Raw genomic sequence first — 72,089 nt, 5'->3', positions numbered from 1 at the left:
AAGAAGGTGAAATCGACCACGCAAAGCCCACGAGCCAAACCCTAGGTTTGAGAAACTGAAGAGGGGGGAAAAAATGACCTGAGGAGTCGAGGGAGGGAGTTTTATATAAAATCGGTCCGCTCGAGCGTAATATTTAACGCTCGAGCGTGAGACAAAACACGCAGAGACCAGCTCGAGCGTGAACACATCCGCTCGAGCCCCAATTCACCCCTCTCAGAACTGTAAGGCAGAGAGCAAACTACTGCAAGGCTCAAAAATATGCTCGAGCATAAAAAGTGCTGCTCGAGCGGGAAAAACTTTTTTTTTTTTTTTTAAAATAAAAACACAATACTCAATAACAAGAGGTGAGACTCGAAACACAAGTAGATGAGCACATTCAGCCAGAAATGAAATACTAAGATGAGATAATCCACATTTCATGAAGTCTGGAAACTTGCAGTTGTTAAAAAAACGACACTGAACATCATGAGCAAAACAAATAAAATATAATCAGTGATCATAAACTACAAGAGAATGAACAACTCAAAATCCAACATGAGAGCTCACAAAATAATGTGTGTATGTGTAATCCATGAGAGGTCACTGAGCTAGAGTTAATCCTAGTAGTGATCGGATGGCTGGACCTCCATCAAGAGTAACTCAACAATACAGAGAAAAGTCAAACCACTAGGAATCACGGGGTATTTGTTGAGTAAATGCGGAGGCTCCCCCTCAATCAATGAGTCCTTTTTTTTATTTATTTATTTTTCTTGTGGGCACTCACTGGTGGCTTTCACTCCCAAGAGTATGGAAACCAAACCAGAGAAGAATGGAATCATAAAGGATGGCCTGGTTGGTGCCTCTGAGGTAGCCTTTTCCTAATGCCCGGACTTCAAGGAACTGAGGGAGAAACCGTGGAAGTGAAAACAGATGGTAGATGGTTAAGAGACTCAACATCACCCATGATATGCTAGTATCGGTCAATTCCACTGTACCAGTACAAGAAACACTGTTGGTGGTCCATAGAGAACTTTGATCACATGTGTGGAAACCCCTGCAACAATTAATCTCAAGGATGTGTACAGAATGAGATCATGAGGTTAATGAGCATGGGCATTCAAAATGAGCTATGACCAATGAACAATGAGATCTTGTAAGCAGCATGAGTTGTGTACATAAACAAAATTGGATGCAAGTTCAACAGATATCAATGACAATGAGATTATGACATCCAAGCATACATAAGGCAAAAACACTTACACCTACTCAAGTAACAAGTAACACTCTAGTGATCGAGCATGACACCCAAGGTCTTTCTAAGGAACTCAAACCGAAGAAGATCAAGGGGTTTTGTAAAAATATCAGCTTTTTGATGCTCAGTGGGAATATGCTCAAGAACAATAAGGCCCTCTTCCACTAACTCTCGAATAAAATGATGACGAATGTCAATGTGTTTGGTGCGAGAGTGTTGGACAAGATTTTTTGAAATGTTTATGGCACTTGTGTTATCACAGAAAAGAGTAAGAGTGTTCTGTTCTATCCCATAATCATGAAGCATTTGCTTCATCCACAGCATTTGAGCACAACAACTCCCTGCAGCAATGTACTCAGCCTCAGCAGTCGAAAGAGAGATGGCATTTTGCTTTTTACTATGCCAGGAAACCAGATTATTCCCAAGGTAAAAACACCCCCCGGATGTACTCTTCCTATTATCAGCACACCCAGCCCAGTCGGCATCAGAAAAACCAGTAATTTCAGCTGTAGTATCAGTGGAGAACCAAACCCCATACCCCAAAGTCCCATTAACATATTTAATGATGCGTTTGACAGCAAGAAGATGAGACTCTTTAGGACTAGCTTGGTAATGGGCACAAATACCTACACTGAAAGCAATATCAGGACGACTGGCTGTGAGGTACAAAAGACTCCCTATCATACTCCTATAAAGGGTAGGATCAACATCAATACCAGAGGAATATTTGGAGAGGTGAAGACTGGTGCTCATGGGAGTGCGTGCATGTTTGGCAGACTCAAGACCAAACTTAGACACAAGATTTTTCGCATACTTAGGCTGAGACACAAATATACCTGAAGGAGACTGTTTAATTTGAAGACCTAAAAAATAAGACAACTCTCCCATCATGCTCATCTCAAACTCATGTGTCATGCAATCCGAAAAATATTTCACAAGATGTTCAGCAGTGGATCCAAACACAATATCATCAACATAAATCTGAGCAACAAGAATATGAGACTTAGTATGTTTCACAAATAAAGTCTTATCCACACTACCCCTTTGAAAATCATTGTCAAGAAGAAAGGTAGTAAGCCTATCATACCAAGCTCGAGGGGCTTGTTTCAATCCATACAAAGCCTTGTCTAATTTGTAGACATGATTAGGACATTTAGGGTCCTCAAACCCTTTTGGTTGCTCAACATACGCCTCTTCTCTCAAGTACCCATTCAGAAAGGCACTTTTCACATCCATTTGAAACAATTTAAAGCCAAGAAAACATGCAACACCAAGCAAAATACGAATAGATTTGAGACGTGCAACTGGGGCAAACGTCTCATTATAGTCAACACCCTCTACTTGTGTGTAGCCTTGAGCAACCAACCTTGCTTTATTCCTAACAACTGTACCATTCTCATCAGATTTATTTTTAAAGATCCACTTGGTACCTATCACATTCATGTCTCTAGGTCTGGGAACTAGAGTCCAAACTTTGTTACGTTCAAATTGACCTAATTCTTCATGCATAGCATTGACCCAACTATCATCTAGCAAGGCCTCTTTAAAATTCTTAGGTTCAATTAATGAAACATAACACATATGTGATACCTCATCCCGAATCTGTCTTCGGGTTTTCATTCGATCCGAGACACTGCCAATCACCTGTTGAGCTGGATGATTCAGTTTTACCCTTGCTGATGGCTTAAGCTCAGGACTTGCGGTGACAGAAGCAACAGGAGTGATGTCCCTAGGAGCACTCTTTGGACTTGACCTTACCTGTGAGGATGGTTCTGTAACCATTTCTTGTGATTGGTCCGCACCTTCTCCTTGATTTTGTGATTCCATATCCAAGGTTGGAGACTCATCATTATCATCCTTATTTGTTGCTGGAGTAGGTGCACCTGTGTCATCTATAACCGCATTGATAGATTCCATTAAAGATGAAGTTCGCAGGTTATAGACTCTAAAAGCCCTACTAGTGGTTGAATACCCTAGAAAAATACCTTCATCACTTCGGAAGTCAAATTTGCTCAAAGGCTCTCTATCTTTGAAGATGTAACACTTACTCCCAAAAGTTTTGAAGTATTTTACATTAGGTTTCAAACCCTTCCATAATTCATATGGAGTTTGTAAAGTGCCGGGCCTTAAATACACGCGATTTATGACATAAACAGCAGTATTTAAGGCTTCAGCCCAAAACTTAGGAGGAAGTTTCTTACTAAGGAGCATGACCCTAGCCATTTCTTGAACAACCCTGTTCTTCCTCTCAACAACTCCATTTTGTTGTGGAGTAATAGGAGCAGAAAATTCATGCTTGATTCCATGCATATCACAAAAATCCGAAAACGAACTGTTTTCAAACTCACGACCATGATCAGTTCGGATTCTTATGATACGCCCAATGGAAACACCCTGTTCATTTTGGATTTTAAAGACTAAGGTCTGGAAAGCATCAAACGTATCAGATTTTTCCTTCAAAAAATTTACCCAAGAAAATCGAGTAAAATCATCAACAGTTAAAAAAATGTATCTTTTACCTCCGATGCTTTCAGTGTGAGTAGGACCCATTAAATCCATGTGAACTAATTCAAGAGGACGTTTGGTTGTAAAGCTGTTCACCTTTTTATGAGGGGCACGGGTTTGCTTTCCAAGTTGACATGGTCCACACACATGGCTCAAATTCTTACCCAGCTTAGGTATTCCCTTCACAAGCTCTTTGTTGGCTATCTTAGTTAGGTCTTTGAAATTCATGTGACCTAATCTTTGATGCCACAGGTCAATGTTACTAATGATGGCAGAGTGACAAGTGAGATCATTAGTAGTAACAATCCCATAGCAGTTATCAGATGTGCGAACCCCATGTAAGACAGTATGTCCCTTTTTATCCAAAATTTCACATTTATTTTTTGAAAACAATACTTCATGATGGGAATCACACATTTGACTAATGCTCAAAAGATTTGCTTTAAGACCATAAACTAGTAGAACATTATCTAGCTTGGGAAGACCAGCAACACTTATAGAGCCCTTACCAATGACTCTCGAAGTGCCGCCATCTCCAAAGGTAACAATTCCTCCTTCATATTTTTCAAGGGAGGTGAAGTAGGATTTGTTACCAGACATATGACGAGAACACCCACTATCAAGATATCACATGTGTGAATCACGTGCTTTTAGAGCAGTGTGAACAACTAAACAAGTCAAAACATCTTTTCTCACCTAAATCTTTTTAGTCTTGGTATTCCGCCTAGACATGTAAGGTTGTCTCCTAGCCCAAAAAGTATTTGAATTTCTATTCTTTTGAGACACCTTACCAAACAATTCATAGCAATAAGGACGAATGTGGCCATACCTACCACAGTGATGACAAATAAAAACCGGTTTTACCTCCTTTTTGTTGATCTTACCAGCTTTAGGTAGATGAAGAGAGAGATCAGCCTGGTCTACCTTCAATTTTCCCTTTGCTTGAGTCTTCTTGTCATGTGAAGTAGAGGCCTGTCCCTTGTGAGCTGTTGCACCATAGCCTAACCCGCTTTTGTCGCAACCCATTTGTTGAGACCCGAGGATGTCTTCTAAAGATTTGGAACCTTTGTTCCACATGGCAATAGTGGCTCTAGCAACACGGAGCTCTTCATCCTTTTGACAGACTATCTCTTCCAATCTGGCTTGTGACAGCTCAAGACTTTCAAGCTTTTCTTCATATGTGGAATACACCTTCAGAAGTTCATTCCTTTCAGTTTCACAGGATAGTAGTTTTCCACATAAGTCTTACCTGTCACTCGAGATCTTGACGATATTCTGCTTTGCTGCTACAAGTTCTCCTTTCAGCCTGACATTCTCACTCTCACATGTTTTGATCTTGAGAGAGAGTTTGTCGTTGGTTTTGGATAAATTCAGAGATTCCTCGTATAGCTTTTCGTAAGCTTGTTGTAGTTCATCGCCATTGATCTCATCATTGTCATCAGATGTTTCATCATCCTCTTTTTGCTCTTCATTCTCCTTTGCCTCTTCCAATCTAGCAACTAAGACTGAAAAGTTGCTGGATGGTGGTGAAGGTGAATTTCCTCCTTCATGGTATTGGCTCAAAATTTCCCATGCCTCTTTAGCCTTTGTGCAACGAACAACCCGTTGCTGTTCTTCATCAGAAATTGCCCCACGAATAGTGATCAGGGCTCTCTGATTGCTTGGATTGTCAGCCCTGTCTGTATCTTCTTCAATGGCCTGCCAGCCTTCTGGATCAAAAGCTCTCAGAAAAGCTCTCATTCTGATTTTCCAAAACAGGTAGTTACTCCCGTCAAAGGTGGGGGGAAGATGCAAGTTCTGACCACGAGCTAACTCTGCTGGCTTTGGAGGAGGTGGTGTGAAAGTAGACCAAAATGCCATGAAAGCACTATCCCCGTCTTCTCCAGATTCAGGTTCTTCGGGTTCTTGCTCCGACCCGCTTTCATCATCCCAAGTTACAGTGTAGACTTTCTTTCGATTCTTTTTCGAAGGGCATTCAAGGGCAATGTGACCAAAACCTTGACATTCATAGCACTTGACCCCTTGCCCCTTTACAATCTTCTTTTCAGTTTTTGAAGCAAGTTTTGGTGGAAAAGTTTTGGGTTTGTCATTACTCTTGTCTTTTGAAATAGGGTCTCTGAAATTAGGCTTCTTTTTCTTCAATTTTTTTTTAAAATTGTTTAGTAAACATAGCCGTCATCTCAGACTCTAAATCAAATTCAGCGTCCGGAGTTTTGTAGACTCATGAGCACTAGTGAAAGCCACACTTTCTTTTTGTTTTTTCTTTGAAATCTGGTGGGCTTCATAAGTCTGCAAGTTTCCAACCAATTGATCAAGCTTGAGGGTATCAACATTCTGAGCCTCCTCAATGGCTGTCACTTTTGGTTGGAACCTCTCGGGTAAAGACCTCAAAATTTTTCCAACAATTTTAGCTTCCGAAATTTTTTCCCCGAGTGTGAAACAGGAATTCACGATATCACTAAGTTTTGCATAGATATCATCAAACGTCTCCTCATCGCGCATAAAAAGGGTTTTAAAAGCGGAGGTGAGACGTTGAAGTTTTGACCTTTTGACAGAAATAGTACCTTCGTGAATCATTTCCAAAATGTCCCAAGCCTCTTTTGCTACCTCACACGTGCAGATACGTCGAAACTCTTCAGGTGTGACGGAGCAAAACAGGGAATTGAGAGCCTTACTGTTCCAACTCGAGTTTTGGTAATCAATTGTGTCCCATTTATCAAGGGGTTTAGGAATATTAACACCATCAATGGTGATAGTAGGTTCACTCCACCCATAGATCACGGAGTGCCAGACTTTCTCATCGATGGATTTTAAAAACGCTCTTATACGAGCTTTCCAGTAAGAATAGTTTGTACCATCGAGTAAAGGAGGTCTATGGGTCGAGTTACCTTCACGAATAGAATCCATAATACTAGTCACACAAAATCACACTCCTATATTTTTTAAAAAAAAAGAGTGACCCGCTCTGATACCAATTGAAAATCCTAAGTGATTCGTGATTAGATCAAGATTAAAATATTCCAAATCCCAAAAATCCAAAACACACAATCTAAATCAACAAGCACTTACGAAAGTGATTTAGATTGTTTGTTTTTCAGATTAAATAATAAATCGACACAAACGATTTTTACGTGGAAAAAACCACAATTGGACACCTCCAACTGTGATTAAAAAACCACGGGCGAAACGCCACTAATCAATCCACTACTGAAGTAAAAAAGATTACAAAGATAACATACAAATTACCCAACTCAGTCAATTTGTCTTTGAATCTTCTGTAACTCTTTCTCCACGACTTCGTCTCGGAACTGATCAATCCTGAAGTTGATTCCACAACCTCACTTGTTGAATTAACAACTACGTATAAGATCAAACGCCTTTTGAAACTATACGCTTGAATCTTCGGAATCCACCGAAGAGAACTTTTTCTTGAAGATAAAGTAACCAATTCCTTGATGTATGTATTTTAGATCATGAGTAAAGAACTCTTCTCAAAACATCAAGGAAAAACTCACAAAACAACCCAGAATAAACTTATGAACAAAACCCTAAGACTCTTGAATAAGATCTAGGAAAAGTGATCCTCAAAACAACCTAACAGATATAAATAGGAATCCTGAATCCGCGATCTCCGCTCGAGCGCCCAACATCCCGCTCGAGCGGCTTCAACAAAAAACGCGCGTGGAAACACAGAGATCCGCTCGAGCGCTTCATAACCCGCTCGAGCGCAAAATCACGCACTCCAGTACTTTTACAGACCTGTCAAAATACTGAGAGACCACAAACTCCGCTCGAGCGTCAATGTCCCCGCTCGAGCGGGAAGAACAAAAACACAGAAAATAAACAACTTTAATAACTCAAGGTTTTGTATCCGGATTTGACAATCAAGGGACCTAACAGACAAGAAAAGTTATGTTTAGAAAAATAGTAGATTTTTTTAATGCTGTCTCTGTCCCTAAATAATAGTCCCTTTTGGGGAATTCAACTTTTTTTGGTAGTATAATTATCGCACTTTAAAAAAAATTGATTTTCTAAAATTACCATTTGATAGTACATTTTTTGGAGAATATCAATGTCATAATTGTACTTTTTATGTTAATAAATTTAAAAGAAGGGCAAAAAAAGAAATTTATATTATTTTTGTATTTGATTTTTGAAAAAGGATTAATATTTTGGGATAATGAAAAATGGAATAAAGGACTAATATTTTGGACGGAAGGAGTAGTTGATTTGATGGTTAGGAGAGAAAAAATGAAATGATTATGAGTTAGATATGATATTTTGCTTTCGTTTGGGAAGAACTAATTTAACTTGACTTTTTAATTTTTCGGCTAATTTAGCGTGGCTAAATTAGTTCTGTTTGGGAAGAACTCTTGACTTTTTTTTGAGTTATATGTGATAGTTATGAGAAAAAAAGTAAAATAATTATAATTTGAATGTGATACTTTATCTTATTGACTTATTTAATTTATTTTATTTTTTTATAATTATTTAGTCAATTTAACTCTTATCAAATAAAATTAACTATTGTAACCTATTTTATTTTTATTAAATATTTTAACTCAAATAATCTTTCCCGAACAGGGGCATTGTACTGCTTGTTCACTTGTCTTTCAAATTTCATTGTTTCAATTCAATTAATAAAAACTGCACCATCTAAAAAAAATTAATAAAAACTCATTTGAAGCAAAAAGTTATCATTTACCGGACTGACTTTGCTCTTCCCAAACCTACTCTCTGGATCACCTTAAGCAGAAAATGAAGGATTTGAAGTTGCAAGGAGAGAATTTGTATCGGCCTCAAAATAAATGTATAAATCAATCATTCATAATATCTATAGACATGGGAAAATAGAATATATTCATTTATTAGAGTATTCTTTACAAAAAGTATTACATATTAACAACAAAAGTAAGCGCCCTACGGACTTACAAGTTTCCAAGTCAACACTTAGTTACAACAAAAGAGAGTTCTAACCATTTACATATTAAACCCTACGCTTGAAATTACATATAACATCAAAATAAAGTAACCAAAAAGAGTCTTCAACTCCCAAAACCTTCCAAGCTAAAATCTTGGAGGCGACATTTCACTTGAAACTGAAAATGGTGTCTTATATAGGGTGAGTTAAAGTCCAGTAGAGATATGCTAAATATAATATGAGAATTAACTAAAACATTAGCATTTGATAAATATTTAACAATTCTAAACCATCACATATCCTTTCCATGATCAACCAACATTGACATTTACATTCTATTCCACTTCCATTATTTATCCAACCAATTCATTAACATAGTTCAATAGTATCCAGACAGTGTGAAATGAGATCACAACTCAAACATCAACGCTTGAATAACAAACATCATTCAACACTTCAATGTTCTTGCCATTTTACGGGACTACGTCCAAGGGAACTGTCACCCATAAATAGATAAGATTTTGAGACTTTTACCTAGGACACTCCGGCCAACTTAGTTATCAATGGAGTCCATCCCCTATCTCCTCCTACATAATATACATATACAATGTATTTGAACATATTATCATATAAAATGACCTAACATTACACATATTCAATGCGTTAATACCACCGTCACATTCAATGACATAATCCAATTGATTAGTTTCAATTTCCGTAATCATCATGCATTGTCTATAACAATCAAGACTATCCTCCACCGATAGCCCAAAATAGTTATTTCTAAACAAATAAATAAATCTATCTAATAGATAATTTATTACATTTTCCATCGGTGAGTGATTCATCAACCCAACTACACCAATTAGTTTCAATTCCATCCAATTTCATGATTTTCAAACCAATTTCATATTCCCACAATTACCAAATTAATTATACAAATTAATTATTTAAACTCAATTGGGGCATTAACCCCCTTGCCTCAAATATTGCACCGAAGGCCCAATTTCACTCATATTCCACAATCAATCCCAATTATAAGTCTCACATAGATATAATGTTCAAAATGGAAAACCCCTCTTTCACAATTACCCTTCTCAAACCCTAACTTTACCCAAAACTTCACAAATTCCACTATTTATATAAAATGACTAAGATTTATGTTAAAACTCATAAAAAGGAGTAGATTATCCCTACCTCAAATTGAGGAGCTCAAAAGAAAAGAAGGAAGAAACTCAAAGTGCTCCAAAGTTCAACTCTTTCGGGTCAAAACGTAGCCTACGCAAAGCTCTACCCTTTTTACAAAGGGACTAGGGTAGAGACACCTAAAAACAAAGTGTATTTGTAGAGAGAGAGAGTGTGTTTAGAGAGGGAAAGTGTTGAATTTAGGGTTTGGAGGAAGAAGGAGATGATAAAGTGTATAAAAATCCCGCTGCAGCAATCTGATATACTTAAGGCTCGCTCGAGCGACCAGACACAAAGAACCTCGCTCGAGTGAACAATGCGAAGCTTCAAGTCTGCAACCCAGAAGCACGCTCGAGCGCAAGAGTTCTCGCTCAAGCGAAGAAACACAAAACATAGGGCTCGCTCGCTCAAGCGAAAGAAAGCTTTCTCGAGCAAAGAATAGCAACCTTCAGGTATAAAAGAGACGCAGACGCACGCTCGAGCGCAAAACCTATCGCTTGAGCGAAGAGGCACAAAACACAAGGCTTGCTCGAGTGCAAAAAAGCTCGCTCGAGCGAAGAAGCAAATACCCAGGCCTCGCTTGAGCGCAAAAAGCCTCGCTCGAGCGAAGAAGCCAAATTCTGGACAGCAACCACTTGTTCTAATTCACAACCAACTTGTTCCAGACTTACCCAACACATCCCACAACTCAAATACAAAGAATTAAAGGACGGAAATGAGATATAGACAACAACAACCACCCACAGAACCGAGTCCGGAATACAATAAATAAAAGGGGAAAAACCAGGTTTGCTATAGTATTTGAGGTTCAGCCTTTTCGGTACCTTGCCGGAGAAGACGAAGTTCAGATCTTGTTTTTTTCTCTCTCGGAGAAGAGGAATTGTCTCTAGTTTTCATAAACAAAATTCAATTGATTACAATTTATCTTACGGTAACTATAATTAAGCTATTAGGAAGTAGTACTATTAGGGGTGGGCAACGGTTTATCTGATCCGTAAAATCTGTCCCTACCCACACAAATCCGACCCTACCCGTACACATAAATAGGGCGGGTGCGGGTCTATTTTTCTGTCTAAATTCAGGTTCGGGTCAGACCCAACCCTACCACATAGATCTGTATCCGCCCGCAAATCATGCTTAAAATTAAAAATAAAATAAAAATCCCCACTCCCAATCCCAGATATTTTTTTTAGCAGAACTCCATATCCTTTCTTTGGTCCTCATCTCTCTCTACCCAGCCTTCTCTCACTCTCTCTCTCTCTTGCCATTGTCTTGCTTTCTCTCTCTTATCTCACCTACCTCTCTCTTCCCTCCTCTCCGTCGCTATGACCACCATCATTTCTTGCCTCCTTACTCGCGGTCTCTTTCCTCTCCTCCCCATCGCCATCTCTCTTCTCTCTTCTTGCCGTGATGCCGTCGTCTCTCGCAGATCATCCCTTGCTCCATCGCCGCTCCATCATCAACCCAGCCATGTCGTTGTTTGCTCACCGCCGTGCTCTCCTTTTCTCCTTGTCGCCGTCGCCAATCACAAACCAGATTTGGAGATTTCCAGATCTAAAAAAAAAGTGTTTCATTGAACAATGGGTCCCAGATCTGAAATCACAAAAAAAGTATTTCATTGCACAAAGTGTTTCATTTATTTATGGTTTGCTGATCTGATTGTGGGTTTGCTTTGTGTTTCATTATCATGCCGTTGTTTTTTTTTTTTTTTTTTTTTGCCCAAAAGCATATGCATATCTCAAAAAGGGAGGAAGGCCACCAAAGCAAAGCCCGGAATAAAATTTTCAATTTTTTTTTTAAAAAGAAAATCTAATTTACAAACCGTCCACACAACCCACCCGCGCAACATGCAACCCGTCTTGCGGGTGGACGCGGTTCCATTTTTTCCCAAACTGCACCCAATCGGGCGAGTCTAACCTGTAACCCGAATTGCGCATAGCCGATTCGTGAACACCCCTAACTCTCTATCAGACATTAAATAAGTTGTCCCATTTCCTATTCAATAGATATGATGTGTCAAATTCTAATAGGTTGTCCGTAAATATTGTAATTCTTTTTAAAAAATTTGTATATAGTTTTAGCAGTCGTGGTAGAGACCCAGGATCCCCCCCTACATTTTGTGAGATAGAGAAAGGGAGGAGAGAGATGAAAAATAAAAATAATAAGTGGTCACAAATTAATTGAGGGCTGTGGGGGTCATAAATTTTGGAGGTCCCAAGTATTATTGATAGTTTCAATTTGATTGAAGTTATTGTTAATCTTACTCTTTAATTCTATATATATATATATATATCTTTTTCATAATATTATTTTGATAACTTTTTTCGCATGTGCCCTGACTCTAATATATATTAAAATGGATGCAACATAAGAAGGACAAAAAAAAAAAAAAAAAAGTAGCCCTAAGCTGCGTCACAACCACACTTTCACCTGCAATTTTTACAACTGTTCTTCATTGTCAAACCTGTTCTGAAGTTTAGTTCTCACTCAACAAACGATTACTTCACTTTCTCGCTCTCATATTCATTAGTTAAAAAACAAGTTGAATTCAATTTCAAAGAACTCTGATACCATGAAGAAATATATGGAAGTTTGTATATTATTGAATGAATGAATTTCAATCTATTTACATCAGTATATATACCATATATAATACTAACAATATCCTAACCATCTAACCAATCTAACCAACTCACTCGCTTACTAACTAATTCTGTTATGGTTTATAATCTCATGTTCCATAGCACACCATAGCTTTAGCTAGTACTCCAATCTTGTGCACTTGATCATTTTCAACTGGATGACCTTCTCTATCAGCTATTCTCTAGATACAAGCGGCTTGAGAAACGTATCTGGAAGTGTTTATTTGCATCTACGTGTTGGAACATTTGGCTTTCTAGAAACAAATTGATTTTTAACAATGTCTATGAAGGATTTACAAAAATATAACATTGATTTTTAACATTTGGCTTTCTAGAAACAAATTGATTTTCCACTCCTTATCCATTGCTTATAACATTGTTCCATTACATGTCACTGTTATTATTGATCTGTATGGTGGAGGATTTACAAAATAATGAATATTTAGATGTAGAAAAAAAATAATTGTTAATAAATAAAAATTAGGCAATGAATAGGTGAGTTTTTTTTTTGGTTCGGAAGTATTTTTTTTTCATTGTCACAATTATCATTCTAAAAATCAGATATGAAAATGTTGCATCTATACAGAAATTAACTTTGAAAACATTTCATATATTCGAAAACTAAGTTAAAAAATAGTTATGTATTGAAAATTAATATTTGGTTCAGAAGTACATAATCAAAAACTATTGTTTCATTCTGACATGGACAAGCCCACAAAGGCCATGAACCACTATAAACAACCCAAGCCTATCAATCGGAGCCCAATACATAACCCAGCCGATGGAGTCTAGAATAGCTGGAATCCAATATGGCATCAAGAACCAATGACATTCAGGCATGTGGCGGGTGAGGGACGAGTCACATCAGCAGACAAAGATCTGCAAAGTTATTGCCACTGCACATCACCATTAATGCAGTGCCTCACAGCATTTATTACGACAACACCTCACCGTTGGAACAGGACCCCCTCACTCTGAACAAGGTAAGTTACAGCATTGACTTTCGGCGAGGAGGATAGGTCGGAAAGGACAGCGAAATGATTACCAAAGGATATAAGCAAACGGTGAAGACAAGAAAAAAGTTAAGCATTCTATCCCTAACCTCTCTCTCTACACACTACTTCTCTTCCTAACTTGCTCGTCGGAGGGTTCACTGGGAGACTACCCCATTCCTCGTTGAACTTATTTGCAGGTTATCCGGTGGGCTTGATCATTTGGACGTGGGCCTGAGGAGCCTGGACCTGCTTGATCCATTCACTGGTGGGAACTGCATCATCAGTTGGCGCCGTCTGTGGGAACGCTTTACTCCTCGTGGCAGTTGTGTTCACTGCCGCCGGAGACCCCGTTCCAACAACCTTTTCCTTCTACCCGTCAAAGTGTATGGTCACGACTAGATCCATGGCTTCTCACAACAATGTTGTCGACCACCAGACCGACCCTCCCAAATCTGAACAACCCACCGCAGTATTTTATCGAGCTCACCAACAGCATTAACCGCATGGCCGAGCAAAACCAGTCCCTGATAAATGCTTTACTCCAAAGAAACCTTCCGATACCTCCTCCACCACCTCCAGATATTCCACCCAACCAAGAAAGAGCCCCGAGCCATACTGCTCTGCAATCCCATCCACCAAACTTGGAAGGTTTGCAACCTCCGCACCCACATATAAATCCACCACCACCCCCACACCCGTCGGTCGTAGCACCAGCCCCTGAAGGGGAAGCTAGCAGCGTCCAGCCTTCATTGACTGACCATGGTGACCACATTCCCCTCTGGGACACTGAACTCCGAGCAATGAAGCTCCAACTCCAAGGGGTCATGCAGAACATCCAGCACAAACCCTCTACCACGGCAAATTCACCATTTGTTGCCTCCATCCGGGACAAACCTCTGCCCGCCAAGTTCAAGATGCCCACAATTGACTCTTTTGATGGCACAACGAACCCAGTCGACCATTTGGAGACCTACCGCATCCTCATGATCCTCCATGCCTTCCTTGACGAGATCATGTGTCGAGTTTTTCCCGTGACACTGAAGGGATCAGCTCGACTGTGGTTCAGCCAGTTGCCAGCAGACTCTGTCTCCACTTTCCAGCACCTTAGGGACTCCTTCCTCATCCATTTCATCGGAGCCCAGCGCCAACGCCGCCCGGCAACCCAACTCCTCAACATCCGTCAGGCTGAGGGGGAGTTGATGCGCAGTTTTGTCACCCGCTTCAACACTGAAGCCCTGCAAGTAGCAGAAAACGATGACAAGGTCATCCTTACGGCCTTCATGGCCGGGCTACGGTCGTCTGACTTCCTCTTCTCCCTCTCCAAAAATTCCCCGACCTCCATAGCGGCCCTACTCTCCAAAGCCCAAAAATACATGAATGCTGAAGATTCACTAGCCGTCCGGCAAGACCCCATGGCTAAGAACCCGACCCCCAAAGAAAAGAGAAAAGACTTAGAACCTAGAAACACCCAGCATAATAGCCAAACAACCCACTATACAGACCGACCCCCCTGCGCTGACCGGCCGGCACCAGCCTGACCCCCTGGTCGGTTCGAGCGGTACACCCCCCTTAATTCTCCTATGGAACAAGTCCTTAACCAGATCCAACGGGACTACTCCCTCAAATGGGGGACTACCCCGTTTCCCGTTGAACTTATTTGCAGGTTATCCGGTGGGCTTGATCATTTGGACGTGGGCTTGAGGAGCCTAGACCTGCCCGATCCATTCACTGGTGGGAACTGCATCATTAGATTCAATTGTTGTTTCTTGAATTTGTTTAATGTATTTGGATAACAAGTACCAAATTATTTCCATCTCATTGCCAGTCAATATGGAACAAGTAATGAAAATAGTATAACAATAATGTACACTCAGTTTGGTTTTGAATTGTGAAAAATAATTTTTGAAAATTTCAATATGTATTCTTTTGTTCAAGTGAACATTTTTAATATTATAATTATTTTTTTTGGATTCACTTAATTTAGATACACTTAAAAAACATACAAAAATATAAAAATTCAGTACACATTTTTTTTATATTTATTATTTTTTAAAAAGATTTTTGGCAAATAATTTACTTTTTAAATGTATCTAAATTAGGTGATTCTAAACAGTAAAAAGTTGATTAAATATGTAAAAAGTTTACTAAAAATAAATAAATATTTTAAAATTAAAAAAAATATTTTTGAAAACTTAAAACTAAACAGAATATTAGTTTTTGAAGAATAATAGTGAAATAATACAAAAAATTGTTGATTTAATTTATTTTGGGTAAATTACATTGACACCCCCGAGATTTATATTTATTACAATTCTCCCCTTCACTTTTTGAAAATTACATCCCCCTCCCTAAGGTTTAAAGTTTTATTACAGATTGTCCCCTGAGGTTTAAAGTTTCATAATAGTTCTCCCCCTCACCGTAATGATCATCATACATAAAATAAAATTAACAGGGGATCAGTGTAATTTTTCAAATGTGATGGGGGGAACCGTAATGAACATAAATCTCAGGGGGTGTCAGTGTAATTTACCCTTTTTTTTTTTGCATACCTTAGTAAATATGGTCGGAAAATTGTTGGAGTGTGCCGAAAAAATGTCATGCGTATAGGGCATGGTTTAGGTTTTGACTTAGGCTTAGGGGTGTGGTGGGAGTTTATGTGTTGTTGGAAAATGGTTTTTTGGTAACTTTAATGCAATATTAAAGTGGGTGCCAATCTTCAATTGAGGCGGATTAAAGTGAGTTTAGATTATTTGTAGTGAAATTTTTATACCACAAAAAAAATGACCAAAAATCATTAATATTTGAATGAGAAATTGACTCATTAAGTTGGCCTCATAAAAGAGGTGTTGGGTAAGGTGTGCAACCTTTTATTCCACATTGATTGTAGATGAGAACATTGATGGGTATTTAAATCTTATTTTTTGCCTAAGCAGCTCTTTGGGGCATTCAAATTTTCCGAAGGAAAGGGAGTTATGGATGCTTCAAGGATGGGATTGGTTCAAAACTATGGTCCAAGTTGGTTATGCAAAACTTAACACACGTGCGCGCGACGCCCACCTACTCGGATTGGATCGGGCCAGGTTCGAGTCCATGGATCTTGGGACTAGGGCTTGAGGCATTGGATTAGGTATAGGGGTTTGGCCAAGTTCTTGGCCCACCCATCATGATGGATTAAGCCATCAGTTTTGCACCATTATGTAGAAATTAATCCTGCATTTGTTTGCAGGAGCCTTTTCCTCGCTCCCTTCATTCTTCGATACTAGAAAGTTTGCTCTCTTTGTGTTCCAGAATTTTTCCTCTAGTTTTATATTCTTCCGAGTAAGAGAGTGTTGTTTGAGTTCTGTTCGTTGAAGCTACACAGTAGGTGCTTAGCTGTAGCTGGTCTAACCATCGTATCCTCAGAGACAAAAGTCGAAGAAGCTCTAGCACCCAACCTGTCACAACCCAAACCCGCCTCTATGGGTTTAGCATCATAACCAGCTAGTAATCCTAGGATTACCGAAGGCCTTTGAACACATTAAGCAAAATACAAGAGTTAGCAGAAGCAAATACAAACGTATAATACGTCCATAGAGCTCTGTAGACATAAATGGAATAGAAAATTTAAAACTTAATTTAGATGTAAGTGACATCATATTGAAATTAGTCTTAAGTTACCAAAACCGACATAAACAGAACTTACAAAAACTTGTTCAAACAAAACATAACAAATACAAAGTCTCAAAAACTTGATTACGTCTTAAAACGGGAACCTACTCGGGAGGCACAATGGCTGGCAAACACACAAAACTCCAGGCAATCGTCATTGAGCCTGGTCACGTGCCTGGTGTAGCTTGCGTTTCATGCTCCTTGCGGATACAATTAGCCCTACAGTTCGAATTTCCGTGGTTCTGAATTTGATTTCACAAGTACAATGTGAAATAGTATAAATAGAAAAGCGTCCAAATCTGACAAATCTTTTGGAAAATTGATTTTTTTTTAAAAAAAGCCAAAAATGGACCGCATTTTCAGATTTCAGAGTCGCTATCTAAATATTTTTAAAAAATTTAGGAAACCCGTGACTCATGCCAAAGGCCACTTGTCTGTCATAACCAAAGTGTCTCGGTTCAAGAACTTAGGTATGAGAGGGGAAGGTCATGAATTGAGCACTCCACTCGCCCGATCAAAGATTAACCTCTACTAATCATAATGTGATTCTTATAAACAGTATATGCTCTTGTTCTGATTATTAGGCTACCTTTACTAGGTGATGCACACAAGTATAGATTATGTTTGCTCAAGTTGGATTGCTTTGATTTTATGTTTGTTTAAAAGCATTTTGAATATGTGTCACTTGAAAAAGCGAACTCATATACACATTTAATTGAAAACGTCCCAATTTAGGCAAAATAACCTTTATCCACGGGCATTCAAGAGATATATCAAATAAGCATTTAGCCTTATGGAAACATGCTTTGATATGACAACACAAACATACATATAACATGCTAAAGCGTAAATGCTCACCTAGTACTCAACCAAGGCAAACCAAAATAGCAAAAAATAGTTAGAAAAAATGCATGCTCCTAACGATGCAAGTGACTAATGCAATACATACAAAATGCAATTACAAGGTTCGATTTATGATATGAATCAATTTGATAGCATGCAGTAACGCACGCATTCAAGGAAGTAATAAATGACAATGTTGTTAAAATGATGAACTGAATCCGATGCATGCAAAAATGGATATTCACACATGATAATGATATGAAATCAAAATATGAATGCCACATGCAACTATCATAAGTGAGTAAATAAAAAGGAGAAAGAAATAAGGGTTGGAAGATAGACACAATATTACAATTTTGCCTTCGCACGGGAGGGTCCGAATCTCCAAATTTAAACTAATTATTACAAATTCGAATAAATGAACTAATGCTAATTTAACTAGCTATTACAAGTCTTGAAGCTCGCTACTAATTAAGTACAACATATTCCTATTAAAGCATTAATTTAACGGGCCACGGGAAGTGAAGTGTCGCACGTATATGAACGAGAATATCCGCCCGAAAACCTCTCTACTTCGCTGCCAGAAACTGTTTTGTTTGTAGTCAGAAAATTAATCTGTTTTTGCCCCAGCTTCTGCTCTGTTCTGTCATGACAATGACAGTGTCTGTACAAAAAGAGGTGGCCGCTGGCCTTGAAAAGTGGTCGGCCAGATGGTTAGGTGGTCGGCCGGCCATTGTTTTTTAACACTGCCCTGCTGCAATAGAAATGGAACAGAGCAAAAATAGAGTGTTCCTAGGAGGTGTTTGTCATCTGCCTCTCCCTATCATGAAGTTGATCAGGACGGGGGTAGACTTGATTCGCAAACCATCAATTGTCGCAAACTCTGCGTGATGATCTATGAATCGATGGGGCAAAAGCTCAATAAATGAAAGTAAAAGACCAACGACACCCTTTTCTTATCATGGAGTTACCTCAAAGAAAGTGGTGAACGTCGCTTCTCGAATCATTAACATCACTAGAGAGTATGTAATGACTCGAGACGCAATATGTTCAATTAACGTTCGATTGAACCAAAATCAATTTTATTACTCTTGCCTCTTGTTACCATTTTAGTCCAATTTTATTAGCCTCTTTTAATTACCTTTCCATTCTTTAATCATTTTTTGTCCAAAAATGAGAGTTATGTCCACTAATGGAAAGAAGTGTCAAACAAGAGGTTGTCTTTGGCATGAGAGAGATATAATGTCTTGGTAATGAACCTCCGAAGAGATTAAACCATTAAGCATGGAAGGGTCTCTTTCGCATGTCTTAAACAACTCTCGTTTGAAACGACTCTCAAACAAATAAAGAGAAAACCAAGAAAGGAGGAAGGTTGCAGAGGTGACTATTGCTAGTGCGATCACATGTATGAAAAACATAGAATAAAAAACTATAAACTCAAATAGGTTGGTGTCTAAGGCCTAAACCACCAAACCTATGAAGACTACAACACTACAAGCATACTATACAAAGCATGAATGAAGTAAACACACTAAAACAGTCATAAAACTCACAAAATTAGTGCTGGAATTGGTATGAAAAAGTTAGAAAAAGTGAGCCAAAATAAGAGAGAAATAAAGTTAACTTGCATGCCTAGCCACCCCTCCATTTTTAAGACCTCAAAACCACATGTTTAGCCTCTGAAAAACTCTAAAAATTAGTAGTGAAAAGTTGGAAAAAATGTGGGAAACATAAGAACAAAAGCTTGGCGAATAAGGTTCAAAGAAGGATGGGTAACCTCTCCACCTTTGGTAGCTTTAAGTCACAAGTTTCAGCCCATAAAAACAATCCAAAAACAGTATGAAAATAGCAAGAAAAGAGAGGGAAGAAGTAGTGTAAAGAAGGCAAAAGTTATACCTCTTGAAGACAGGTAACTCTTTGATTCACAAGCCAACAAGTGCTCGCTCTCAAGAGTTGAAATTTTAGGTTAAGAACCTCAGCAAGGAGCCTCAAATATTTGTTTAGAGAGTATATGTAGAGTGTATGTATATTGCAAGAAAGAGAGGGAGAAAGCGTTTTGCAAGATTTTGGCTCTTAACAAATTTTTCTAACCTTAAATCATGAGAGATGGTCAATTATATATAGAAAAATATGTGCCTCTGTTAGAAATATCTGTATTGAGCCAGCTGGTGCAGTGCATGCTCCTGGAGGGACAGCTGGCAACAAATGTTTGTTCTACCAGGAAACCTGGCCGGCCGGCCATATAGCGGGACGACTAGCCACTAAGATTGGCCTACCCAGACACATGGCCAGACTACCACTTGAATTGGCTGGATTTCTCATCAACTGGCTGGCCGGCCACTTAATTGCCCGGTCAGCTACTTGCAATAATAAAAAAAAAAAACTATTTTCAAGCCTGACTTCAAACGAGCATATCTCCATCATCTGGACTCGATTTTAGGTGATTCTTGAGTCTAAATTGAAGCCACAGAAGTCTAATTTCTAATGGTGGTGGCCTCATATTTAAATTCTAAGCATACAAAGAGATATGCTTAATTTAGTCAAGGCTGTTCATTTCTTTCTCAACAGTTTGATGCTCAACCTTTTCCCTAACTAGTTTTCTTCCAACCCCTTCTATTTCCTTCAAATCCAAACCTGTACATAAGATGTTTTTAAAGATTTGTTAAAGGGTTCACCTCAGTTCCATTTATTTCCACTTTGTCCTTACACGGTTTACCGAAAAGTGTAATTTTTAAACGAAATGCGAGCCTCGAAATATCATAAAAACATTTGAAAAAATATTTTAAAAAGGGTTTTAAGGTCTAAAATAGTTTTGGTCAAAATGAGGTGTAAGGTTGGAATTAGAAGCTCAAAAACTGAAGCCTTTTGTTGAAGAATTTGAACGATTGCACAGTGTAACTTTTCATCATTGAGTGTTCAACCTGAGGTGCCCAAGTCTTAAGACCGGTCAAAAATGGGGTGTCTACAGTTACCCCTCTTTGACAGAGCTCGGAGTCATGAAATGACGTGAGTGAATGTCAAAAAGCTCGAAGGCGACCCATTTTGACGAGGCCGTAAGATTTGGACAAACAAACAAAATGCAAATGTAGTTGGTTGAACTTGAAAGTTGCCTACGTATCTCTTTGCAAGGAATCAAACCAACATAGTTTAGGGGTAGGATGCAAATGATACACAATGTAACGAAATAATCAAACCACAAGCAGTGCAAAACACAAAAATACTATAAAGGAATGGAGACACAAATCAAACTATGTTTTATATAAAAAAGAAGTGGGCACAAGCCAAACGATGCCTAACATAGGCTAAGTGCCTACACTCTCAATAATGGTCTCAGCGTAGCATGGGTGCTTACACATAACAAAATCATGTTTCAACGTGAAAGGAGTGCGAGCACATGCAAAATAATACAAGCAATTGAGTGGTATGATATAAGTGAGGAATGATGTGTTGGGGAAAAATAATGATTCTAAATGCGCTGAATGTAACAAGACAAAGTATGATGCAATGGATGCAATGGGTAAAATGGATAAGGTGCACAGGCCGAACTACGTCTTACCTAGAAAGGGCATGGATACAAAACAGACCACATCTAACATAGAAAAGGTGTTGACACCCTCAATATTGGCCTTAGTGCAGCATGAGTACTTACATATGACAGAACCCTGTTTCAATGAGGGAAAGGTATGAGCACATGCCAAACTAAGCTTAACATGGAAAGAATGCAGGCGATAATACGGCATAATGTAATGGATGCAATGGATAAGGGAGCAGATGCATGTGATAGATGTTGTATGGAATGCGATAGAGGTAATAGATAATAATGATGTAGCAGTTAGGAAGCGGTGCCTTTAGAAAGTACCTTACAGGGGTTCATGCCCTTCGTTCGATGGATGGCCCGATCAGATATACTGAAAATTGCCCCTAGTGTCCAGTCACTGGCCATCATTTTTAACATTATACAGGCACGTGTGATGGGGATCATTAGATCTTGGAACAACTGCCAACCAATCAAATTCATGCTTCTCTTCCGTCCCAGCATGTTGAGAACTTACTCCAGTCCCCTCTAAAGTAGTGACGGATTCCTCACATATCATTTGCAATGATCATGGATTCAATGCCCCTTGTATGGGCACTCTCAGTTCGTTTATGAATTCTACACATGGACTTGTTTTTGAGTTTGGAGCGAACATTCATGTATGGAATTTTGACCGTGCCACTTTGTTGAACTTTTGAGCGACAGACACGCTATGCTAACTTGATGACAAGCGCAGACCGAGACAAGCACTAGGCACGGCACAATAGAACTCACAACTGACCCAAAAGCAGAAAAAGACTCAAAGTAACTGATCATTCATAGTGCCCCTAGTATTACTTATGTTCCCTTTAGAACTCAATTTCGATTCCCCTTTTTTTGATCAAGTTAGAGATTCTATTGATAAATTCAAGTATTGAAAATTTCTCCACTTGTTGATTCAAGCTAGTTCTTCCTTACCCAACGCAGGTATTTGATATGCATAGTAGTTGGTGTAGCTCATGGATTGATGCGAAGCTGACAACGTGAATTGGGCAAGGTTATTGAGTCGAGATAGATGAGATGGGTATGGTTGTGACCGAACTTCAGGATGAAGTTGCCTACGTATCCCAAGAATGGAAATCAGGTCAATGTAGTTCATGGCCGAGGTTCATTCGGCTGTTGACACTCTCCTTTTGCGCTCTAACTTTTGCCAAAGTCTTCCCTTTGGTGTTGACACTCTCTTTCATGGCTAAGGTTCACTCAGGTGTTGACACTCTTCTTTTGCGCTATATCAAGATTTGCTTCAAGAGGTTGTTGCCGATGACCATTTCTATATTGATACGCCGATACTACCATTAGCTTGTCTTTCATAGCAAAAATTATTTGTTGTTGTGTGCGGCATGGAATAACTTCTCTTTTTGTAGATTGTCAACATAAAAAATCATGTAAATATGTGATGCACAACCCATAATGCATAATTCTATCATGCTAATTTGGGAGAATTACGAGACAACGTGATTATAATTTGACCATATTAAATCATAATTTCAACCACATTATGGTTAGACTATATCCAAAAGCTTATGTAGAACTACATACAGACCTACCTAAAGGACATGGCACTCCAAGGACATCATCTCACTCGAAGACACCAGAGTTATAATGAACAAACTCAATAACAAGTAAGATTAATTTAGTTGGTTGAAACACTTACTTCACTAAGAGATCAAATGTTGACTCTTCTCCTCCAGGTTATGACCTCTAATGTACCAAAATAAGAAAATAATGTTAAAATACATTTAAGTTCTCAAATGGAAAAATGATGTCATTGGCATGGGAAGAAATGGGAAACTCATTCAACTATATATATCTATATATGTCTCTGTGTAGTATATGCATATATAATAGTACAATATATGTTGATGCATTTATACACATGCCAGGAAATCAATTTCATTGACAAGCAACAACAAAACCTGTGCAAGTGAAACACCTTTTCTTCCTCTCTTTGAAAAAAAAAAGACTCTCTTAATGTGCAAGTATTAGCTGCTAGCCTTTGCTTGCAACAAAGAAAAGTAAATAATACATCAATAAGATACAATAAACATGCAAATGAGTCCATTAGTAGCAGCAAGTATGTGAGGACCATTCATGCCATAGATTTACTATGGCTATGTTCAAATCTTGAATTTGTGAAGAAAATTTTAGACAGAGGAAAAATAAATGGATTTCTTAATAAAACTGAAGTTAATTTTTTTGTTCAAAAATTTCTTGCTTTTTCTTTTACCTCCACAAATTTCTTCACAAATCCCAAATTCAAACAAGCATTAGCCAACCAGCTAATCAATGTGGCCCTTTAATGTGACATATCATGCACTTCTCAACCAACACATAATGTGTAGCCCCACCAATCAGATAGCTAACCACACAACATAAAAAATCATGTTACAAATATATTTTACTATAGCCAAAGAGGCTCCTTTGGCACAGGAGGCGCCACTCACTATTTCCAGCAGCCCCACATACCTAGAATAAAAAGGCCTCACAAATCTATTTTGGTGAAGTACAAGCCTACCGAAGAGAAAAATAAAATAAAACTGACTAAAAGAAGGTTAAACAAATACAGGTTTCATCAATTGTAGATAATCAAACCACCAAAAGAAGGTTCTCCCTGAGTCTTGATTTCAAGTTCACTGCAATGCCTCTATTACAATTCTGATATATTGGCATTCCAAAGAAAAATGTGTTTCTAACATTGAAAACTTGTTGGTTTAGTGCTTCATTTTTTTTTAAATTTTCAGTTCCAGACTCCACTTTATCAAAATCTGTGTTACCAGAAAACGCTAATACTCAAAACGAATTATATATTGGTACGCACGTTTCAAAACATAGTACACTTCGGTTCCAAAATGGTAAATTTAGTAATTTGAAGCGATTTCAAAAGTTTTTTCAAATATATTTCCTTAAATGTTACCTTAGGAGGAAAAAAAAATCAAATATAATGAACTAAAATCTAAGGTGAGTTAAGTTTTGACAAAATAAAAAATAAAAAATGGGTCATAGTGCTCATAGAAATGTTTTGTTACATGAAATAAATAAATAAATAAATAAAAATTACATTTTATTGGATGCTTAACAGTTAAAAGAAAATTACTGTTGAAGTAACTTAAATCTTAAATGTAATGTACACAAGTCTATCCCTATTGTATCATATTTTAGAGCATGTGTGGTGTACCACGTTCTCGTTCACGTTCCATGTATCAGAACAATCCACGTTCCAGGTAACATAGATCAAAATTCATAGTTGAGACTTCCGTAATGTAATCTAATTCTACAAATAATATCAGGAAGATAATGCATATAAAAAAATAAAAAAGAAATAAAAAGAGTTAATCTTTACAATACCTACAGCCACTTTAGGCTGCATGTGATGGGGCTACTGAATCAGTGTACATGCTCCCGCTTGCAGCAGTGTTTGAGAGAGCTAATAGGAGGCAGTCTTACATCAACTTCTTTGTAGAGAGGTTGATTCGTGTGAGGCCAAGGTTACAACTCAAACCCACGACACAAGGCGTGGGATGGATAGCAGTTGCCACAATGTAATAACACCAAGTCACAACCACACTCTAATTAAGAAAGTGTTTGGATGAGGCCAGAAATTAATCCAATAAGTGAGATCAATTCCTATTGCATCCAATTTCAAACATGGGTTGCTCTAAGGTAGTTTCTCATTGCTTCATATTTGACCATAAACCAATTTCTTTAACTTTTCTCTGTCTCTGTCTCTCTCTCTCTCTCTTTTTTTTTTTTTGGCAAGTACCAATTTCTTGAACTGATAACAGACATAAATCTATTCCTAGCATACATGATTGCTAATCAATGCAACTCTTCTCTTTCAATATGACTTGATAACCAAATTTTGCCATAAAGGGAAATTCAATCACCTAAAATGAGATCTTCATTGATAGACACCAGTTTTGCCAAAATAAAGGAAATTTACGTTGATGAACATGAATTAATCAGTATTTCTACTACATATTGATTGAGTCCCACAACTTGTGGAAGCAAAAGGAATACTTAACTAGGAAAGATTCATTTGAAGGAGAATGAAATTAAAATAATGTTTACAAGTAGTTCAAAAATTATCTAAGAGCAACTTGAGATCAGAAAAGTTGCCGCTAATAAAAATTGTTTTAAGTGCTGCCCTGTTTATCTTAGAATCAACACATGCACCCAAGTGAAACTCATCAACACCATTGCCACTTGCACGAACACCACCACTACCACCAAGGCAACTATTGCCACCACCACAACACCCACGTTAAGCTACATTTCCTCTACCTCCACTTCCACTCAAACTTCGAGTTTACCTTCATTGCATGAGCACAAGGACTACCATTAACAACAACACCTCAACCACCTAATGCTAACAGTATCTCCAACACCACCATCAGATTTCCATGCCTTCTCTAACTTTAATGATTGATGCACTCTCTACTGGTGACAAAATGAACAGCTTAGTATATATTAAAATGAGGAAAATAGGGCTAGGGTTTGTAAAATAATGGAGTCCAAGAGATAAGATTGAATTATGATGATTGAAGTCTGTTCAACAGATTTGAATTAACAGAAATTCAGCAAATAGGAAAATAAATGAAGAGAAAAGAACCATACACCAAAATCAAATTGATTCATCAGACTAAGAGCCATTTAATTTTTATGGGAAACTAGGAAACTTCAACTCCATGTCAATTTAAAGCCGTTGGTTCGTCACTACCAAAAATCTTGGTTCGGGAGTATAGGTACAAAAGGAGAAAGTCATTAATTGAGCACCTCTTTCGCCCAATCAAAAGATTAACCTCTACTAATTCCTTTTTATGAGATTTATTGATTCCCTTAAACTAACCTACCGTCTATGCGATTCACAATAAAAGAGGTATATCATCTATTTTGGAATGTTCTCATCTTTTCTTTTCAAAAATCATTTTAAGAAGGCTTTCCAAAGGAATGAGAAGTTTTTGGAAATAAGTATTTTTCAAAGGGGGTATGCAAACATTCCAACATAGACTCTAAATCATGCAAACAAAGTAGGCATCACGAACAAAGCACATAAAGCATGCTTCTAAAGGAAAGAGAATGCAAGCACATACAATGGATGCAAAAGAAGAGAGAATAACTTACAAAACTCCTCTACACCAAATCCATGAAAACATGATTAGTATTATGTACATGTGATCCTAAATACAAAACTAATTCAAAAATTCATAATACGAACAAAAAACCCCGTTAAGCATCTAAAAATGGCATTTATGCTTCAAAAGCTTCTTTCATTCATATAAAACAACTAAGATAATATAAATACAGTGATGAATATTTAAGGATGATCAACTATCTGGGCCTTTATGTACAATATACATGTTTTGAATCCTAAATAATCATGCAAGGTACAAGATAATGCAAAAACAACCTAAAAACTACTCTAAAGGCATGGAAAATGCATATGCTTTACTTAACCATTATCAAAAACATATGACAAATTAGAAATAAATGAAAACAGTGCACGAAGAACATGCAAGAAAAAAATAAGCCCACGGATGCTCCCCTCAGGTTATGGCTCTCTGTGCTCTTTTTCCTTTGCTTTTGGTAGCCTAAGAACACTGTTTTGGCTGCTGGAATAGGGTTGGATTTTGGAGCTGGGGTATGTGTGTTAGAATATGACTTGGGCTTCTTTCAAAATTCTTGCTCTCCTTTTAAAAAGTGCGAGGGAGGGGATATATATAGCCTTAGGGCTCTGTTTGTTTACCGTGTATAAAGGCCGGATATGGGTGTGAGACCGGATATAATATAAGGTGGGTCTCACATGTTTTTTTGTCTCCCTATATCCCGTGTTTGGTTGCTCCGGATAGAAGGAAGCCGGACAGTATATGATGCAACAGGGGGATACGCAATACCACCCCCCATGGCATTGTATATTCCCCACCGTCGGATATAACTCATTTTTTCATCCAAAGGTAAAAAATAATCACTCTCTTCTTATCCCATCATATATCCTATCTTAACCAAATATAGTGTAAGTGACCCCACAGTATATATAATTCATCTTATATCCTACAACAAATTATATCCCATCTTTATCCTTAGATATTACATATCTTTCTAAAATCCTTATATCCAATCCAAACAATCAAACGGAAGCAAGAATAGAGATGTTAGGCTGAAACCCAAATATGTATATACATAGCTGCACGGCTAGCTGCCCTTCCATTGTTGGAAAGGGAAACAAAATCTCACAAGACTCAAATTTGTGTGCACTGTTAAGCATGTACAGCCACACATGGGAGATGTGCCCCATTTGTCCCTTTGTGAGCCACAATCCAGTTAATGCGGATGCAATTGACGACCTGCGATTTGACTAAGCATGTGTGGCCGCACATGGTCAACCAGTGGGACCCGCTATGCTTCAATCTCCTGTTCTGAATTTTGAACGATTTTGTTACCTTTATGCATTCAATTAACTCCAAGTTGATAATTTTTTATCACAGAACGTAATTTCCTTTGAAAAACTGACAATTTGGCATTGATTAAATGCATGGTCCATCTCCTTTTGAAAAGATTTTAAAAATATGATTTTGGCCAAATTTGAAATTATTTTGAAAATGGGCTCGGAGAAAGTGAATGGTAATCCAGTAAGGTCCATTAGTAATCTAAGAGCACCAATGCATTAGAAATGTAACATTTTCATCATTGGGGAGCATCCGGAATGGCTAAGTCTTAGAGCTGGACAAAATGAGATATCTACAACCACCATAAACAATAACAACACCACCTAAGCCATTTAACACTGGCACACCTTCCAACAACACTACCACCATTAAAGTCGCATGCCTTCTCTTCCTTTAATGAGTGATCATAGTTCTAAATCGCGGTATCGGGTAACGTAACGGTATCGATCGCGGAGTATCGGTATCGGTAGTATCGACCGGTACGTAGCGGGTATCGGGCGTCGCGGCTGTGAAATTTCAAAAATCATTAGCAATCCATCTAAAACTCAATTTTATGCATTTTTTTTTGACTCTTTTAGCCTTAATTTATCACATTTTAATCAAAATTTTGATATGTAGAGGCACTTTCTTGACTCATTTTCAACTAAATGATGTGTATTTATTTTAGTCTCAACCTTTTTATTTGGCATATATGTTAAACTTTTAATATAAAATTGATGTGGAAATATTTTTTTACTTATTTTCAACAAGGAAATACTTCCATATGCACAACAAATTAATAAGAGAAAGAGGGACATGAAAATAAATCATTCGTTTTAGTCATAATCGCATACAAACAATCTACTACAAATCAACAACTCTAAAACTTAGTAATAAAAAGAATTATGTGGTGGTACAGAAGAATCTCCATATCTCACATCACTTTGATCATCACTATGACTTGGTTGGCCTATTTCTCCATATTGATATTCATGGTAGTAGTTATTGAAAGTGCATTGATCATAAGTAGTGTTGTTGCTGCCACTGCTACTTGATTGTTGTTGTGTCATTGCAAGCCCCCCTGTACCATAATTGAAACCCTCTATATATGGATATTGATGAGGTTGTTGAGAGTAGTTCCAATTTTCCATATAAGGTGGTTGATAGATGTGTGGTGGTGGTTGACTTGGAGGAGGGTTATAAGGATATGGTACTTGGTATATTGGTTGCCAATGTTGAGTTCCCCTTCCATCTTCTTGTCTAACTCCGAGATGTCCAAATTGATTTCTAAGGTCACGATGACCATAAATATCATTAATATGTCGTGAACGCCCAATTGATGCTTCTACATCAGGAGTAGAAATAGAATGTCGTCGTTGCTGTGTAGAATCCCTGTTCCAATCATGATCAATATGATGAGTACTGCGTCTACAACCATGTGCAGAACCTGCAGACTCCCATTGTCCACCGCTACCACCACCTGTTGAAGGACGACTGCCATCACTATCATCTCCACTACCACTAGGTGGACTCAAACCACGACCCTCACTAGAGCCACTTCCAGTAGACCTTGCTCTTTGATGGTGTTGAGGTACTTGGCTACTAGTTGCATGATCTCCCTCATCATCATCATCATCATCATCATCATCATCATCATCAACAATCAACCAACCTGAGTTATCTTCATCATCCAAGACTGCATGTTCTCTCTCTTGAAGCCATGGAGTTAATAGATCATCTTCTTCAAATATGTAGTCAAGATTGATGGGGTTAAAAGATTCCTCTCTATCATCTTGGCTTTTTCGTGTTGCATGTCTGATCTTTAGCCTCATATTGTAATACACATAAACAAGTTTATTTAATTTTTTATACTTCAACTGATTCCTTGTCTTTGTATGTATCAGGCTAAATGTACTCCAATTGCGCTCACAATTAGAAGAAGACGTGGTTTGGCTCAATACTCTCACAGCCACTTTTTGGAGTGCCGGAGCCGATGTACCATAATGGATCCACCATTCAGCTATATACAAATCAATCAAATATTAGTGATTATGTTATAATTTGATATAAAAGTGTTGACAATGTAACAGTAATATATAATTAAAATAGTTAATAGTTCATTGAGTATATAATAATTACCAGGATTTGTTGCTTTCACTGCTCTTTGTGCTAACATAGCACCAAAAGAATCTTCTTTATTAGAAAATAAAGAGATCTGCAATGAACAAAAGGCAATAAGCAGTTTTACAAATACAATTCACAAGTCAAATAATAAGTTATCAACTTAACTAATATTAAATAATGACTAACTTGGTTTATCGCCTGTATTTGCTCGTTTAAATCTGGTAGAATTCTCAAAATCACATTTCTAACTCCACTCATCACTTCTCGATGATTAGAAAGGTGCTCCCCATACTGGAATATGGGATTTAAAAAATAACCTACGTTCGAATATAAAATAATAATAAAAGTGAGACAAGGAACACATAATTTATAATTTAAATAAATTAAAAATTACTTACCAGCAGCATGCAAGTCTGTGTGTAGTTGGAAAGCCCATCGATTATCAATAATCTTCCAATAATCTACATAATAGCGACAATTTTGTTTGATGGCCAACTTTGCTCTATCCATGGCTTCATATATAAAACCCATTGTGGGCTTTTCATCCCCATCTACAAGTCTAAGCACCTTTAGAAGTGGTTCTTGAACTTCTAATTCATCTGCTGCCTTGGTCCAAAAATCTTTACTTTGTATAATTTTTTTCGCTTCTTTTGCATCATCCTTTTTGGACCATTTGCTGTGCTTCCACTCTTGAGAATGAAACATATCCTGTAAAGCAGTCTTATGTTTAACAATGCTTTCCAAAGTAATGAAATTGGTGGCAAAGCGTGTGATGACAGGACGTAACAACTCTCTCTCCTGTGAATCTCTTCATGAAATCAACGACCCAATTGGAGTTGTAAATAAATCGTGTGATTACTTTTGCACAATCCAACACTTTTGCTACACTTTTTTTCTTCCCAATATCCTCTAACATAAGATCAATACAATGAGCTACACATCCTGTCCAATACAGATTCTTCCTTTTTTGCATAAGTTTGTAACCAGCAGCCTTTATCGCAGCTTCGTTATCAGTTACGATTTGCACAACATATTCTTCTCCAATTTCATCCACTACCTTGTCCATGAGGCCCAAGTAATAATCAGCTGTCCTACTAGGTACATCAGTTACATCCACAGACTTTTGAAAAATTGTTCCACGGTTGCTATACACAAGAAAATTAACAATGTGCTTTCTTGTGGGCCCAGACCATCCATCACACATAATTGTAACACCTCTCTCAGCCCAACTAGATTTATGAGATTTTATCCAATTTTGTAAAGCTTCGTACTCCATTGGTAAATACACTTCAGTTACCTGTTTAATAATAAATAACAAACAAAAACTATTAACAAGCATCTTAATAATTTATTTATTTTTAAACATAGATAGAGTTTTTTCAAACTTTAAGTTAGAGGCTTACTTCATAAGAAGTAGGTAGCTTTGTTCCTCTTCCAACCTCTCTTGCAGTATCCAACATTGGTTCTAGCCATTTAGAATTAACAACATTAGTAGGCACTGGAGTGAACAATACAAACTGGCTAACTGCTCTTCCTAATTTTTTCTTTGCTTCTTTCAAAAATCTAGAGGAGAGTTTGGATTGTTTGTTGCCTTTGGTCCTATGAAGATCCACATCTATGTCTAATAATTGAACTTCTGGAGAGGATGTATCAATCCATTTCCTACCTGTACTAGTCTCACGAACACTATGACTTCGCCGAGCAAAACCAGGAGGTGGTGCAACCTCAATATCACTAGCCCTATTTTGTTGGGCCATAACCATTTCTAAGTCCTCCTCATCATTTTCATCATCATCACACTGACTGGCTCTAATTTGTTCTGTCAATTCCTCATTCATCTTCCTTTTGTCAAGCTTTTTGCCCTTATAATTATTCAAATTGTAACGCCCTCAAAATAATAACAATAAACCCATCAGATAAGACATGCATTTACATTTAAACTAACCGCATTCCTTTTATTCATTAGAATTCCAAGACATAAGTATTACATGTTAACCTCATAACAAAATGCCCTACGGGCTTACAGCTTTCCAAGTTAACACTTGGTTACAACAAAGAGTTCTAACTCATTTACACATTAAGCCCTTGGCTTGAAATTACATGTAATACATCAAAAGTAAAACGACAAAACTATGCCCGCCACTAGCCTCCCAGCTATGTCCTTGGAGGTGGCATGCTTCCTGCACCTGAAAATGATATTCCCAAATAGGGTGAGCCACAGCCCAGTAGAAATACACTAAACCAACCATGGACAATGACTAAAACATTAGCAATTGATAGTTGGTCAACACTGATACAATCACATAAATTATATATTTATGTCAACGACTTACAAGTCCCAATTACTTTTCATTTTCCCTTTTTAACAGATAAGCATGCTAACTCTATCACCATTTCCACAGATATGTATAAAAACTATATCTTACATTCAGATAAGCATAAAAGCTATATCCACATTCTCAACAGATATGTATATCAACAATATCCACAGATAAGCATACAAGCTGTATCCACACTTCACAAAGATAAGCATATGAGCTCTATCTTCACTTCTCTAGACAAGCATATGAGCTCTGTCTACGGAGTTCATCCCCTATCTCCTCCCAATACCTATCCGGTTTAGAGGTACATCCCCTATCTTCCCCTAAACCGCGGAGTACATCCCCTATCTCCTCCTCTACACACAACGTATATAAACACATTGGTTCTATATACAATCACACAATACACACAATTAATGTATTCTATCAATCGTCAAGTTCCATGACACATTCCATTGATTAGTTTCCGTTTACCTAATCATCATGCATTGTCTACAACAATCTCGACTATCCTCCACCGATAGCCCAAAGCAGTTATTTCTAAAACAGAAAATAAATGCACAATGGATATTCAATCAACATTTCTTTTCCTCATTTTTCACCAATTAATTATCCCAATTAATTAAATAATGTAATTAGGCCATTTTCCATAATTACCATTTTAACCCTTAGGTCCCATTTTCATCAATGATTCAACAATCATTCCATTTTTCTATGCCAAACATGCATCTAGGTTTATTATGAATAAAACCCCAACTTTTGTAAAATTACACAAAAGCCCCAAACTTTCACAAAATTACCAAACCAAGCCCAACATCTCAAAATACCAAGATTTAAAGACAAAACCCATAGAGAGGAGTAGGTTATCCCTACCTCGAAGTTTAAGCCACAAAGGAGATGAAGACTCCAAGATCAACTTGCTCCAAATCCAAACTTTTTCAGATTAAATCGAAGCTCTCAACGCCCTCTATCTTTTTAACAAAGGCCCTAGGCTAGATTCACACCCTAGGGAGATCAAATCTTAGAGAGAGTGCAAGTTTAGAGAGAGAGGGTGTCGGATTTAGGGTTTAATCAAAGAAAAGGACTGAAAAAGTGATGTTTTAGACGCTGCTGTCCGCTGATATAAAACACGCTCGCTCGAGCGAAGGATTGGTCGCTCGAGCGACCAGACACAGAAAACTCTCGCTCGAGCCAAGAAGTTCTCGATCGAGCGAAGAAAAACCCAGACCGCTCGAGCCACGAAAATCTCGCTCGAGCCAGGAACTACAACTCTCAGGTCCAGAACCAGGCGCAACACCACTCTCGCTCGAGCGACAAACTCCTCGCTCGAGCGAAGGACCAAAAATCTGGGCAGCAACACTAGGCTCCCAAACACAACCAACCTGTAACAAACCTGCCCAACACATCCCATAACTCACTATACATGGTACAAAGGATGCAAACATGATAATAAACAACAACCAACATTCACGGACACATGTCCGGATCACTGTACAACAAGGGTAAACCTGAGATCGCTATAACCTCCCCCCCTTAAAGAATTTCGCCCCCGAAATTAAGCACAAGTTTTCAAAAACAAGTTTTCCTTCATTTTAAACAACAATGTTACACCTGAACATTCAACAATTCGACCCATTACCGGTCATCCCATCCCTTTAACAAGAGACATATCACAAACATATGTATTATTAACATGCACTAACATTATGCACTAACTTTCCAATGTCAACAATATACTTAACACATATAATGTTACATTCAACTTCCATATGAGGCAAGTTCCAAAACATACTTCCAATAACCAAAACATTTTCAATGTTTCACAACTTAAGACATATATAAAAGCTCTTAAGTTCAACAAAATGTAAATTTTTAAATACAAGATTACATATCAACAAACAAGTCCGGGTATTTCTCTCGGACTTCCAACTCACGTTCCCAAGTGGCTTCCTCCACTCCGTGATGTTTCCACAAGACTTTCACCAAAGGAATGGTCTTGCCACGCAGGACCTGATCCCGCCTATCCAAGACCCGAACCGGTCTCTCCTCATACGAGGCATCCTCATCTACCTCTAAATCGCTCCAATCCAGCACATGTGATGGATCTGGCTCATACTTCCGAAGCATACTCACATGAAACACGTCATGCACTCCGGACAACTGCGGCGGTAAGGCTAACCGATAAGCAACCTCACCTATCTTCTCAAGGATCTCAAAAGGACCAATAAACCGAGGGGATAACTTCCCACTCTTCCCAAACCTCATCAGGCCTCGCCTAGGTGATATTTTCAGAAAGACATGATCACCTACCTCAAACGCCAAAGGCCTCCTCCTACGGTCGGCATAACTCTTTTGTCGACTCTGGGCTGTAACAAGCCTCCTACGGATAAGCTCAACTTTCTCCGTCGTCTCCCTAACCAACTCCGGACCCAACAAAGGTGCATCACCCACCTCGGCCCAACAAACTGGAGACCTACACGGTCGGCCATACAAGGCTTCAAACGGTGCCATACCGATGCTAGACTGAAAACTATTGTTGTAGGCAAACTCTACCAATGGCAAGTGCCTCTCCCACGTCCCACTGAAATCTAGGACACAACCCCGAAGCATATCCTCGAGGATCTGAATAGTACGCTCGGACTGCCCGTCAGTCTGAGGATGATAAGCCGTACTAAAGGTCAACTTAGTGCCCAGTGCACTCTGCAAACTCTGCCACAACCTAGCAGTAAAACGAGGATCTCTATCTGAGACGATCGTCACTGGGACCCCGTGCAATCTCACTACGTCCCGAATATACAAATCGGCAAGATGATCTACCGAATCTCTCACGCGCATAGGAATAAAATGCGCCGACTTAGTCAACCGGTCTACAACCACCCAAATAGCATCACTACCCCGCTGAGTCCCCGGAAGACCTACAACGAAGTCCATAGTGACATGCTCCCACTTCCACTCGGCAATAGGCAAGGGTTGCAACAAACCCGCTGGCCTCTGATGCTCGGCCTTCACCTGCTGGCAAGTAAGGCATTTCGATACGAAAACAGCCACATCTCTCTTCATACCCCGCCACCAAAACTGGCGACCCAAATCCTGATACATCTTAGTACCTCCCGGATGCACCGCAAGGCGCGAATGGTGAAACTCTCGGAGTACTTCCTCTCGGCAAGCCTCCGGTACAAACAAACGGTCTCGGTATCTCACACTCAGGTCGGGATACACCGTCAAACCCTTCTCAACTTTCCCACTGGAGATCTTCTCTCGGAGGGATTCTACCTCAAGGTCACCTCTCTGTGCCTCTAACACTCTAGTCACAAGTGTAGGCTGCGCAACAACAGAAAACAAGGCCGCAGCCTCAACAGATTCGCCCAGTAGCAAATCAAACTCGCCAAGAGCTCCCAACATCACCCATTCCCAGATGGCTATACAAGCAACATCACTAATGGTTTTCCTACTAAGGGCATCGGCCACAACATTGGCCTTTCCCGGATGATAATGCAACTCAAAATCATAATCTTCGATGAACTCCATCCATCTCCTCTGCCTCAGATTCAAGTCTCTCTGTGTAAACAGATACTTCAAACTCTTGTGATCCGAGAATACCTCGAACCTCTCACCATAAAGGTAGTGCCTCCAGATTTTCAAGGCAAAGATCACAGCTGCTAACTCTAGGTCGTGTGTGGGGTAATTCTTCTCGTGTATTTTCAACTGACGTGAGCCATAAGCTACCACTTTTCCCTCTTGCATCAACACACAACCCAAACCCTCTCGTGAGGCATCACAATAAACCGCATAACCCAACCCTCTCTCCGGAATAATCAACACCGGAGCAGTGGTCAATCTAATTTTCAACTCTTGGAACGACTTTTCACAAGTCTCACTCCACACAAACTTGACTCCCTTCCGAGTCAGTCTAGTCAACGGTGACGCTAACCTGGAGAAATCTTTCACAAACCGACGGTAATACCCAGCTAATCCCAGAAAACTGCGGATCTCAAACACACTCTTAGGCTGTGCCCAATCTTGCACTGCCTCAACCTTGGATGTATCAACAGACACCCCTTCCCCGGATACCACGTGGCCTAAGAATTTGACTTCCCTCAGCCAGAACTCACACTTCCCAAACTTGGCATACAGCCTATGGACTCTAAGTAACTCAAGCACCACTCTCAAGTGTGCCTCGTGCTCCTCCTCAGAAGACGAATAGATAAGGATATCGTCCACAAAAACGACTACAAACCGATCCAAGAATTCCCGGAAGATCCGGTTCATCAAATCCATAAAGACTGCCGGTGCATTGGTAAGTCCGAATGGCATCACCAAAAACTCATAATGGCCGTACCGCGTACGGAATGCCGTCTTAGGAATATCTTCCTCCCTGACCCTCAACTGATGGTAACCCGATCTCAAGTCTATCTTAGAGAAACAACGGGAACCCTTCAACTGGTCAAACAAATCATCTATACGGGGCATAGGATACTTATTCTTAACCGTAGCCCGATTCAACTTCCGGTAGTCTATACACAATCTCAAGGCACCATCTTTCTTTTTAACAAAGAGGGCCGGTGCTCCCCACGGTGAAACACTAGGGCGAACAAAGCCCTTATCGAGCAATTCCTGGAGCTGAACTTTCAACTCAACCAACTCTGCTGGAGCAAAACGGTAAGGTGCCATAGAAATCGGCGCCGTACCAGGCACTAAATCAATAGAGAACTCTATCTCTCGGTGAGGTGGCAAACTAACAAGATCTTCGGGAAAAACATCCGAATACTCACAAACCACCCTCGGTAACACAACCTGGGTCTCACCACTCTCACCACTCTCAAAGCTGGCAAGTAGACTACTAAGCTCACTTCGCCCTCGCGAGTCATACCCCGGTGGCAAAACACTACCAACCCGGTCTCCCAAGAAATGGAACCACTCCCCGCTCAAGGTACATAACGTGACCCTTTGGCGGTAGCAATCAATAACAGCCCGGTATGACGATAACCAGTCCATACCCAAAATAACATCAAAACCCTTCATGGGCATGACAACAAACGGAAAAGGAAGCCTATAATCGGCGACCTCTATATCACATCCTCTAACACCCTGTTTCAGGATCAACTCAACACCCAAAGGCGATACCACACAAATAGGAGATGCTAACTGTGCTAACTCCAATTCCAAAACAGATGCAAATGCAGCAGATACAAAAGAATGAGATGCACCCGTGTCTATCAACACATTAGCAACTGAGTTGCAAAACAGAAAAGTACCTCTCACTACTGATGGAGCCGGTACTAAATCCTGCGCGGTAACAGCATACACGCGCCCCGTAGGCCCCTGGTCTACCTGCTCGCCTCTCGGAGCAAAAGACTGCTGCACAGACTGGATGACGAAGCTCCCGGATTGGCCCTCGAGGCCTGCACAGACTGAGCTGGCTGAAAACCCTGCGTCTGCCTAGAACCAGACGCTCCCGAAGTGGCACTCAACTGCGGGCAAAACCTCTTCATGTGCCCAGGTTGTCCACACTGATAACAAGTCAAGAGCTGCCCCCTGCCCAAACTCTGACTCTGCGGTCTAGCTGAAGAAGAAGCAGTTTTCTGACTCCCACCCTTCTGCGGGCAAACCGAAACCTTGTGACCCAGCTGGCCACACTTGTAACAAGTGAATTCTCCCTGACTGCCTCTCCCCGAGCCTACACTAGGCACTGGAAAGGTCGATCTAGAGACTGCACCCTGAGACTGCTGAGGGTTATTACCCTTCTGTCTCCTGCCATCACTCTGACTATCCTGGCTCCTCTTGGAGCCTCTCTGGCCCTCATCCTCCTCCTGCATCATAAGCTCCATATGAGCTGCAGCGTCCACTAGGTGTCTATACTCTCGAATATAAGACCCACCAATTCTCAACTTGAGGCCTCGCCTCAACTTCCGCTCAAACTCATAGCAACGACGTTCCTCAGACGCCACCAGTTCAGGTGCAAACCTAGACAGACTGGTAAAAGTAGCCTCAAACTCGGCCACTGACAAGCCCTGCTGATTAAGCCGGCTAAACTGATCCCTCAGCTTTTCCCTAGCTGCTGCTGATAAAAACCTCTCCTGAAAAGCATTCACAAACGCCTCCCAAGTACCACCAACACGAGCTTTCTCGTACTTCCACCATTGACCCGCATCTCCCTTCAGTTGGAAGGATGCCAAGGTCACTTTCAGTGCTCCGTCCTCGATGCCAAGCATCTCAAACGTCTTCGTTGTCTGTTCGAGCCATTCATCTGCCTTAAGCGGCTCTTTAGGATCCCCGATAAACTCGTCCGGATTACACCGGAAGAACTCCCTCTTCAAGAAGGAAGGCCCTGTCTCAGCTGCCTGATTCCCAGCTCTAAGAATACCCAAAGCTCCTGCTATCTCTCTGGCCAAAGCACCCATGGCCTGCTGACCCACTGGCTCGGCCACATTGGCCTGCCCAACTCCCTCCTGTACTGCCGGAATCTCACCCTGTAACGGTACTTCCTGCCTCGCAGGTCTACCACGCCTAGCTCCTCTTCCTCGTCCTGACATCCTAATAAAGGCAACACAGAACGTTAGCACATTCATAAGTGTGCCGAAACTAAACACTCACGTCCTAATGCATGGACAACTATAATTCACTCCACATAAGCACATAAACACATAAGCACTTACGAACTTCATTTCCGGATAATGATAGTCCCGAGGCGTTACTAGAGTTCCGGTTAGAAACAGCATTGATCAAGTGCTTTTCCAACAAGACTCCCAGAAACTCAAGGATCCAATCAACATCCCAGAAATTAAATCCCATACCCACATAATCACATAAGCATGTTATCACTTAAGCCCATAGCATATGATACCACATTTAAGTCTCTATCAAGCGAGACAAACCCATTGTGATACTAATCACTTCCCACGTACCCAAAGTATTCGAACCCGGTACGCTCTGATACCAAGTTGTAACGCCCTCAAAATAATAACAATAAACCCATCAGATAAGACATGCATTTACATTTAAACTAACCGCATTCCTTTTATTCATTAGAATTCCAAGACATAAGTATTACATGTTAACCTCATAACAAAATGCCCTACGGGCTTACAGCTTTCCAAGTTAACACTTGGTTACAACAAAGAGTTCTAACTCATTTACACATTAAGCCCTTGGCTTGAAATTACATGTAATACATCAAAAGTAAAACGACAAAACTATGCCCGCCACTAGCCTCCCAGCTATGTCCTTGGAGGTGGCATGCTTCCTGCACCTGAAAATGATATTCCCAAATAGGGTGAGCCACAGCCCAGTCGAAATACACTAAACCAACCATGGACAATGACTAAAACATTAGCAATTGATAGTTGGTCAACACTGATACAATCACATAAATTATATATTTATGTCAACGACTTACAAGTCCCAATTACTTTTCATTTTCCCTTTTTAACAGATAAGCATGCTAACTCTATCACCATTTCCACAGATATGTATAAAAACTATATCTTACATTCAGATAAGCATAAAAGCTATATCCACATTCTCAACAGATATGTATATCAACAATATCCACAGATAAGCATACAAGCTGTATCCACACTTCACAAAGATAAGCATATGAGCTCTATCTTCACTTCTCTAGACAAGCATATGAGCTCTGTCTACGGAGTTCATCCCCTATCTCCTCCCAATACCTATCCGGTTTAGAGGTACATCCCCTATCTTCCCCTAAACCGCGGAGTACATCCCCTATCTCCTCCTCTACACACAACGTATATAAACACATTGGTTCTATATACAATCACACAATACACACAATTAATGTATTCTATCAATCGTCAAGTTCCATGACACATTCCATTGATTAGTTTCCGTTTACCTAATCATCATGCATTGTCTACAACAATCTCGACTATCCTCCACCGATAGCCCAAAGCAGTTATTTCTAAAACAGAAAATAAATGCACAATGGATATTCAATCAACATTTCTTTTCCTCATTTTTCACCAATTAATTATCCCAATTAATTAAATAATGTAATTAGGCCATTTTCCATAATTACCATTTCAACCCTTAGGTCCCATTTTCATCAATGATTCAACAATCATTCCATTTTTCTATGCCAAACATGCATCTAGGTTTATTATGAATAAAACCCCAACTTTTGTAAAATTACACAAAAGCCCCAAACTTTCACAAAATTACCAAACCAAGCCCAACATCTCAAAATACCAAGATTTAAAGACAAAACCCATAGAGAGGAGTAGGTTATCCCTACCTCGAAGTTTAAGCCACAAAGGAGATGAAGACTCCAAGATCAACTTGCTCCAAATCCAAACTTTTTCAGATTAAATCGAAGCTCTCAACGCCCTCTATCTTTTTAACAAAGGCCCTAGGCTAGATTCACACCCTAGGGAGATCAAATCTTAGAGAGAGTGCAAGTTTAGAGAGAGAGGGTGTCGGATTTAGGGTTTAATCAAAGAAAAGGACTGAAAAAGTGATGTTTTAGACGCTGCTGTCCGCTGATATAAAACACGCTCGCTCGAGCGAAGGATTGGTCGCTCGAGCGACCAGACACAGAAAACTCTCGCTCGAGCCAAGAAGTTCTCGATCGAGCGAAGAAAAACCCAGACCGCTCGAGCCACGAAAATCTCGCTCGAGCCAGGAACTACAACTCTCAGGTCCAGAACCAGGCGCAACACCACTCTCGCTCGAGCGACAAACTCCTCGCTCGAGCGAAGGACCAAAAATCTGGGCAGCAACACTAGGCTCCCAAACACAACCAACCTGTAACAAACCTGCCCAACACATCCCATAACTCACTATACATGGTACAAAGGATGCAAACATGATAATAAACAACAACCAACATTCACGGACACATGTCCGGATCACTGTACAACAAGGGTAAACCTGAGATCGCTATAACCTCCCCCCCTTAAAGAATTTCGCCCCCGAAATTAAGCACAAGTTTTCAAAAACAAGTTTTCCTTCATTTTAAACAACAATGTTACACCTGAACATTCAACAATTCGACCCATTACCGGTCATCCCATCCCTTTAACAAGAGACATATCACAAACATATGTATTATTAACATGCACTAACATTATGCACTAACTTTCCAATGTCAACAATATACTTAACACATATAATGTTACATTCAACTTCCATATGAGGCAAGTTCCAAAACATACTTCCAATAACCAAAACATTTTCAATGTTTCACAACTTAAGACATATATAAAAGCTCTTAAGTTCAACAAAATGTAAATTTTTAAATACAAGATTACATATCAACAAACAAGTCCGGGTATTTCTCTCGGACTTCCAACTCACGTTCCCAAGTGGCTTCCTCCACTCCGTGATGTTTCCACAAGACTTTCACCAAAGGAATGGTCTTGCCACGCAGGACCTGATCCCGCCTATCCAAGACCCGAACCGGTCTCTCCTCATACGAGGCATCCTCATCTACCTCTAAATCGCTCCAATCCAGCACATGTGATGGATCTGGCTCATACTTCCGAAGCATACTCACATGAAACACGTCATGCACTCCGGACAACTGCGGCGGTAAGGCTAACCGATAAGCAACCTCACCTATCTTCTCAAGGATCTCAAAAGGACCAATAAACCGAGGGGATAACTTCCCACTCTTCCCAAACCTCATCAGGCCTCGCCTAGGTGATATTTTCAGAAAGACATGATCACCTACCTCAAACGCCAAAGGCCTCCTCCTACGGTCGGCATAACTCTTTTGTCGACTCTGGGCTGTAACAAGCCTCCTACGGATAAGCTCAACTTTCTCCGTCGTCTCCCTAACCAACTCCGGACCCAACAAAGGTGCATCACCCACCTCGGCCCAACAAACTGGAGACCTACACGGTCGGCCATACAAGGCTTCAAACGGTGCCATACCGATGCTAGACTGAAAACTATTGTTGTAGGCAAACTCTACCAATGGCAAGTGCCTCTCCCACGTCCCACTGAAATCTAGGACACAACCCCGAAGCATATCCTCGAGGATCTGAATAGTACGCTCGGACTGCCCGTCAGTCTGAGGATGATAAGCCGTACTAAAGGTCAACTTAGTGCCCAGTGCACTCTGCAAACTCTGCCACAACCTAGCAGTAAAACGAGGATCTCTATCTGAGACGATCGTCACTGGGACCCCGTGCAATCTCACTACGTCCCGAATATACAAATCGGCAAGATGATCTACCGAATCTCTCACGCGCATAGGAATAAAATGCGCCGACTTAGTCAACCGGTCTACAACCACCCAAATAGCATCACTACCCCGCTGAGTCCCCGGAAGACCTACAACGAAGTCCATAGTGACATGCTCCCACTTCCACTCGGCAATAGGCAAGGGTTGCAACAAACCCGCTGGCCTCTGATGCTCGGCCTTCACCTGCTGGCAAGTAAGGCATTTCGATACGAAAACAGCCACATCTCTCTTCATACCCCGCCACCAAAACTGGCGACCCAAATCCTGATACATCTTAGTACCTCCCGGATGCACCGCAAGGCGCGAATGGTGAAACTCTCGGAGTACTTCCTCTCGGCAAGCCTCCGGTACAAACAAACGGTCTCGGTATCTCACACTCAGGTCGGGATACACCGTCAAACCCTTCTCAACTTTCCCACTGGAGATCTTCTCTCGGAGGGATTCTACCTCAAGGTCACCTCTCTGTGCCTCTAACACTCTAGTCACAAGTGTAGGCTGCGCAACAACAGAAAACAAGGCCGCAGCCTCAACAGATTCGCCCAGTAGCAAATCAAACTCGCCAAGAGCTCCCAACATCACCCATTCCCGGATGGCTATACAAGCAACATCACTAATGGTTTTCCTACTAAGGGCATCGGCCACAACATTGGCCTTTCCCGGATGATAATGCAACTCAAAATCATAATCTTCGATGAACTCCATCCATCTCCTCTGCCTCAGATTCAAGTCTCTCTGTGTAAACAGATACTTCAAACTCTTGTGATCCGAGAATACCTCGAACCTCTCACCATAAAGGTAGTGCCTCCAGATTTTCAAGGCAAAGATCACAGCTGCTAACTCTAGGTCGTGTGTGGGGTAATTCTTCTCGTGTATTTTCAACTGACGTGAGCCATAAGCTACCACTTTTCCCTCTTGCATCAACACACAACCCAAACCCTCTCGTGAGGCATCACAATAAACCGCATAACCCAACCCTCTCTCCGGAATAATCAACACCGGAGCAGTGGTCAATCTAATTTTCAACTCTTGGAACGACTTTTCACAAGTCTCACTCCACACAAACTTGACTCCCTTCCGAGTCAGTCTAGTCAACGGTGACGCTAACCTGGAGAAATCTTTCACAAACCGACGGTAATACCCAGCTAATCCCAGAAAACTGCGGATCTCAAACACACTCTTAGGCTGTGCCCAATCTTGCACTGCCTCAACCTTGGATGTATCAACAGACACCCCTTCCCCGGATACCACGTGGCCTAAGAATTTGACTTCCCTCAGCCAGAACTCACACTTCCCAAACTTGGCATACAGCCTATGGACTCTAAGTAACTCAAGCACCACTCTCAAGTGTGCCTCGTGCTCCTCCTCAGAAGACGAATAGATAAGGATATCGTCCACAAAAACGACTACAAACCGATCCAAGAATTCCCGGAAGATCCGGTTCATCAAATCCATAAAGACTGCCGGTGCATTGGTAAGTCCGAATGGCATCACCAAAAACTCATAATGGCCGTACCGCGTACGGAATGCCGTCTTAGGAATATCTTCCTCCCTGACCCTCAACTGATGGTAACCCGATCTCAAGTCTATCTTAGAGAAACAACGGGAACCCTTCAACTGGTCAAACAAATCATCTATACGGGGCATAGGATACTTATTCTTAACCGTAGCCCGATTCAACTTCCGGTAGTCTATACACAATCTCAAGGCACCATCTTTCTTTTTAACAAAGAGGGCCGGTGCTCCCCACGGTGAAACACTAGGGCGAACAAAGCCCTTATCGAGCAATTCCTGGAGCTGAACTTTCAACTCAACCAACTCTGCTGGAGCAAAACGGTAAGGTGCCATAGAAATCGGCGCCGTACCAGGCACTAAATCAATAGAGAACTCTATCTCTCGGTGAGGTGGCAAACTAACAAGATCTTCGGGAAAAACATCCGAATACTCACAAACCACCCTCGGTAACACAACCTGGGTCTCACCACTCTCACCACTCTCAAAGCTGGCAAGTAGACTACTAAGCTCACTTCGCCCTCGCGAGTCATACCCCGGTGGCAAAACACTACCAACCCGGTCTCCCAAGAAATGGAACCACTCCCCGCTCAAGGTACATAACGTGACCCTCTGGCGGTAGCAATCAATAACAGCCCGGTATGACGATAACCAGTCCATACCCAAAATAACATCAAAACCCTTCATGGGCATGACAACAAACGGAAAAGGAAGCCTATAATCGGCGACCTCTATATCACATCCTCTAACACCCTGTTTCAGGATCAACTCAACACCCAAAGGCGATACCACACAAATAGGAGATGCTAACTGTGCTAACTCCAATTCCAAAACAGATGCAAATGCAGCAGATACAAAAGAATGAGATGCACCCGTGTCTATCAACACATTAGCAACTGAGTTGCAAAACAGAAAAGTACCTCTCACTACTGATGGAGCCGGTACTAAATCCTGCGCGGTAACAGCATACACGCGCCCCGTAGGCCCCTGGTCTACCTGCTCGCCTCTCGGAGCAAAAGACTGCTGCACAGACTGGGATGACGAAGCTCCCGGATTGGCCCTCGAGGCCTGCACAGACTGAGCTGGCTGAAAACCCTGCGTCTGCCTAGAACCAGACGCTCCCGAAGTGGCACTCAACTGCGGGCAAAACCTCTTCATGTGCCCAGGTTGTCCACACTGATAACAAGTCAAGAGCTGCCCCCTGCCCAAACTCTGACTCTGCGGTCTAGCTGAAGAAGAAGCAGTTTTCTGACTCCCACCCTTCTGCGGGCAAACCGAAACCTTGTGACCCAGCTGGCCACACTTGTAACAAGTGAATTCTCCCTGACTGCCTCTCCCCGAGCCTACACTAGGCACTGGAAAGGTCGATCTAGAGACTGCACCCTGAGACTGCTGAGGGTTATTACCCTTCTGTCTCCTGCCATCACTCTGACTATCCTGGCTCCTCTTGGAGCCTCTCTGGCCCTCATCCTCCTCCTGCATCATAAGCTCCATATGAGCTGCAGCGTCCACTAGGTGTCTATACTCTCGAATATAAGACCCACCAATTCTCAACTTGAGGCCTCGCCTCAACTTCCGCTCAAACTCATAGCAACGACGTTCCTCAGACGCCACCAGTTCAGGTGCAAACCTAGACAGACTGGTAAAAGTAGCCTCAAACTCGGCCACTGACAAGCCCTGCTGATTAAGCCGGCTAAACTGATCCCTCAGCTTTTCCCTAGCTGCTGCTGATAAAAACCTCTCCTGAAAAGCATTCACAAACGCCTCCCAAGTACCACCAACACGAGCTTTCTCGTACTTCCACCATTGACCCGCATCTCCCTTCAGTTGGAAGGATGCCAAGGTCACTTTCAGTGCTCCGTCCTCGATGCCAAGCATCTCAAACGTCTTCGTTGTCTGTTCGAGCCATTCATCTGCCTTAAGCGGCTCTTTAGGATCCCCGATAAACTCGTCCGGATTACACCGGAAGAGCTCCCTCTTCAAGAAGGAAGGCCCTGTCTCAGCTGCCTGATTCCCAGCTCTAAGAATACCCAAAGCTCCTGCTATCTCTCTGGCCAAAGCACCCATGGCCTGCTGACCCACTGGCTCGGCCACATTGGCCTGCCCAACTCCCTCCTGTACTGCCGGAATCTCACCCTGTAACGGTACTTCCTGCCTCGCAGGTCTACCACGCCTAGCTCCTCTTCCTCGTCCTGACATCCTAATAAAGGCAACACAGAACGTTAGCACATTCATAAGTGTGCCGAAACTAAACACTCACGTCCTAATGCATGGACAACTATAATTCACTCCACATAAGCACATAAACACATAAGCACTTACGAACTTCATTTCCGGATAATGATAGTCCCGAGGCGTTACTAGAGTTCCGGTTAGAAACAGCATTGATCAAGTGCTTTTCCAACAAGACTCCCAGAAACTCAAGGATCCAATCAACATCCCAGAAATTAAATCCCATACCCACATAATCACATAAGCATGTTATCACTTAAGCCCATAGCATATGATACCACATTTAAGTCTCTATCAAGCGAGACAAACCCATTGTGATACTAATCACTTCCCACGTACCCAAAGTATTCGAACCCGGTACGCTCTGATACCAAGTTGTAACGCCCTCAAAATAATAACAATAAACCCATCAGATAAGACATGCATTTACATTTAAACTAACCGCATTCCTTTTATTCATTAGAATTCCAAGACATAAGTATTACATGTTAACCTCATAACAAAATGCCCTACGGGCTTACAGCTTTCCAAGTTAACACTTGGTTACAACAAAGAGTTCTAACTCATTTACACATTAAGCCCTTGGCTTGAAATTACATGTAATACATCAAAAGTAAAACGACAAAACTATGCCCGCCACTAGCCTCCCAGCTATGTCCTTGGAGGTGGCATGCTTCCTGCACCTGAAAATGATATTCCCAAATAGGGTGAGCCACAGCCCAGTAGAAATACACTAAACCAACCATGGACAATGACTAAAACATTAGCAATTGATAGTTGGTCAACACTGATACAATCACATAAATTATATATTTATGTCAACGACTTACAAGTCCCAATTACTTTTCATTTTCCCTTTTTAACAGATAAGCATGCTAACTCTATCACCATTTCCACAGATATGTATAAAAACTATATCTTACATTCAGATAAGCATAAAAGCTATATCCACATTCTCAACAGATATGTATATCAACAATATCCACAGATAAGCATACAAGCTGTATCCACACTTCACAAAGATAAGCATATGAGCTCTATCTTCACTTCTCTAGACAAGCATATGAGCTCTGTCTACGGAGTTCATCCCCTATCTCCTCCCAATACCTATCCGGTTTAGAGGTACATCCCCTATCTTCCCCTAAACCGCGGAGTACATCCCCTATCTCCTCCTCTACACACAACGTATATAAACACATTGGTTCTATATACAATCACACAATACACACAATTAATGTATTCTATCAATCGTCAAGTTCCATGACACATTCCATTGATTAGTTTCCGTTTACCTAATCATCATGCATTGTCTACAACAATCTCGACTATCCTCCACCGATAGCCCAAAGCAGTTATTTCTAAAACAGAAAATAAATGCACAATGGATATTCAATCAACATTTCTTTTCCTCATTTTTCACCAATTAATTATCCCAATTAATTAAATAATGTAATTAGGCCATTTTCCATAATTACCATTTCAACCCTTAGGTCCCATTTTCATCAATGATTCAACAATCATTCCATTTTTCTATGCCAAACATGCATCTAGGTTTATTATGAATAAAACCCCAACTTTTGTAAAATTACACAAAAGCCCCAAACTTTCACAAAATTACCAAACCAAGCCCAACATCTCAAAATACCAAGATTTAAAGACAAAACCCATAGAGAGGAGTAGGTTATCCCTACCTCGAAGTTTAAGCCACAAAGGAGATGAAGACTCCAAGATCAACTTGCTCCAAATCCAAACTTTTTCAGATTAAATCGAAGCTCTCAACGCCCTCTATATTTTTAACAAAGGCCCTAGGCTAGATTCACACCCTAGGGAGATCAAATCTTAGAGAGAGTGCAAGTTTAGAGAGAGAGAGGGTGTCGGATTTAGGGTTTAATAAAAGAAAAGGACTGAAAAAGTGATGTTTTAGACGCTGCTGTCCGCTGATATAAAACACGCTCGCTCGAGCGAAGGATTGGTCGCTCGAGCGACCAGACACAGAAAACTCTCGCTCGAGCCAAGAAGTTCTCGATCGAGCGAAGAAAAACCCAGACCGCTCGAGCCACGAAAATCTCGCTCGAGCCAGGAACTACAACTCTCAGGTCCAGAACCAGGCGCAACACCACTCTCGCTCGAGCGACAAACTCCTCGCTCGAGCGAAGGACCAAAAATCTGGGCAGCAACACTAGGCTCCCAAACACAACCAACCTGTAACAAACCTGCCCAACACATCCCATAACTCACTATACAAGGTACAAAGGATGCAAACATGATAATAAACAACAACCAACATTCACGGACACATGTCCGGATCACTGTACAACAAGGGTAAACCTGAGATCGCTATACAAATGATCCATCATTAGTGTTCGAACTTCACCACTGACATTAGCACAAGGTGCGACTTGACCTTTCATATGGGCCAAATGTTGCTTCAACCTAGTTATACCACCATTTAGCTCTTTTCCACAAAATTTGCACCTAATTTTATGCCTATTATTTTCTAGTGGAATTCCAAATTTCCAACCAATATCATCACTTGGAAGTTTTCCACTAGAACCACCTTCGTGCGCCATTATAACTTTCAATTATCTACAATAACAGTTTTCAATTAACAAATATTGTAATTCGAATTTAGTTAGTAATAATAATGCATTTAAAATAAAAATAAAAAATCTATAATATTAAACATCTTTAAAAAAATCTGATAGATTAAACCTCTATAAAAATAATCTGATATAAAAAAAATCTGAAATAAAAAGATTTGACAAATTAAAAAATCTAAAATAATAAAAAAAATCTGAAATAAAAAAATCTGACAGATTAAATCTCTTTAAATAATATATATAAAATATATATATATTGAGCATATGTGCATTTAAAATATATATAAAATATATTTTTATATATAAAAAATTATATTCTATGCTGATAATATATATATATATATATATAAAATTATGGGAGAACAAACCTGCTCCTGAGTTGTAAAATTATGAGTTCTATTCACCTTTTGAACTTATGTGCATTTAAAATTATGTAAAAATTGCCCCTGAATTCTATTGAACCTCAATAATATATATAAAAAATTATGTGCATTTAAAAAAATAACCACAGAAAAAAAAAATTATAGACAAACCCCACCTCCGTGCGCCATTATAACTTTCAATTATCTACAATAACAGTTTTCAATTAACAAATATTGTAATTCTAATTTAGTTAGTAATAATAATGTATTTAAAATAAAAATAAAAAATCTAAAATATTAAACATCTTTACTTAATAATTAAACCTCTTTAAAAAAATCTGATAAATTAAACCTCTATAAAAATAATATGATATAAAAATAATCTGAAATAAAAAGATTTGACAGATTAAAAAATCTAAAATAATAAAAAAAAATCTGAAATAAAAAATCTAACAAATTAAATCTCTTTAAATAATATATATAAAAAATATATATATTGAGCATATGTGCATTTAAAATATATATAAAAAAATATTTTTCTATATAAAAAATTATATTCTATATAAAACATTATATTCTATGCTGATAATATATATATATATATATATATAAAATTATGGGAGAACAAACCTGCTCCTGAATTGTAAAATATGAGTTCTATTCACCTTCTGAACTTATGTGCATTTAAAATTATGTAAAAAATTGCTCTCGAATTCTATTCAACCTCAATAATATATACAAAAAATTATGTGCATTTAAAAAAATAACCACAGAAAAAAAAAAATTATAAACAAACCGAACCAAACACAACTTATAAAGCAAAACTATGACTTTCTTTCTTGACCCAAAACAAAAAAAACAGAGCATCGTATGGTGAGAGAACAAACAGAGCATGAGTGAGAGACAAACCTTCAACGAAGAAGCTTGAAATCGGTGATGGATTTGGGTTCGATTCGATGCTTCTCCCTGCAGGCCGCAACACTTTACAAGATCGAAGCTCCTGGGAGATAGATTTGGGTTTGATTGAGGAGTTGGGTTTGGTCCGATTGAGTTTTTCTTCAAAGGTTTGTAACACATTTATGGTGTCCGTCCGTGAGTCTGTGTATGTATTATTGTCCGTGAGTCTGTGTATGTATTCCGTGAGTCCGTGAGTCTGAGTTTTTCTTCAGAGGTTTGGTCCTTTTGCTTTATTTTTGCAGGTACTTTGGTCCATGTTTTTTTCTTTTGCAGGTTCTTTTGCTTTGTTTTTTCTTTTCCTCAAAGTGCTTTGCTTTGCTTTTTCTCCAGGTGATTGCTTTGCTTTTCTTAATTGTTTTTGCAGGTCTTAAGGATGCCGTGCTTTGCTTTGCTCAGTAGCCACACTCATACATACACAAGACACTGTGCTTTGCTCGTTTTTCAGCCGTATCGGCATGTGTCGGACAACAAATCGCTTACGTATCGGATTCAGCCCGATACGTATCGGGAATCGGCCGCTACGGCCGTGAAATTCAGTCTCGCCGGTATACCGGTGAGTATCCGACTCGGCCATATCATTTTCTGGTACGAACCGGTCGGTCGATATTTAGAACCTTGTGAGTGATACACTCTACTAGTGACGAAGGACAACTTAGTATATATTAAAAAGAGAAAGTAGGGCAACGGTTTGTAAAATAATGATTCCAAGAGAAAAGTTTGGACTATGATGACTAAGGTCTGTTCGACAGATTTGAATGAACAGAGAAATTCAGCAAATAGGAAAATGAAGGAAGAAAAAAGTAACCTTACTAGGGGCTGCTTGAGTTCTAGCACTCAAGTCAGTAGAAGAATTCTACATTCATTCTTTAACCAGGAAAAACTTTCATTACAACTCCAAAATCATGTTACAACAAGGGGCTCTTTTTATAGATATTAGAAAGCTCTAAAGACACAAAAAAAAACTTCCTAAAAATTGCCCAATCCAATATACAAATCATAAAAGACTCAAAATCCAGCAGAAGAGGTGTTTTTTTAAATAAATACACAACTTGGATTGGAACCCAAGAAAGGAACCTTAACTACCGTAATAATAATAATAAGGGTAAACTATAAATATACCCCTTGAGGTTTGTTTAAATACGAATTGCTGCTTGTGGTTTAGAAAATTACAAATACCTCCTTGTCAGAATTTTTTATTTAATAGAATTAATTGAAAAAGTAAAATTTCTAACTGTTCACCTATACAATAATAAAATTATCTAAATTATTAATTGAAATAAAATTTTAACATTATTAAAAACTGTTAATTAATTTGATGATTTATTAATAAAATGACCTATTTGTTATGAAATTAGAAACCTTCGGAGGCATAATGTAATTTCTAAACCTCAGGAATGTGTTTAAAATAGGAAACTAAACCAATATAGAAACAAAAGTACACAAATTCCTAAAAATCAAAATTTCTTACAACCAAGAGTTTCTAAACTCCTATAACATTAATAACGTTCGTTCCATGAAGTGTCAGGTAACCATGAATTCCTCCCGGGCTGGGCTCTTGGGGTGTCTGGGGTCCAATCAGATCAACCAGCAATCTGTTTACGGAACAAGGAGTTAAGCAAGGGCCAGGAGATTGATGGAAGAACCTGGCTAAAGTCAATGTTCATAAACCAATACAATAACAAGAAGTAAGACCAAAATGTTCACATAAAATAGGGTTTCGGATGCTTCACCAGTTTTTTTTTTTTTTTTGGGGGGGGGGGGGACACTAGTCCTAGTCAAGAATAAAAAAATAAAAAGTTTCGCAACTACAAATGTAGCCCTAACCAGCAAAATTACTAAACTAGCCCATACTAAACAATGGCTTGTGAACAACACAAGTTGCAAAATCAAACTCCTAAGATTTTGAAAGCATTGGACTTTGAAGTCCCAAGACTACAAATATATATATATATATATATATTTTGAGTAACACAACAGAATCTAGGAGGACTTCATTTCTCATTAGGTCATTGACTAATTGGCTACCTTCTAAAATACACCTATTGTAACATATGCATAGTTAATGAGTCTACACGTCTTTGATCACTCTCCAAAAACCATAAATGACTGCCCTATCTGTTAGGTTAAAGATCTCACCCCGGCTTTGAAATTGTAATCTGAAGTTAGTTTAGCTGTTTGAGGTAAGTAACCCTCTATCACTGTTGGTACATTTTTTATTCCTGTTGAATCGTTTAAAATTATAAGTATTTATTCACAGCCTCCATGTTCTTTTAAAATAAAATATGGGTCAAGTATAAAATAGCATCGAATATTATTATGAAAATTATTTGAAAATTTTATGGAACTATTATGAAAATTGTACTGAATGTTTATTTTGAAAATATCGAATATTTTGTTTAAAAGTTGTGTATTGTTGAATTTTGAACATCACTCTAGTCTGACTATGATTTGGACCCTAGCCAATGAGGGTTATTTATTGGCACAGAACTAGTTTCTTTTGGGGCTTATCCACCAAGTCCACTAATAAAATCCATTAACCACTGCTGGAAAATCTACTTTTAGCGGCGTTTAAAAAACGCCGCTAAAAGTACTAAAAACGTCGCTAATTCTTTTTGTGACGTTTAGTACTAAACGCCGACGACGCAGCCGTCGCTATAACTTTATGGCGTTTGAAAAACGTCGTTATATTAGTATAGGCGGCGTTTTTAAAAACGCCGCCAAATGTCCTACCCCTAGTTGTACTGTGATGTCACTATGACATTTAGCGACGTTTTTGAAAACGCCGTCATAGACATTTATACATTTTAAAAATCTAGCCGTTGGGGTGGGATATAGTGACGTTTTTTAAACGCCGCCATAGCCTTTTTTTTTTAATTTTTAAATTGTGCTAATTTTATATGGTTGAACAAAAAAAAATACCTGTTAAACAATTATCAAGAACTAATAATTGATGTTTATTAAAATAATAAATAAACTAAGCTTGAAAACAAAATTAAAAATAAGAAACAATGCATTGCATACCTAAGAATAGAAACAATTCAGCCTTTAAATACATCAATTAAAATCAAAATGGTCAAGAAGTATAATTTGCCCAAAAAAATTAAAAAGGAATTGAAAGCACACTAATATGGCTTATAATATTAAAAATACCACTTGTCTTCCAACTATATGCAACAGATGATACATTTGGAACCATACAGTACGCTATAATCCAATTAAACAAGATAAAAAGAATTAGAGGGGGGAAAAAGTAAAAGAACAAGAACAAATAAAAAAAGCTTCATCATATTCCCTCCAATGGCTTTTTCTCTCTCCTCTCACATAAATTCTACAAGTAGCAACTTCATATCCATCATGATGATCATTCAGAGTTAAATAGCTTCTCACAATCAAATAGAGTTGGGTTTCAAATTATTCTGTCTTGTCTTCTTCCAAATCACCGTTCGATATCCCGTTGTTTCCACCGTGTACTGATCCGACTTCAAGTGGACTTCAAATAATATCCTTTGAAGGAATAGGAGATGGTTTTATAAGTGTCAAAGTATTATCATCCCTGTCAAACTCTTCACTTACTTCTCCCGAGTAAGCATAGCTGCCACATGTTTAATCATTGGGCCCTAGCAGTGTTGAATGGGATACAAAGCACAAAATACAAAGAACACACATCACACCTTGACCTGCAAGTAAAATTTATTAAGATTCCTCACCATTTTCAATTTTCAAGAGCTAATGTCCATTACATTGGCACTATAAAACAGTTTATTCATTATCGTTGCCCCAATTTTAGGGCTGATAATGAGGCTAAAACCCTAACCTAAGTAGCCACAATCAAACTTTTGCATAGAGAAGTATTTCACAAACCATACAACATAATTGAATTTCCTATTTCTAAATTCAGTGGTCCTAAGATCTAATGGGTAGTGAATAAAAAAATACATACGAAAAATTATATAGAACAACGTGTTGAGTTGTGAGCCTATCACTTTAAAATCAAAATCTGTCAAGGTGACTTTTACTTATAAAAATGTCATTGTCATCACCTGGATCCATGCTAACCAATGCCTTCACTAGTACTTGAAAAGCAATCTGAACAGAACATATGGACCTTCTTTAGTATAAGTAACATCTTTAAAGGGTTTAGAAACGTAATTATTACTCTTACTAATATATTAATGAGGATTAGGGAACATAATTACTGTGTATGTAATATGATTCATCATTACTTTGGACTATTAAGGATAGTTATTATGATCTTAGTTTATCAGGTAAAATAATTCATACGAAATCATGTTGTTGGGTTCTAAACTAGCAAAGAAGAGTAGGAAAGAATAGAAAGTCTAGGGGAGATTAACTGTGAATTGTTTGGAATAATTCAGCATTTCGCATACTATATGGGAAAATCAAGATTTTCTGTCTCACAAAAATGAGTGATCTGCTTAATGTAAAAAAAAGGGGATAAATTGAGACAAAAAAAGTCCAGAGAATTCAATAGAACAGCTTAGGTCACCCAATCATATATACTTTGCAGACTGAAGTCTGATGCGCCACGTGCAATTGGAACCTACAGCTGTTTCTAGACCAGCAATCAGTTTGTCTAACTATTAACCATGCAATATAAATGTACAAACAACTTTCACGAGCAGCACAACATAAAGTAAACAAAATTCCAGTACAAGCATTGAGAAATCTAATATCTAACAAGGTGAGAATACAAGGCGTAAGCAAATACAAACCTGAGACATAGCTAAAGTGTTGCTGTTTGCCAAAATTGCATCAACAGATGATTTACTGAGTTGGCTTGGGTCAAAAGTAGTTCTATTTCTTCTAAAGGAAGGAATAGCTCCTTTGGACTTGTGTGCTTCTGCTGCTTGTTCACATATCTGCAATAATTGGAAATATGCATAGATTACATATATATATATATATATATATATATAGAGAGAGAGAGAGAGAGAGAGAGAGAGAGAGAGCAATTGATGCAGTCAAGTTGATGTGAGACCCATGATAAGACGATAAATTGATCCACATTAACATAAAGAAAATAATTTTTACATCAAATTGGTGGAATAGGATGAAGCTCTGTTTACCAAATTGATGTAGAACACAATAGGGGAGAGAGAGAGAGAGAAGAAACACCCAAGAGGCCACAGCCTTAAACACTCCCAATATTATTGAATCAAAACTAACTAATACTAATTTTCCGTCCAAATTTTAAATGGTGAGTGATGAAGCACCACATTGAAGCATGAGTTTAAGTCCAAGGACTTAATTGCTACAATTAGAAGATGAGTGAGCAAAGTGAAATTCAGATGTCTGAACATGAAAAGTGTAACTTACCCAAAAGTTAAATACTGTGGGTATAAAATTTGCTTATAATTAGAATGTAAAATTTTTGTATTTGTCTCAAAATTTTGCAGATATCTAGCACCTATGAACTTTGTATTTGACTCAAAATGAAGCAACCAGGAGCAGGTCTGTCAATTATAAGGGAAAAAACATCATCAAATGTAAAGCATAAGACACCTGAATAATAGGATCTAGTAATGCAGATATCACCGAATCAAAGTCAGACTTCTTTCCTGAAGCAGGAACCATCATGCCATCATGCATCTCAATTATCTCAAGCAATACTGATACTCCTTCCCTCACTGCAGGTGGTGGGGAAAGATCAACAGCAGCAACGGGTGGATACCGTAACAGCTTCTCTCCTCGAGTTTTCAGAACGTCAAAGAATGTTTTCTGAGAAGCATCTTTTAGTGCCCAAAGTGTGTTACAAAGGGCTGTTTCTCTCCCCCAACAAATCTGATATCTGTAAGAGAACAAACTGTTAAACAAGCAAAGAAATACCCACAAGACAACTAATTCATCCAAAAGTGGATTATCATTCAACTCACAGTATAGCTGTAAAACTCCAGGGTATTACTAAGTTTGTATGAAATTATAATACTAGGTTGCGACTGCAAAACTTGTTCAATTCTAACTTTAAATGGCTGGTAAACTCCTTCAAAAATCCTGTCTAGAACAAATGTCAAGTCAGTCTCATTTTTTCCTACATCACTCTCTAAACCTTTGGAGGAGAATCGGCGTGCAGCCGGGCCAGAATCAACCATTGCATCGGGATCTAGCAATGCAAGGACAAGTTCTCTTTCAGATGTCAATGCCTGCAAGAAAAGCGACAGAATTATGCCATAAGGTAATTCATACACAATAATTCCCCCTTTTTTGGTGCTCTAGATCAGACTTGAATCTTGCACCTTCTTCTAGTGGGGAAAAAATCAAGTTTGGGCCACGGTTTGTTTCTATACTTTTACAGAATAACATTGGCATCCCACATATCATATCCATTCCTTTTTGTCTCTTTTTCAAGAGACTATCCACATAAATGCCTCACCAAGAAAAGCAACAAATTACCTCCTCTGGTGGAGGAGAATAAAGAGGACTCCACCAGATTCAAACACCTAGACACAACATCCTCTAAAGAAAAATTGATGACTGCATTTACCCAAGTACCATTCTAGAGAAGGGCTTTGGAGGTCCTTGTATCTCTTACAATTGGTTTCAAAATAATGCAGTAAAAGTAGTTTCAAAGGTTGCTGTCGTTGGCAGTGCCAATATGGGTTAATGAAAATTAAGAAAGAACTGCTGAAAAAGAAAGTGTTCTATTAGCGTCAGCTAAATATATAAATTTGGTTAATATAATTATCCACTAAAAGCATTAGAAACGGTGCAACCTTTATTGAGCAAATGAGCGGTTAAATTGAATGTATTAAATGCAGATCAATTTCAATCATCCATTGCACTATTACTTTGACAAAATCATGTTAGTAACACACTGAAATCACTCACCCATGGAAGGTAAGCTGCTGTAAAAGTAAAGAGACCCCAAAAACTCATGTGGATAAAAGGATTTTGCTTGCTCCAAACATCGACCTGTAAAATGGGGCAAAATGTAACAAGCTTTCCAAAACAGTTAATGCATAAAGGGTTTATCAATTAGAAATGTTTTATATGTAAACAGAGAAACACTAACCATCATGAATGTCAATGAATTGCTCAGAAATATTATCTTGGCAAATGAGAACAATCCCAGTTAAAACAGTAGCACCAAATAAGAGCATGTCAAAGAAATCGGCAGTCCTTCCCTGGAAAGATAATTAATTTTTTTAAACTTATTTAAACTATTAGTAAAAGTCTAAACAATCTAAAATAGATTCTTAAAATAAAAAATAAAGAACTCGGATAAACTCTATCAAACATAGACATACATGCGACGACGTTGGTCCATGAAGGTCTCAGGGTGGTCTGAGTAAGCACAGGAGATGAAGCAGATGGTTTCGCTGAGAAAAGGCCATCCAAGAGTGCCTAAAGGAAGTGGGATTGGTGATCTTCTACAACTCCTTCTCTTCTAAGTTCCACTAACTATCAAAATTATAGCATTAATTAGGGGGCTTAAAAAAATATAATATGCTGTTACTATAAGTTCCACTAACTATAAAAAAATTATAGCATTAAGTAGGGAGGCCCCATGGCTGCCTCTGGAAGGGTTCTATGAAATGTTTGAGATGATTCCATAGGAACTCCAAAGCCGATCATTGGTTTTGGAAGACGAATAGTCTCACTATCCTCACTCATCATCCTCTTCTCATACCTCCTTTGCTTTTTCCTTTTCCACAATTCTCTCTCAAAAAATTTCCTCTTTGGCTTCGGCTGTGAAATTTGAGAAAAGGTCAATTACGCACAGAATTTACTAATGGCAGTATGAACAGAATTAACAAAAAAAATAAAAATAAAAACAAGGATCCTGGTGCATTAGTAATTAAAAAACAAACTATAAAAGCCGTAAAAATGTATTCCCCTATCATGAAAAGGGGTTAATTGAAAACCTGATGTTTCATTATGGGGAAGAAATACAAAAAATTAAAATAAAAAATAAAAAACTTATCATCATCAGGTAGTAGATAATCTGCTGCCTTTGCCATTTGAGCAGCACATAAAAAATCTGTTATTTCATCAATTGAGGCATCTGGACCTGCAATATTTTACCGGTATTATTAAGAGAAAGATTAAATCTAATGAAATGCGCAATCTAATGAAAGATTAAATCTAAAAAATGATACCAGAGATCTCCAATGATACCACTTGCCTCTTGTCTCATACCACACACACAGCCACGCAGAGAGAGACAGAGTGCACAGAGATGGCTGCACAGTGGTGAGGTGGTGGTTGGAGTGAAACACAGATGAGAAGAAGATGAAAAATGAAAATATATATATATATATATATATTAATGAGGAAAGACTCATATTTTCGAATGAGAAATTTCAAATCTCAAACAACTATTTTTGAATGAGAAATTTCAGATCATAAACATATTTTTTTGAATGAGAAATCTCAGATCTGAAACATGTTTTTTTGAATAAGAAATTTCAAATCTCAAACATATTTTTGAATGAGAAATCTCAGATCTGAAACATATGAGAAATCTCGGATCTGAAATCTTAAACTTATGTAAACCCTAGGAGAAGAATTGAGGGAAGGAAAAGCTTGACAGAGAGAGAATACGAAATTGAGATTGTAGACGGTGGTGCTCACCTTAGTCAATGGTGGTGATGGTGGTGGCGGTGGAGCTTCGAAATCAAGAGAGAGAACTTCGAAATCGAAATCACTCTGAGATTGGATCTGAGATGAAACCGAGCTGAATAAGGTTGAATCTTAATCTCTGAGACTGAAGGCTTTAGAGAGACAGAGAGAGAGAGAGAGCGATCGAGTGAATCGAGTGATTGAGAGATTTGAGGGATTGGTTTCTCTGAGACTGAAGGTTTCCCCAATTCAAAATGAGGGCTTGAAGAGAGTGAGAGAAGGGTTCTAATTCTCAAAGAGCTAAAAGAGACACAGAGGAATAACGTTACAGTAATACATGTGAAGGCGCTAGAAAAACGACTTCTATTCCTTAAACGGTACCATTTTCATCAAAATAAAATGCGACGTTTAAAAAACGTCGTTAAAGGTTAGAAACAGTGGTGTTTAAAAAAACGTCGCTAAATAAACGCCGTTAAATTCTATAATTCTTGTAGTGAACAAAACAATTAATCCAAGTACTTAAATCATAGTCCTACTCTCGGCACTCCCATATGTAAAAAAATTCCCACGCAGCTCTACTCTTCAGAATCTGAAAAAAAAATAAGGGTAAGCTAGATAGCCCAGTAAATAACCAACCATCACTGCCAGCTAGATCAAGTATTAAAAAAATAAATAAATAAATCGATAACCAATAAATATAAATTTAAAAAAAAAAAAAGGGTAAGCTAGATAGCCCAATAAATAACCAACCATCACTGCCAGCTAGATCAAGTATTAAAATAAATAAATAAATAAATCGATAACCAATAAATATAAATTTTTCTACAGTTCAATAAATGAACAAGTATTTGTAAGATGGTTTCATAGCTAAAAATAAACAATGTACAATACATTTTAAATGACAAGCCAACAAGATAATTCAAAGTAATTCATTGTTCAAATCAATGGTTCGATATTCAGATGATTCAATGATTTGATTCACAAAACCCAAGTCTTAATGACTACGGTCACTTAGCCCGTGACAAAGCCCAGAACCACACATAGGCGGGTGGTAAAGCCCTAAAAGAAACTAGTTTCTGTGCCAATAAATAACCCCCATTGGCTAGGGTCCAAATCATAGTCAGACTAGAGTGATGTTCAAAATTCAAACAATACACAACTTTTAAATAAAACATCGATATTTTCAGAATAAACGTTTAGTACAACTTTTAGAATCGTTTCACCAAATATTCAAATAATTTTCATAATAATATTCGATGTTGTTTTATACTTGATCCATATTTTATTTTAAGAGAACATGAAGGCTATAAATAAATATTTATGATTTTAAACGATTCGATAGGAATAAAAAAAAATGAACCAACAGTGATAGAGGGTTACTTACCTTAAACAGCTAAAATAATATTTCCCAAGCTAATCTCAAATTACCAAGATCCACCTCAATCTCACGAACCTAATAAAATATTATACCACATAAACAATTATTATTTGCACTCATCCTTCTCTTCTTGTAGCAACCATAGAATAAATTAATCCAATTGTTTATTAGGGACCCCCACAATTTAGCATCAAAACAAAGCCATCACGGCTTCGGAATTCTCAACCTATATTATTCTATTGTTGTTCATATACATGTATAAATTTGTAATTGCTTGTAGCCAAACTTGTATCCCACAAACAAACCACCATTAAACTTAACCCATCGCATATCAATCTCAAAATATAAACCACCAAACGGGATGCAAAATACATTCTAAAATTGAGCAAAATCGAGACCCCCAACATAGACTATGTCAATATATCTATTTAATCATATATGCCCATAAAATCATCTATTGATATATTAACATCAAAATCATAGATAAGAATACAATAAAATAATTCTTACCTTAAGTGATGAATAAAGAAAAATCACCACTCTATGAATCCTTCTTCTTCACTTTGGTTTTGTTTTGTTTTCTTTAATTTTTGTTTTACCTTCTCAAACCCTAGCAGCCTATGGAGCAATTCCCAGCCTCTATTTTGTTTGTTTCCCAAGACTTAAAGCCACAATAGGTGGGCTTATTAACCTAATTTCTCAAAGTTACAAAATTACCCATCTAAGTAATAGAAAATATAATGCCATCTCATAACTAATTCTTTGATATTAATAAATGATCCTTATAAATTAATTTAATTACTAATCTATCCAATAAAATAATCCTACACACAACTTGGGTTTTATATTCTTCCCCTCTTAAAAGAAATTTCGTCCTCGAAATTTGACATACCTGTAGTCTCAAAAAGTTGTGGATACTTTTGTCTCATTTCATCCTCAAGTTCCCAAGTAGCTTCTCTCTCCGAGTGAATGCTCCATTGAACCTTAATGTAGTGGATGACTCGACGCCTCAAAACCTGCTCCTTATCAACAATTCTTACAGGGTGTTCCTCATAGGTCAAATCCTCCTTAAACTGTAACGGTGCATGATCAATCACATGATTGGGATTCGGTATATAATTCCTCAACATCGAAACATGAAAGACATTATGAACTCCAACTAGTGAAGGTGGTAGGGCATGTCTATAAGCTACCTCACCAATTCGATCTAAAACCTTAAATGGCCCAACAAATCTAGGACTCAATTTACCACGAACTCCAAACCTTATTACTCCTTTCATAGGAGACACCTTAAGGAACACATGGTCTCCAACCCCAAACACCAAATTGTGTCTCCTGTTGTCTCCATAACTTTTTTGTCTACTCTGTGCCGTGCGAAGTCGCTCTCTAATAAGATTGATCTTGTCCACTGTTTGTTGCACAATCTCAGGCCCTAATAACTTCCTTTCACAAACATCATCCCAACAAATAGGTGATCTACACTTTCATCCATATAAAGCCTCATATGGTGTCATCTGAGTGCTTGCATGATAACTGTTATTATAGAAGAATTCCACTAAGGCCAAATGCTCATCCTAAGAACCTCCAAGATCAATAACACAAGCCCTCAACATGTCTTCCAAGGTTTGAATAGTTCTCTCTGACTGTCTATCAGTTTGAGGATGAAAGGCAGTGCTAAAATTCAAACTAGTGCCCAAAGTTGTATGCAAACTCCTCCAAAACATAGATACAAATCTGTTATCTCTATCAGACACTATGGTCACCGGAATACCATGCAACTTCATAATCTCCTTGATATACAATTTTGCAAACTTTTCTAAGGAGAACCCTACCTTATAAGCTAGAAAGTGAACGGATTTGGTCAATCGATTAACGATAACCCAAATAGCATTGTTACCACCTTGGGTCCTAGGCAACCCCGTCACAAAATCCATGGTAATATGTTCCCACTTCCACTCGGGAATAAGAAGATGTTGTAACTTACCTCCAGGTCTCTGATGTTTAGCTTTCACTTGTTGACATACCATACATTGAGCAACATACTGAGCAATTTTCCTCTTCATATTATTCCACCAAAAGTTCCTCTTCAAATCTTTATACATTTTAGTGCTCCCTGGATGTACAGTATACCCTGAACTGTGAGCTTCTCTCAGGATTTCTCTTTTGAGCTCTAAATCATTAGGCACACACAACCTCTCTCCAAATCTCAAGGTTCCATCTTTATGCATACAAATTCCATCTGTAGCCCTATTTTCATTTCAGCCTTAAGTTTTTGCAACTGAGGATCTCTTCCCTGAGCATCTTTAATTCTATCAATCAATGTGGGTTGAACTCTAAGGTTTGCCAACTGCACTCCATGGTTATGCCATTTAATCTCAATATTCAACCTCTGCAAGTCCTCCAAGATATTCTTTTGGTCAGTGCTCAAGGTAGCCAAATTACTAGGGGTCTTTATACTCAAGGCATCCGCCACTGCATTGGCTTTTCCTGGATGATAATTAATAGTCAAATCATAGTCATTTAATAGCTCCAACCATCGTTTTTGCCTCATATTCAATTCTTTTTTAATGAAAATATATTTCAAACTTTTATGATCAGTGAATATCTCACATTTCACCCCATACAGGTAGTGCCTCCAGATTTTCAATGCAAACACCATGGCAGCCAACTCCAAATCATGCGTAGGATAATTCTACTCATATGGCTTTAACTTCCTAGACGCATATGCCACTACCTTATCGCTCTACATCAGGACACAACCTAAGCCCATCTTCGATGCATCACTATTGATGGTAAAACCTTTATCTCCGGACGGAACTATAAGTACTGGAGCACACACCAATCGACTCTTTAGATCTTGAAAACTCTTCTCACAATCATCAGACCACTCAAATTTAACTCCTTTTTGTGTTAAACGAGTCAAAGGCATAGAAATTCGAGAAAATCCCTCAACAAAGGTTCTATAATAACTTGTTAAACCCAAGAAGCTACGAATTTCAGTGACACTAGTAGGCCTATTCCACTCTACCACCGCCTCCACTTTCTTGGGGTCAACAGACACCCCGTCTTTAGATATCACATGACCCAAAAATGGTACACTCTCCAGCCAAAATTCACACTTCTTTAATTTAGCAAATAATTTTTTCTCTTCTCAGATGTTCTTCGTGCTGCTCTTTACTCTTCGAGTACACAAGAACGTCATCAATAAAAACTACCACAAACTGGTCTAAGAAAGGTTTAAATACTCTGTTCATTAAATCCATAAAAGCTGCAGACGCATTGGTCAACCCAAACGGCATCACTAAAAATTCATAATGCCCATACCTAGTTCAGAAGGTTGTCCTAGGTATATCTTCCACCTTAACCTTCAACTGATGATATCCAGAACGAAGGTCAATCTTAGAAAAGACTTGTGCTCCTTGCAATTGATCAAATAGGTTATTTATCCTAGGCAAAAGATATTTATTTCGAATTGTCACCTTGTTTAACTCTCGATAATCAATGCAAAGGCGAAAACTACCATCCTTCTTTTTTACAAATAAAACGGGCGCACCCCAAGGAGAAATACTAGGCCTAATAAAGCTCTTATCTAGTAACTCTTGTAATTGTTCCTTCAACTCTTTCAACTCTGCTAGGGCCATCCCATACAGAGCCTTGGAGATAGGACCCGTGCCGGGTATCAATTCGATGGCAAACTCAATCTCTCTATCTGGTGGCAACCCCGGTAAGTCGTTAGGAAAAACATTGGGAAATTCCTTTACAACTAGAATATCCTCTAATTTCAATTCAGTCTCATGAATATCTCTCACAGAAGCTAAATAACCCTCGCAACCATTCCTCAACAATCGTCTAGCTTGCAAAGCTGAGATTACCAAAGGAGGAGTGTTAACTCCACTACCCACAAAACAAAATTCTGGTTGATCAGGAAATTGAAATACTACCCTTTTGCCTCGGCAATCAACAAAAGCATAATTGGTTGCCAACCAATCCATTCCAAGAATTATGTCAAAGTCCCGCATATCTAAAACAGTCAAGTTTACAAGCCATCTCCTGCTATCTATACTAACCACACGAGATTTGCCAATGTCTCCTCATGTTTCAATGCAACCTATATGCATCAATAATAAAACCTCATCTTATTCTATTCTCATGACAACGCCGCACACTCATTTAAGTGAGCATGCAAGGCTAAGAGTTCAACACATAACCAACAATGTAAATACTCCAATTAAATCCTTAATTATCATAATGCTAAAATCCATAAAAATTGATTATTCTTATCATATGAAATTATCCACCAAGTCCACTAATAAAATCCATTAACAAAACAATAATCCAAGTACTTAATTCATAGTCCTACTCTCAGCACTCCCACATGTAAAAAATCCCGCGCAGCTCTACTCTTCAGAATCTGAAAAAAAAAATAAGGGTAAGCTAGATAGCCTAGTAAATAGCCAACCATCACTGCCAGCTGGATCAAGTATAAAAAATTTAATAAATAAATCGATAACCAATAAATATAAATTTTTCTACAGTTCAATAAATGAACAATTATTTGTAAGATGGTTTCATAGCTAAAAATAAACAATGTACAATACATTTTAAATGAAAAAGCCAACAAGATAATTCAAATTAATTCATTGTTCAAATTGATGGTTCGATATTCAGATGGTTCAATGATTTGATTCACAAAACCCAAGTCTTAATGACTACGGTCACTTAGCCCGTGACAAGGCCCAGAACCACACATAGGCCGGTGGTAAAGCCCCAAAAGAAACTAGTTTCTGTGCCAATAAATAACCCCCATTGGCTAGGGTCCAAATCATAGTCAGACTAGAGTGATGTTCAAAATTCAACAATACACAACTTTTAAACAAAATATTCGATATTTTCAAAATAAACATTTAGTACAATTTTCATAATAGTTCCATAAAATTTTCAAATAATTTTCATAATAATATTTGATGCTATTTTATACTTGACCCATATTTTATTTTAAAAGAACATGGAGGCTATGAATAAATACTTATAATTTTAAACGATTCAACAGGAATAAAAAATGTACCGACAGTGATAGAGGGTTACTTACCTCAAACAGCTAAACTAATATTTCCCAAACTAATCTCAAATACTCAACTCCACCACTTCAATCGCACGAACCTAATAAATATAACCTCAAACAAATTAATATTTTTGTGTCTTTCACATATCCATAAGAACCCACTGCATATATGAGATGCTTTAATATACAAGAAATATCAAATCAATTCCCTTAATTTAATAGTTAAACACACCTTATCTAATATACCAAATTCTATTGCAAAACTACACCTACATAATAATTTACACTGTGTCCAATAACCCATACAATTGCACATACACGTTATTCCATACATCCAAACTCTCAACATTTAGGTATCCACACAAATTTCCTTCCCAAAACCATCTGACTACCTATTAACCCCTGTACATAATATAATAAACAATTGATCCCTTTACATAAAGTAAACAATGGGGAAAAAAATACCTCAGTCAATGGGCAATCAAGAACATTCAGTGGCTTCAATTTCCAACTGTCGTTCCTCCTAAGGATGCACTGCGCAGTCGCGATAAAAAGAAATATGAAACCCCCTTTTTCCCTCTTTTTCTTTATTTATATATATAAATATATATATATATATATATATATTAGGGTTATTAACCTAATTTCTTAAAATTACAAAACTACCCATCTCAGTAATAGAAATTATCATGCCACCTCATAACTAATTCTTGATATTACTAAGTGACCCATATAAATTAATGTAATTACCAATCTATCCAAAAATAATAATATTCAAAACTTGGGTTTTACATAATTCCCTCCTTAAAAGAAATTTCGTCCTCGAAATTTGACATACCTGAAGTCTCAAAAAGTTGTGAATACTTTCGTTTCATTTCATCCTCGAGTTCCCAAGTTGCTTCTCTTTCTGAGTGATTACTCCATTGAAGCTTAACATAGTGGATGACTCGACGCCTCAAAACCTGTTCCTTCCTATCAACAATTCGTATAGGGTGTTCCTCATATGTCAAATCCTCCTTAAACTGCAACGGTGCATGATCAATCACATGACTAGGATCCGGTATATACTTCCTTAACATTGAGACATGAAAAACATTATGAACTCCAGCTAGTGATGGTGGTAAAGCAAGTCTGTAAGCTACCTCTCCAATTCGATCTAAAACCTCAAATGGTCCAACAAATCTAGGACTCAGTTTACCACGAACACCAAATCTCATTACTCCTTTCATAGGAGACACCCTAAGGAACACATGGTCTCTAACCCCAAACACCAAATCGCGTCTCCGGTTGTCTGCATAACTTTTCTGTCTACTCTGTGCAGTGCGAAGTCGCTCTCTAATAAGATTGATCTTGTCCACTGTTTGTTGCACAATCTCAGGCCCTAACAACTTCTTTTCGCCCACATCATCCCAACAAATAGGTGATCTACACTTTCGTCCATATAAAGCCTCATATGGTGCCATCTGAATGCTCACATGATAACTGTTGTTATAAGAGAATTCCACTAAGGCCAAATGTTCATCCCAAGAACCTCCAAGATCAATAACACAAGCCCTTAACATGTCTTCCAAGGTTTGAATAGTTCTCTCTGACTGTCCATCAGTTTGAGGATGAAAGGCAGTGCTAAAATTCAAACTAGTACCTAAAGCTGCATGCAAACTCCTCCAAAACATAGATACAAATCTGCTATCTCTGTCCGACACTATGGTCATCGGAATACCATGCAACTTCATAATCTCCTTGATATACAATTTTGCAAACTTTTCTAAGGAGAACCCTACCTTATAAGCTAGAAAGTGAACGGATTTGGTCAATCGATTAACGATAACCCAAATAGCATTGTTACCACCTTGGGTCCTAGGCAACCCTGTCACAAAATCCATGGTAATATGTTCCCACTTCCACTCGGGAATAGGAAGAGGTTGTAACTTACCTGCAGGTCTCTAATGTTCAACTTTCACTTGTTGACATACCAAACATTGAGCAACATACTGAGAAATTTCCCTCTTCATATTATTCCACCAAAAGTTCCTCTTCAAGTCTTTATATATTTTAGTGCTCCCTGGGTGTACCGTATATCCTGATCTGTGAGCTTCTTTCAGGATTTCTCTCTTGAGCTCCAATTCATTAGGCACACACAACCTCTCTCCAAATCTCAAGGTTCCATCTCTATGCATACAAAATTCCATCTGTAGCCCTATTTCTATTTCAGCTTTAAGTTTTTGCAACTGAGGATCTATTGCTTGAGCATCTTTAACTCTATCAATCAATGTGGGTTGAACCCTAAGGTTTGTGTGATACCCCTGTTCCGTAATATGCTAATTGGTCCCTAATACGTGTGTGACTATATGTTTTGATATGATTTGGTGTGCCATTATGTGATATATGTGATTCTAGAATTCTATCCGTCCACCGTAGGAATATCTGTTTGAATAATCTGCTTTGGAATTAAATTGAGGGCCTTATCGGCCACAGAACTCGAAATTGATTACGCCACTGTGATTGGCATAATTTTTAGAGCCTACGGTGAAATTTAATTAGAAATTAATTCTGGTCAGATTAAACTGATTAAATTGATGAATTAAGTACCCCATTATTTTATATTAAAATATTTGTTAGTGGGGCTTGTTGTATATTTGCGTTGCACTCTCCTTTAACTCTTATGAACTCAAGAATCTGAGGGATTCAATTGTGAGAGAGTGAGGGCCGGCCTTAGTAAGAGAAAGGGAGAGAAATTGTGCAATTTGGCTTAAAGCTTGGAAATTTTGGGGATTTAACTCAAGAATTGACTAGAGCTTAGAAGATCAAAGCTTCTAGGTGAGTAATTCTTGGATTATAGTTCGTAATTTTGTGTGTTCAAGCTAATTTGGTGATCAAGAGTAAGATTGAAATGAAATTGTGTTGGAATTGTTGAATTGAAGCTTAATAGGTGCATGCATGTAAGAAATTACTTTGAAATTGCATGTTTGAGCACAAATGTGTGTAATCCATGTGAAATGTTAAAGGAAACTCATGTTTTGATCACCATTTGGGTTATCCAAGTTGAGAATGTGGCTAATTCATCACATGCATGTACAATTTGAGAAGATATGAGCTTGAATGCATGAATTTGTTATGTTGGTGTTGAGTTTGACATATTTTGGGCCATGCATGTAGATAAATCAAGAAATTGAGCTTCATAATGTTATAATCTTGCATTGGTACCATGTTGGTATGATTATATTTGAGATTTGAGCCATTGCATGCAAGTAATGTAGCTGGGAAATCGAATTGGAGCTCAAGAACTCAACCTGGGATTTCCAGAATTTTGCTGTCCGCTCGAGCGGGGGAACTGCCGCTCGAGCGGGAAAATCGTGCTCCCAGCACTTTTTGTAGACATGGTTCCCGCTCGAGCGGGGAAGTTGACGCTCGAGCGGGGAGCTATGTAGACAGGCCATCCGCTCGAGCGGCTGAGTTCACGCTCGAGCGTGATTTTGGTGTAACCAGTATTTTTACAAGCCTTAAGGGTACGCTCGAGTGGGGAAGTCCACGCTCGAGCGGGGACCCTATTTTCTGAAATCCTGTTTTTGCATTTTGTGCTCTGTTTTCCGTTCTCTTTCACTTGTAAGCACTCTTAGGCATGCATTGAGCATTGTAAATGAGTTAACGAGTTAAGAATAAAGCCTAAAGAGGAATATGTAAATTAGAGAACAGATTGAACTGTTAGTGACCCTTTTGTGTTCATGAAATGTGTAGGGTCAAACTCCAGGGAAAATCCATAAGCCGATCACTGTGAGTAATATCGATATTTGAATGATTGTGAATGACCAATTATTATTCCCTTATATGCTTTGTAAGTTGCTAATTGGGATTGTGGACAAAAGTCTGACAGGAATAAACATAAATGGACCAAAGGTCATTTTGATAAACATAAATGGACCAAAGGTCGTTTTGATAAACATAAATGGACCGAAGGTCGTTTTGATAACAAAAGAACGGATCGAAGGTCGTTTTGACCTATATGAATGGACCAAAGGTCGTTTTGACATATATGAACGGATCGAAGGTCGTTTTGACATATATGAACGGACCGAAGGTCGTTTTGACATGAATGAGTGGGCCGAAGGCCGTTTTGACACGAATGTATGGGCCGAAGGCCGTTTGACGTAAACGAGTAGACCAAAGGTCATTTCGATATGAATAAATGGACCAAAGGTCGTTTTGATAGAAATAAATGGACCTAAGGTCGTTTTGACATGAATGAGTGGGCCGAAGGCTGTTTTGACACGAATGTATGGGCCGAAGGCCGTTTTGACATAAATGAATGGGCCGAAGGCCGTTTTGACATGAATGGAAATCTGAATGGGCCAAAGGCCAGAATGTTTAGAACTACAGTCACTTGATTTGAATCTCGTATAGTTATATATTTGTTAAATGGAAATATGAATTGGGCCTAAGGCCGTTTGGAACATGTTGTTCTATATTGTTATGTAACTTCTGTATTTGATTTGATATTATTCACTGGGCTATCGCTCACGCTCATTCATGTGTTTGTAGGTGAGCCAAGAGAAGTCCAGACCCAGTCTCAGTGAAGTCTGTGTGGAACAACTAAGGTTTTGAGAGAGTCAGCCCTTGTGTCTCACGCACGAGACCCGTCTTCGCCCTTTTGTTATGTATTTACATTTTGTTAGGTTGGCGAAGTTTTGTATATGTTTGCTTATAGTTTTTATGGGTTGACTTAGTTTTGGATGATCCTGTCTGTACAGAAGCTATGTCGCTATGTTTTTGTTGTGAGTTATTAACGTACATATGTATGGTTTGTTTTGATGTGCCATGTAAGCACAACTCTATGGACAAAGTTTTAAAATTTGCTTTCCTTTTGGCCCCTTTACTCTGATGTGTTAAGTCTGTTTTGGTTTGAGGCCGTAGGTAATCTTAGGATTACTGGCCGGTTACGTCCTTAACCCATGGGGGCGGGTTCGGGTCGTGACAGTTTGCCAACTGCACTTCATGGTTATGCCATCTAATCTCAATATTCAACCTCTGCAAGTCCTCCAAGATATTCTTTTGGTCAGTGATCAAGGTAGCCAAATTACTCGGGGTCTTTATACTCAAGGCATCCGCCACTGCATTGGCTTTTCCTGGATGATAATTGATAGTCAAATCATAGTCCTTTAATAGCTCCAACCATCTCCTTTGCCTCATATTCAATTCTTTTTGAGTGAAAATATACTTCAAACTTTTATGATCAGTGAATATCTCACATTTCACCCCATACAGGTAGTGCCTCCAGATTTTCAATGCAAACACCACGGCAGCCAACTCCAAATCATGCGTAGGATAATTCTGCTAATATGGCTTCAACTGCCTAGACGCGTATGCCACTACCTTATCATTCTAAATCAAGACACAACCCAAGCCCGTCTTCGATGCATCACTATAGATGGTAAAACCTTCATCTCCGGACGGAACTATAAGTACTGGAGCACACACCAATCGACTCTTTAGATCTTGGAAACTCTTCTCACAATCATCAGACCACTCAAATTTAACCCCTTTTTGTGTTAAACGAGCTAAAGGCATAGAAATTTGGGAAAATCCCTCAACAAACCTTCTATAATATCCTGCTAAACCCAAGAAGCTACGAATTTCAGTGACACTAGTAGGCCGATTCCACTCCACCACCGCCTCCACTTTCTTGGGATCAATAGACACCCCATCTTTAGATATCACATGACCTAAAAATGATACACTCTCCAACCAAAATTCACACTTCTTTAATTTAGCAAATAACTTCTTCTCCCTTAATATCTGCAACACTATTCTTAGATGTTCTTCGTGCTGCTCTTTACTCTTCGAGTACACAAGAATGTCATCAATAAAAACTACCACAAACTGATCTAAGAAGGGTTTAAATACTCTGTTCATTAAATCCATAAAAGCTGCAGGCGCATTGATCAACCCAAACGGCATCACTAAAAATTCATAATGCCCATATCTAATTCGGAAGGCTGTCTTAGGTATATCTTCCGCCTTAACCTTCAACTGATGATAGCCAGAACGAAGGTCAATCTTAGAAAAGACTTGTGCTCCTTGCAACTGATCAAATAGGTCATCTATCCTAGGCAAAGGATATTTATTTCGGATTGTCACCTTGTTCAACTCTCGATAATCAATGCAAAGGCGAAAACTACCATCCTTCTTTTTCACAAATAAAACGGGCGCACCCCAAGGAGAAACACTAGGCCTAATAAAGCCCTTATCTAGTAACTCTTGTAACTGTTCCTTCAACTCTTTCAACTTTGCTGGAGCCATCCGATACGGAGCCTTGGAGATAGGACCCGTACCGGGTATCAATTCAATGGCAAACTCAATCTCTCTATCTAGTGGCAACCCCGATAACTCTTCAGGAAAAACATCGGGAAATTCCTTCACAACTAGAATATCCTCTAACTTCAATTTAGTCTCACGAGTATCTCTCACAGAAGCTAAATAGCCCTCGCACCCATTCCTTAACAACCGTCTAGCTTGCAAAGCTGAGATTACCAAAAGAGGAGTGTTAACTCCACTACCCACAAAACAAAATTCTGGTTGATTAGGAATTTGAAATACTACCCTTTTTCCTCGACAATCAACAGAAGCATAATTGGTTGCCAACCAATCCATTCCAAGAATTATGTCAAAGTCTCGCATATCTAAAACAGTTAAGTCTACAAGAAATTTTCTGTCATCTATACTAATCACACGAGATTTGCAAATTAAGTCAGCAACCATAACACCTCCTATCGGGGTTTCAACACATAAGTCGA

The 72,089-nt window shown here is 38.8% G+C and overlaps 2 protein-coding genes and 1 long non-coding RNA gene across 4 annotated transcripts in view; all 3 read right to left on the bottom strand.

Annotated features, from left to right (window-relative positions):
- Positions 1 to 53,448: 53,448 nt before the first annotated feature.
- Positions 53,449 to 57,359, bottom strand: LOC145820394 (conserved oligomeric Golgi complex subunit 6-like). Of its 2 annotated transcripts, XM_082915836.1 has the most exons (4): positions 57,312 to 57,359; positions 55,805 to 57,211; positions 55,015 to 55,161; positions 53,449 to 53,958 (listed from the first exon to the last, which is right to left on the bottom strand). In XM_082915836.1, exons 2-4 carry the CDS (start codon positions 55,889 to 55,891, stop codon positions 53,947 to 53,949), a joined length of 246 nt encoding a protein of 81 aa, XP_082771962.1. In that variant the 5' UTR covers positions 55,892 to 57,211; positions 57,312 to 57,359; the 3' UTR covers positions 53,449 to 53,946. The 2 variants fall into 2 exon arrangements, with proteins under 2 accessions (XP_082771962.1, XP_082771961.1); XM_082915835.1 differs by having other exon boundaries at positions 55,805 to 57,353.
- LOC145820395 (uncharacterized) lies at positions 57,355 to 58,928 on the bottom strand. Its single transcript, XR_014361842.1, has 5 exons — positions 58,874 to 58,928; positions 58,399 to 58,482; positions 57,930 to 58,310; positions 57,547 to 57,700; positions 57,355 to 57,423 (listed from the first exon to the last, which is right to left on the bottom strand). It is a non-coding gene; the product is annotated as an uncharacterized LOC145820395 (long non-coding RNA).
- Positions 58,929 to 66,089: 7,161 nt separating this feature from the next.
- LOC145819167 (uncharacterized) overlaps positions 66,090 to 72,089 on the bottom strand; it is a 6,991-nt gene continuing 991 nt past the window's right edge. Inside the window, exons 1-3 of the mRNA XM_082913126.1 lie at positions 70,734 to 72,089; positions 70,331 to 70,421; positions 66,090 to 66,834 (exon numbers count right to left, since the gene is read on the bottom strand). The exon at positions 70,734 to 72,089 is cut by the window's right edge and continues 991 nt beyond it. Of these exons, the coding sequence (XP_082769252.1) occupies positions 66,090 to 66,834; positions 70,331 to 70,421; positions 70,734 to 72,089 (2,192 nt within the window). The remainder of the gene's footprint in view (positions 66,835 to 70,330; positions 70,422 to 70,733) is intronic.

This window comes from Camellia sinensis, chromosome 2 (genome assembly GCF_055761805.1).
Source record: "Camellia sinensis isolate YWXY chromosome 2, ASM5576180v1, whole genome shotgun sequence".
NCBI lineage: Eukaryota > Viridiplantae > Streptophyta > Magnoliopsida > Ericales > Theaceae > Camellia > Camellia sinensis.
The sequence above is the reverse complement of the archived record's forward strand: the minus strand, read 5'-3'. Positions and strand labels throughout refer to the sequence as shown.

What these genes read in the sequence shown, in the direction of transcription:
- LOC145820394 (XM_082915836.1), bottom strand. Translation starts at nt 55,891, where the DNA reads ATGCATGATGGCATGATGGTTCCTGCTTCAGGAAAGAAGTCTGACTTT. An exon ending in TACTAGATCCTATTATTCAG is followed by an intron (nt 55,162 to 55,804) that starts GTGTCTTATGCT and finishes CAATTATTGCAG; the next exon opens with ATATGTGAACAAGCAGCAGA.